This window comes from Callorhinus ursinus, unplaced genomic scaffold (assembly GCF_003265705.2).
Source record: "Callorhinus ursinus isolate GAN/ISIS: 27379988/994484 unplaced genomic scaffold, GSC_fseal_2.0 scaffold4, whole genome shotgun sequence".
NCBI classification, from domain to species: Eukaryota; Metazoa; Chordata; class Mammalia; order Carnivora; family Otariidae; genus Callorhinus; species Callorhinus ursinus.
Window position 1 is genome coordinate 100,149,700 of NW_027397066.1, and position 72,089 is coordinate 100,221,788.

At 38.1% G+C, this 72,089-nt stretch overlaps 1 protein-coding gene and 1 non-coding gene across 2 annotated transcripts; one reads left to right on the plus strand and one right to left on the minus strand.

The window, feature by feature from the left end:
* The first annotated feature begins 18,696 nt into the window (after positions 1–18,696).
* LOC112826288 (U6 spliceosomal RNA) lies at positions 18,697–18,803 on the plus strand. The gene has a single exon (XR_003208898.1). It is a non-coding gene; the product is annotated as a U6 spliceosomal RNA (small nuclear RNA).
* A 1,854-nt stretch (positions 18,804–20,657) lies between these two features.
* LOC112826022 (TNFAIP3-interacting protein 3) lies at positions 20,658–54,400 on the minus strand. Its single transcript, XM_025874107.2, has 11 exons — positions 54,126–54,400; positions 50,821–50,901; positions 49,062–49,127; positions 47,483–47,614; positions 45,425–45,553; positions 39,989–40,108; positions 36,637–36,762; positions 32,596–32,646; positions 31,605–31,703; positions 28,654–28,714; positions 20,658–21,274 (listed from the first exon to the last, which is right to left on the minus strand). The coding sequence occupies exons 1-11, from the start codon at positions 54,159–54,161 to the stop codon at positions 21,243–21,245; spliced, it is 933 nt and encodes a 310-aa protein (XP_025729892.2). The 5' UTR covers positions 54,162–54,400; the 3' UTR covers positions 20,658–21,242.
* Between the last annotated feature and the right edge of the window lie 17,689 nt (positions 54,401–72,089).

The following is a 72,089-nucleotide window of genomic DNA, read 5'->3' on the forward strand; positions in this document are numbered from 1 at the left end:
TCACCATTTCTGGAGTAAAGGCAAAAGGCTGAAAAAAGATGATGTAACGTCTTCTCTGCACTGCTTTATTAAGACTTTCAGCCGCACAAGACCCTTTATGTTATCCAATTCATGAGCAGGTAAAATCTGCTGTCAGCTAAGTATCTCGCATGTGAGAGCTCAGCATGCATCAGGCCCCTGGAGGGATTGTTCAAACAGATTGGTAGACTCCCACTCCTGGAATTTCTGATTCAACTTCTGGGTTGTGACCCGAGAATTTGTGTTTCTAGCAAACAAGTGCCCAGCAGATGCTGATGCAGCTGGTCTGGGGACCACACTTTGAGAACCACTGTTTGTAAACATTAATAACGTCATTTCTTACAACAAGGAAATCAGTGTTTAAATGGCAAAAGTCACAGCCTTTGGACGGTTCATGAAGCACTGTGGTCAAGCCACTGGGTTAAGACAACACTTGAGTAAACGTGAGCCCTTCTCAAGCTGCTGTGAAAAGATCTCGCCAATTTTGGCCAGCCTGTTTCCCGAAGATTTCATACACAGGACGAGACGTGCAATATGGAAGCATTTGATAAATTTTACCTCAGTGGGAGAGAGTTGATTATCATTTTAGGCAAGGCTGATTGGGTCATGCCAAGTAAATGCAGGATGTGAAAAATGCAAACATTTGTTTTGAATTTTCTATTAGATGATAAAAAGATTCCTTACAGGTAAATCTGAGGGCATGTATTTGCTCCAATCACCAATCAGAGCACACCCTGCACTATATATCCGTTTGAACGTGCCACTCCGTTTGAAGAACACTGTCAGTTGGAGACAAGCACAAAGAGCCTAGCACAGAATAGACTTCCTGGTGGTGTCCACAAGCAGGTCCGGGAACCCGCACGGATCTTAAATCAAAAGAGCCACTACTGAGATTCAGCGAGCTACGGCTCACCCGTGCATTACTTAAGCATTCCTAGATTAAGTGGCTTCATTGGCCCCAAATAAATCACTGAAATAATCGGAGACTGAAGTGGCTGTTAGACACTGTTGTTCTTTCTTTGACTGCTGAACACATCTCCTCAGTGAACAGAATTAACCCAATGAAATGATAAGTAGATCAGAACTCCTATGGAATAAGCTCGAATTGGTGAAGGGGTTTCCAACATTCATCTGTGAGCGACCAAGCCTTCACTAGTATATATTATGTCTAGAAACTGACCTGTTAATATGTAGCCTTCATTCTACAAGCTAATTTGGGAAAGCAGTAGATGAAGGGGGATATTTCAAATGGACAAGTTTAACGTAACATTTATTCTAAAAAATAGCACCGTTGGTTCCAAAAATGAAAATGTGAAGGCGCTGAATAAGTATCATAGGAAACATTACAGAGTCTTATTAGGAATGCTGTTGGAAGTAGCTGCGGTGGGAGGGTGGGGCTCAGTCCCTTTAAGAGGAAAGTTGGGCCTATTGAGTTCCAGCGGCTCCTCATTAAAAGGGACTTAAATGAAGACTCCTGACTGCGCTGGGGAGGCCAGCCAGGCTGGGTGAAGGAGGAGGCTTCGGCTAACAAGCCTGGTATGGGGCCTTACACAGAAAATCAGCACAATTGACTTCCTTTGTTGTTTCTACATGGACTGATGTATGGGAGAGAAGGCCCTGATGGGTTAGTTAGGGGTATCCCTTTTGAGGGAGCCCTAGAAAAGGAGCCAGATGGTAAAATAAAGACTAGCTGAGATCAATGTGACCCAGCCTCCATGGCACCCTTTAGTTATGGCTCTGTCATACTGGAAAAAATGTGTTTGTTCCCCCTGTAGTTACATGCTATGCTGGGTGGTGTGTTGTCTTGAATGTGCCCATATAAATGCAAAACGCTAAGACCAATGTAGAGTGTTACTTCACTGTACACACAAAGGCACCTCGATTTAGCCCTCTTCCCATGATGCAAGTATTTGCATGGTCGCCACTCTGCAGATGGGCTAAAGCCAGGGAACCACAAATCCCAGATGGACTGATCGGGAGAGACCCACTCCTAGCTCACTTCAGTCAAGCAGCTGGTGTTCTTCTAAGCACTCACCATGTGCTTGGCACCCTTATGTTCTCAGCTTTTGTGAGTATTTGGGCTTCTCCACCATGGAGGATGACCCGGTCCCCACAGTTTATTCCCTTTTGCTTTGCCTTCAGAAAATGTGCTCATCCTAAGTGAGTCCAAGAAAAAGATCAAGTTCAAAACCAGATAGTCGTTATTGTAGGACTGTTTTCATTAGGAAAGTCTGAGGCTATCATGCATAAATTTGTTTTTCTCTTTTCAACCAAATAGTGTTTTGAAAAGAGCTGTGAAACCAATGGGAGAGAACCTGAAATAAAAACAGCAAGATGAGGGTCCTACAGACCAGAAATGACACAATGATGGTAATTGTCATTTTTCTGGCTTCATTTTTGTTGCTTTGCTGGGATTCCCTACAGAAGTTTGTTTATTTCATTGAAGCAAGATGGCTGACTCTTTCAGAATATCTATTACCGACACTCACGCTAGCTCTCCAATTTGCCAAATAATTCTTGCCTTATCTTTGACATCTTTAAAGTAGCTCTTCTCCTTATCTTCAGTCAGTGCCCAACGGAATTTGTTTTTCATAGTTTGGAGGCTGAAATCCAGGATCAGTGTGCCAGCAGAGTTGTGATCTGGTGAGACCCTCCTTCTGGGTTGTAGAACTTCTGCCTGCTTCTCTCTGAGTCCTCTCATGGTGGAGAGGCAAGCTAGCTCTCCGGAGCCTCTTTTGTGAGGGCACTAATCCCATTCATGAGGACTCTGTGCTCATGACCTAATCACCTCCCAAAGGCCCTAATACCATCACCCTGGGCATTAGGTTTTCAACACAGGAATTTGGAGAGGGACACTTCAGACCATAGCACCAGGGCATCTTTAAGCCAGAAAGGGACATGGTTATGGGTTGAATTGTGTCCTCTCAAAATTTATATATTAAAATCCCAACCCTAGTACCTCACAATATAATTTTATTCAGAAATAGGGTGATTACAGATATAATTAGTTAAAGTTAGGATGAGCTCATACTGGAGTTGGATGAACCACTGATCCAATATGACTAATGTCTTTATAAAAAAAAGAGAAATTTGAACACAGACATGCACACACGGAGAACACCTTGTGAAGATGAAGACAAAAATGGACTGATGTTTCTACGAGCCAAAGAACGCCAAAGAAAAAAAAAAAGGTCAATTAACCACCATAAACTAGGGAAAAGGCATGGACCGGATCCTTCTCCATATCCCTCAGAACAAACAACCCTGCTGGCACCTTGATCACAGATTCCCAGCCTCCAGATCTGTGAAATGAGAAGTTTCCATTGTTGAAGCCACCCAGTGTGTGGTACTTTGTCACAGCAGCCCTGGCAAACTCACACAGATGCCATTGTCTAGCAGTGCTTCCTCCACGCTGATCCTATATATATGTCACACGATCAGCCACTTGTCAGGACACTCTCTGCAGAAGGTGGCAGTGGCGTAGAGCATGTTGGGAATGATAGCCTGGGTAGCAGGGGGCAGGGTCCTTCCTATTTACCTTGGTCAGGTCCACGCCTGCTGAGAAGTTTCTGAGGTAGTTTTATGTGAGGATGTCACCTCTGTAGGTCTTTTGTTTTCTGGTTTCTCCAGGCCTGGGAAAAATTCTGTAAGGAACTCTAGGCTGAAATTATTTACCATGTCAAGGGTGGGATTGGGGAAGGAGATGTTCTTTTCCTTCATTCCTTCAACCCCTGAACTTTGACCTACAATGATGGTAAATGGCCTAACTTGGGGTGTCCTGAGAGCAGGAGCGGAAGAAGTACATGCAGAAGGCTGTGGAGGCCCATTGCTTTAAGTGCCTTTACGTCAGACATTTGGAACGAGTCTTTTTTCCTACCTCAAGTTTTGTCACCAGATTAGTTAAATCTAAGTACATTTTCAGTTTCCAAGTAGAGAATAGAAAAGCTAAATGGAATTTGATTTTATATGGAAAAATATTTACCTCTTAAATGTTAGAGTCATATTAAAATTAATTACAACGTATTAAAATTAATATTATAACTTAATAATACAATTATTAATAATAATGTTCAACACCACCATATTTATGTCATGGTAATAACGTAGTTTCTGAGGCTTTGCTGAAACATGCCTACCGCTAATAATTACTACCGTTTGAATGCCTCCTATGTATCAGGTGATTTATCTGCATTATTAATCTTCCAAAAACTCTGTCAGATGTGTAAGCCTTGCAATTAAGATATACGAACTCTGATTTAAAAAAAGAAAAGGTCAAGAAAATTGTTTAAGATTGTTCAAGTAGTAAGTGGAAGGACTGGGATCAAATGTAGTAAGTCTGTCTGACTCCAAATCCCATGAGTTTTCCACCACAACATTTTGCTGTTATTACTTTTTTTCTTTAAAAAGAGAGAATGATTTCCACAGTGTAAGAGGGTTCCCCTTTCTCCACATCCTCACCAACATCTGTTAGTTTCCTGTGTTGTTAACTTTAGCCATTCTGACAGGTGCGAGGTGGTATCTCATCGTGGTTTTGATTTATATTTCCTGATGATGAGTGATGGTGAGCATCTTTTCACATGTCTGTTAGCCACTCTGGAAACAGTATGGAGGTTCCTCAAAAAGTTAAAAATAGAACTACCCTATGACCCAGTAATTACACTACTAGGTATTTAACCAAAGGATACAAAAACTGATTCGGAGGGGCACAAGCATCCCAATGTTTATAGCAGCATTATCAACAATAGCCAAACTATGGGGGAAAAAAATATATATCTATATATATCTATCTCACCTCTTTTATATATATTATATAAATATTATACACACACACACACACACACACACACACACAATGGAATACTACTCAGCCATCAAAAGAATGAAATCCTGCCATTTGCAATGACATGGATGGAACTAAGATGTATTATGCTAAGCAAAATAAGTCAGAGAAAGACAAATATCATATGATTTCATTCATATGTGGAATTTAAAAAACAAAACAGGTAAACACAGGGGAAAGGAAAAAAAAAGAGAGGGAAGCAAGCCATAATAGACTCTTTAACTATAGTGAACAAACGGAGGGTTGATGGAGGGAGGTGGGCAGGAGGATGGGCTAGATGGGTGATGGGTATTAAGAAGGGCATTTGTTAGATGAGCACTGGATGTTATATGTAAGTGATGAATCACTAAATTCTATGCCTGAAACCGATTTTACCATACATGTCAACTAAAATTTAAATAAAAATTTGAAATGAAAAAGAAACAATGATTTAAATATATTCAGAAACAATCATATCTTTTTATTAAAAAAAATTCAAGTTTGAATATGGCATAATCTATCATAATAGCAAGTTTGGTATCCCAAACTCCAGGAAAATAATGGATGCTTTCCTAAGATGCATCCATCACCCTCCATTGATTTCACTAAATTTCACAAAGCTTTTTTTTACAGCACTTATCTGCAATTTTACTTCTCTTAGATTCCTACTGGAAAATATCCTTATTTTAAATAAAGCTACTTTATGCCTCTTCTACGTTTATGATGCTTCTTTTTAAATGTACTAATATTAACTTATGGACATCGAACTAAAGACTTTGTACATTCTGGTAATTTCTATGAAGTGGTGGCACCTATTGACGACGTGTGATATTGCAGTCTAACATCTTTAGAAACAAATTCTTAAGATTTTAAAATAGGAAGAAACTATTTTGTCAAGTTTTAAAACTACAGAATGCATATTCCTTGAGAAATATGGTTTATCTGGAATATAAATAAAGTGGAGTCACAGAATATGCGTGGTGCATCTTTCTGACATCTCAATTTTAGTCAATATTTACATACGAAAACAAATATATATCATGACTTAGACAGCAACATTGGCCTAAATTTTTTATCTATGATGGAAATCTTCCACAAAGTGTTTGTGTTGCAAACATTTTCATTTTTGCTTTGCCATTAGAGGAAAATTTTTAGAAAAATTGGGTCAAGCTCATCTTCCTTGTGTGAAAGATGAGAAAATGATGTTCCAGCTCTAAGTCTAGGCTCGGTGCAAAGAAGACAGAGTTCCAAATTCTTATTCTACATTCTTTCCATATAAATTCACCACAGGATCCTCATTTATATAGTATATACCCAATTAAAAGTAGAAGAAATGTTAAAGTTAGAATCACAGAAATGTTAAGGAGAATCACAAATGTGTGGTCAAAAAATTGGGGGAATATGACAAGTTCCATAACCTTGGAGTTACTGGAAATTGGTAGTGATGCTAGAATGAAAATATCCCATCTGAGAAATCTTTGCAAGTTCTCAAATAACTGTGAAGAATATTAGCAAGCACATTTTTGAACCTGATAGTTTCTTTTTGCTGGAAATTTTAAAATTCAATTCTCCCTGGAGGAGTTTTTGGTTGGGAATATGCCTTTAATTTTATCACGTCAAACAACAAATAAATCACCAGCATTAGCTTTATAACATAGCTATTCCATATAATAAACAATCCTCAGATTTACACCAAAATTTTGAGTTCAAAGAGTAACTTTGAAATTAGACTGTGGGAGAGTCTATTTATTTGTAGCTAGTTAGATCTCCAGATTTTTTTTCTCATATATGTCTTTTGTGTTCTACTTTGCTTGTTCAAAAAGCAAAGGGATTTAGATAGACAAGAGACAGACCACTTAAAAATTCGAAGTGATTGCTCAAAATGAAATCATAGACTGAGGTTGGCAAAGATAAGAACTGAAAACATAGAAGGATGTGTTACTATTGCAAATAACCAAACCTGTCTCAAAAATGCACACATTAGCTGCTACCATATTGCAGAAGAGGCACATCTTCAGCTTTTATTCAAAGTGGCCTGGTCAACATGGAAACTATATTGTTGCACATAACTAGTGTCTCCGATGGAGGGAGGCTCCAAGTTCTGTTAATTCAGCAACTTAAGAATGCCAGTAAATACTCGAGTCATTCCTTTTGTTCTACCAGCCTTGGCATCTTGGATAGGCCTTTCATGTTTGCAGAATGACTCTATCTGAAAACTATACATCCTCACAGATCAATGTGCAGAGGAAAAACAAACAAAAGAGTCTTCTCTCTATGTCTCTCTTTTTATTTATTTTTTTTTCTAATGTCTCTTTTTAAGAGCATAGAATCTTTCCCCGGAAGCTACTCCAGCAGATTTCTACTCATGTCTTATTACTTAGAATTGGATCAGGTACCTCTTTCTGACTCAATTTCAAAATGGCAAGGAAACAGAACTATTGTGCTATGGTTGATCGAAAGTAATCAAGATTCATCCTCTGCGGCTGAGACTGGGGCAGGGCTAATCTTCCCTGAGACCTAATACCGGCACCAAATATGGGTTTTAACAATAAGCAAAAAGACCCAGTAAAAAAGCAAGTGTCTGCTACACAGCCCATCATAAAGCAACAGAAGTCAACTTCCCCAAAGACCAGTGGGGAGAAACTTTTAGCGTGGAAGGTACCATCCTAAAATAGAATGTGTAAGTGAAAGATACACTTAGAGGAACTAAAGAAAAGAAAAACAAAACAAAACAAAACAAAACCATCCAGCCAATGTTTTCATTTATCCCTTCTGCTATTTGGGAATTTAATCTCTGACTTCAGATTATCAAAGGCGAAGGCAGCCTACGATCTTATGGCCACTTCGCATAGCTCGTGTATATGAAGTGTAAGAAGAATTATGACTTGGCTTGCAGAATGCTGGGAGAGCGAAAGAGTCCACCCCAGCTCCCTCTCTCCCCCGCACCACTCTGTGGCTTCTCTGTGCTTACACATACACAACTTCATGAAAGCTACATCTAGCACTGTTGTGTCCTGATCCTGGGCTTGCAGTATCCTGTGGCAGAACAGGCCCAGGGGATGACAAGAAAGCCATTTGTTCTCAGGAAGAATCATGAACATTCCACGCATTCAATTTAAAAGTACTGTCAAAGGACGTAGACTGTGTAGATAACATAGTGGAAATTTATGTAGATCACTTCGTCCATATTGCATATTCTTCTTATGCTCTGCATTATCCTTGGAAACTAGATTATAGGATTTTTTTTTCTCAGACAAGATTAAAAGGGTCAAAGGGATATTATTTTAATAAACCACTAAGCCAGGATCACATGATAGGATCACTAGAAGAGTTCTTAATCTTCTCTTTGAAAACTTGAAAAACATTAAAGAAAGGCAAACCTCAAGAAAAGTTTCTACTAGAAGCTGGTTATAAACCTTTCTTAGCATAAAATAAATACTATACTTAGAGAGCCTATCTAGTAGTGAGTAATGTCCTAAAACCATGTTCAGCTAAGCCATATTTATCTATACTAAAGAGAGCTCAGACTCCTTTCAGATACTAGGATTCCAAGAAGTCTGAGATTCTATGAATTACTGAAGTGTGTGTTGTTCTCTTTGTTACTGAGTATTTCGGAATTATATATATCTTCATCAATTCAACAAATATGCACTGAATGCCTAATATGTTCCAGGCACTGTTCTGGGTGCTTGAGATACATTGTGAACAAAATAGAGAAAAGATCCAAGCCCTTGTGAGTTAATGTTCTAGCAGGGGTGATACACATAATAAATTAATAAATATACCATGATAGAAGGTAGTAAGTGTAATGGGGGAGAAAAAGAGCAAGAGAGAAAATCTAGAGCACGAGAGATGTTGCCTTTTTAAATGGGATGGACAGGGTAGACCTCATGGAGAAAATTGTACGTGTGTGTGTGTAATATATATTTACATGACTACAGAAATACAGCCTAAATTAAAATTAAATATTAACTATATATGTGTACATGTATTTTTATACTGAATATCCATTAATATATCCCTCACTATTTTTAAATATGTGATAATCCAAACACTAAGTTGGTTAAATAATTTATCTTTGTGTTTTCCATGAAGAGCTTCTAATATAAAATAACTCCCAAATAATGTTTTTGTAATTTTTTTGATTTTTCTTCGTTCTAAAATTTTGCTTATTTTAGAAAATTCAGAACATTAAAAAGAAAATAAAATCAGCTATAATTCCACTCTTCCTAGATAACTACTAATATTTTAGAAAAAATTCCTCTTTTTCATACCTGCACTCTTTCCTCTTCTCTCCTCCCTTCCCCCTCCCTTCCTTCCTTCCATCTATCCATCCTGATAGAATGAAAAATAAATATAGAGATGGATATGTCTTTTTTTTTTTTCTTTTTTAGTTGAGACTGTGCATAGGTCTTCAATCCCTTACCTGAAACTTTTGGAACCAAAATATGCTTGGGAATTGAGAATTGATAAGCTATAAAAAGATAATATGGTATAAACTGCATATTACATAATAACCCTAGTGTGGTCTGGGGCAGGAATCTTTAATCAAATACATTAATATTGAAATGTCTGAGGTTTACAATAAATAAGATAAATAAAGACTATAAATAACCTCATATGAATTCGGGTCATATTTTGCTATTAAATGAGTTATAAAATAGTTTTTATTACTTGGAGCTGCTAAATTTCAGAATTGCAGATAATGAATTCATTTTTTTAAATGGTGATTTTTCTTTACTTAAAGCTAAATTAAGGGCGCCTGGGTGGCTCAGTTGGTTAAGTGACTGCCTTCAGCTCAGGTCATGATCCTGGAGTCCCGGGATCGAGTCCCGCATCGGGCTCCCTGCTCAGCGGGGAGCCTGCTTCTCCCTCTGACCTTTCTCTCTCTCTCATTCTCTCTCTCAAATAAATAATTAAAAAAATCTTAAAAAAAAAAATAAAAAAAAGCTAAATTAACATTTTACTATGTTAAATTTTTGTAAATAATTTTAATAATGATAAAATGGCTCTTAGACGTGTTTCTCAATTTATTTAACAACTCTCATGTAGACCTTTGATTACATTACTGACTCTTTAATTTAGATTCTTAGAAGAGGACTTTACTGGATCAAAGACTGGAGCATTATTAAAACACATGATACATGGCATCAATTGCTTTCCAGAAAAGGTAAACTAATTTATATTCTCTCTACTAATATATGAAGATTCCAGGCTCATTTTAGGTAGCATGGAATATAAGTGCTTAACAAATATTTATTAAATAAATGTGCTTTTAAAGATTTATTGAAACTATACATTAGACATGTTAGATAATTGTCCATCATATTTGATGTACATATGTATTTCTGGTTAATGTTTACATATTTATGTTGTTTTTAAAATATTCACCTATATGTTACATGTAAATACCAGTTACGGTATTTATGGTGTTTACCTACATGTTTCCTCCTTTATATTTACATATTTATGATTGCATTTTATAGATCAAATATATTGGTTTCAGTTGTTGTTTCTTCCATTTTGCTAAATATTGCTTTTAGGGTTTTATATTTTTCTTTTTACTGTTTAATCCATCTAGAATATGTTCTTTAGCTACCAAGTATCTTTAAAACATTTTTTTCTTGGACTTTCACATGGGTGATATGTATTCTGAGCTTCTGTATATGGGAGCTCGTGGTACAAGATTTTGACAAGTACATTGGGTCACAATATTTTCTTTTCAATATTTTATAAGGATCCTCTCTGACTTTTGAGAGCTGGTCTGGCTCAGAGAGGTGCTCTCAGCCACGTAAAAAGCTTAGGAACACCGTCCTGACCCTCTGATGGAAGGACTGGTGCCGGGGCAGCATGGCTGGTGCCGGGTCAATATGAGAAGGTCCTCAGTCAAGTATCGTCTTCAAAAAACGAAAGACAGTAATTGTGAGTAAATGAAAAAGTGAAGAAAAGAAGGCAGCTTTTTTCTTAAGAAAGTTTGTAAAGAGTTGAAAGAAGAAAATCCACGGATTTTGGTGAATGCCAGTATAGCAGAGCAAAGACAGCTGTTTTCTCTTATGGGTTCTCAGAGCTGACCTGATGCTAGCAAGGAACAGAGAAACTTCTTAGGCTGTGAACTGTGTGCTAAGATTCAAAAACTCCAGAAAAGAACATGATGACTCATACCATGAGCCATACAGATAGCATTTCACAGAACAGTTTTCTGGTGGCTAGCCTGGTTGATGGTCACCATGTAGCTTGTCGTGGGTGCTAATTTACCAGAGGACCTCAAGGCTTCAGAGACATTGGCACTTAAGTTGGCTTCTGGCTGTAATGTTCCTGGAGTTCTCAATTAAGTGAAGCTGATTGGTTTTGGTCATGGATGTGTCAGATGATGGGTGTTCATTGATGTCACCCTTCCTCAAACTCACCTATTAACCCCGCATCTTCTCTTTGTCGGCCAGCTCCTTTCCCCTTACTCCCAGAGCCTAGTGAAATCAGAAGACTGTGCAGGGGCAGCTTAGATGAGAATGGGAGAAGAATTTTTTTTAAGCTTACTACACTCTGAGTTCTGCTTCTGATTCTAGCAATCCTCTGTCCAAGAACATGTAAATGCCACACCAGCATGCCTGTTTCTAACTTTTACAAGCTACATATAACATCCTTAGCAATCGATTTGGATATCCCATATAAAGAACCTGAAATGGGGAGCCTGGGTGGCTCATTCAGTTGGGTGGCCGACTCTTGACTTCCACCCAGGTTGTGAACTCAGTCAGGGTCCTGGGATAGAGCCCTGCACAGGCTCTGTACTCATTTACAAGTCTGCTTGAGATGCTCTCTCTTTCCCTTTCCCTCTGCCCCTCCTCTTGCTCGCTCCTGTGCACTCTCTCTCAAATAAATAAATCTTAAAAGAAAAAAAAGAACCTGAAATGTACCAGGTGGCACATTTATTGGTGCAAAAAAACTTTCAGAAAGTTACCAGAAAAAAAAAAGTTTTATCAAAAGTTTAGTTCATCTTTCATTGTTACATTTCTGTTAGAATATTTTCATTGTCTGTTTTGTGCTCTACTTAAGATATATATGTGATATTTAATATGTATAATTTATATATAAGTTGTTTTCACAGATTAATTATAAAGAAAAACATTTGGATTTTATGCTTTTTTTTTTACCACTAATTTCCTGCTACTTCAATAGCTTCAGGTATATCTATGGAGTATTTATACTTCTAATTTTTGAAATAACCTAATTAGGAACTTGGATGAAACCAATCAACAATTTAATTGTCTTTTGGAAACTGGAGGCGCCTTGCAGACATTAATATGAAGAATGTGCCTAAAGTTTCTTGACTCTGGAATATTGACCAAAATCTCCAAAATTCCTCTATATAAAGTGGCATATGTAAGTTTGGCTTCATTGGGGTGCCTACAAACTAGAAAATTATATAAAAAGCTGCAATTCTGCTAGATTGGTAACTCTATATTGACATCTGTGATTCAGTTTCTCCTTCCATGATATGATTTGTTTTTCTAAGGGAGATAAACATGAAATCTGAGTTTTACTTGAAGTTCTTCTGAATTGCAAGATAGAATAAAAATTATAAAAAGGATTTTGTGCAATGGCCAAAATGTAAAATGCTCTTAGGTTTCAAAAATAAACACTTCTTACACATTTGTTTTTTGCTTTTTATTTTTTACATATATATATTTATTATATATATATATATATATATATATATAGAATATATATATATATTATAAAAGTAATAAAACCTTCAGATTTTCAAAAATTGGAAGATAAACTCTCAGAGAGACAGGCTCCTTGCAGTATCATTGCTACATTCTAACTAGCCATAGATATGGTAAAACTTAAATGTATTTTTAGAAGTGCAAATATATATTACTAAGAAATAAGGTATTTATCTTTTTATTTTTAAAAGATTTATTTAATTGGGGCTGGGTGGCTCAGTCGGTTAAGTGGCTGCCTTCGGCTCAGGTCATGATCCCAGGGTCCTGGGATCGAGCCTCGCATCAGGCTCCCTGCTCAGCGGGAAACCTGCTTCTCCCTCTCCCTCTGCCTGCCTCTCTGCCTACTTGTTCTCTCTCTGTATCTCTCTGCCAAATAAATAAATAAAATCTTTAAAAAAAATAAAATATTTATTTAATTAAGAGAGAGAGTGCAGGCAGGGAGAGGCAGAGGGAGAGAGAAACTCAAGCAGACCCTAGCAGAGCAAAGAGCCTGAAGTGAGGCTTGATCTCATGACCCCACGATCATGACTTGAGCTGAAATCAAGTTGGATGCTCAACTGACTGAGCCACCCCGGTGCCCCAGAAATAAGGCATTTATAATTGCCTTATAATAAGTTTTTAGGACATTATAGAGCAATTTATATAAAATTTAATATAATTTCAGTATATTATTTATATATATATTCAGTATGTTATTTACATTGATACCTGAAAGATGAGTGAAAAGATAAATGAAAAATAGGAGTATAACGTAAAGAAAAAAAGACAAGTGCTACTCCATTATCTTCCTGTATGTCGCATTGTCCAGGATTGGTTGGTATCCCTCTATTGTTCCTTTATAGACCAATTGATTTTTTTTAGCTTGGAAACTTGTATGAGGATTATTTTTAAATTCATGATTATTACCTTTTCTTTGTAATACGAAGTTTTCCAGAATGTGTCCAGATATTCTATTTTGTTTCATTCTTTCTGGATCAGGATAAGCCCTTTTGATTTGCATGCTTTGATCCATTTTCAGTCACATTCATCTTGAATACCATTGTTACTCCTTGTTGGATTTTCCTGGGGCTTACATCTAAATTGATCTTCCCTTGTATCTGTCACCTTCTATTTGGCATAGCACACCCATTCACAGGGCTGGGTTTCCTCCCATCATCTGCACCTGTCCATCCCATCAGGGTGTATACCTCCTTTTTTGTTTACTTCCTTTTTTGTCCTTCTACACTGTCCCATCCCACGGAAGCTAATCTTAATGATACGTGATATCGTAACATTTTCTGTGTTTGGTCTAACCTTTTAATAAGCCTAATATATCTAAATTTAGTTGAGAATTTAGAATTTTATGCCTCTGTCTTGCAGAGATTAATCTTGAATGGCATCGGGTTTTTGTGTTAACTCTATGTATGAACTTATCAACATAACTTGTCAACGTAACTTAACATCTTAACATGTTGGGAACAATTCACAAGGTAAGTAATGTCACATGAAGAGATATGAATAGTGGGGCGCCTGGGTGGCTCAGTTGGTTAAGCGACTGCCTTTGGCTCAGGTCATGATCCTGGAGTCCCGGGATCGAGTCCCGCATACGGCTCCCTGCTCAGCAGGGAGTCTGCTTCTCCCTCTGACCCTCTTCACTCTCATGCTCTCTGTCTCTCATTCTCTCTCTCTCTCAAATAAATAAATAAAATCTTTAAAAAAAAAAGAGATATGAGTAGTGTCCTACAGTAAAAGCTGAGTTGGACAAAACACATTTTACATTCATGGGCACGGGCAATCCTTTCCTGCACAGCTCCTATTTCCCTCCTACCAAGGACACTTTGGGAAATGCTGAGAGAAATCTCTTTCACCATCACAATAAGTGGAAGGAAGCTAACAAATACGGAACACCACCCAGTGCCAAACGTTACATGTTTGATATGAATTGGTTTTTACAAAAATCTTCTGAGAGTGTTTTCTTGTTGTCCTTTCTCAGTTATGGAAACTGAGGTTCACTAATTTCGGCACACTTGTTCATGTTCACAGCTGGTACAACCAGGAACAGAATCTATACCTGACTCCAAATCCCATGCTCTTTCTACAAAATTTTGTTATAGCCGCTCATTACATTTTGTTATAGCCACTCATTACATACATTTGATAAAAGTGGCTCTCTTGAAGGATTTAGGATAGAAGTTCTTAAACTACTGTGACTACTTCTATTGGTAAACAACAAAAAACCCACAAAAACTTATTTTTACATGATTGATTTTTCATTTTACTGGAAAGTAACTTAGCACATGTCGTCTCCCCGGTTGGTAGAGGAGGTGAAGGAGATAGATGTTAAATTATTTGGTGATGAAGCAAGAAAGAATGTCCAAAGGAAAGTTAAGTTTGCTCAATAGTGTTAATGACAATTTTCTTTAGGAAAATATGATAAAACAGGGAAAAGTTAATTTAAGTCAGAACACAGACTCTCCATTTCCTGTATTTAAAAAAATCCATTTTGATTTTGTAAATTTTCTTTTTTTAAAAGGTTTTATTTATTTATTTATTTATTTGACACAGAGAGAGAGAGAGAGAGAGAGAGGGAACACAAGCAGGCAGAGGGAGAGGGAGAAGCGGGATCCCCACTGAGCAGGGAGCCCGATGTGGGGCTCGATCCCAGGACCCTGAGATCATAACTTGAGCCGAAGGCAGATGCTTAACCAACTGAGCCACCCAGGTGCCCCAATTTTGTAAATTTTCTTAATAATTAATCTATATTCTGGGACTAACTTTTAATGTTTTATGGGAAAGATGGATTTTTGTCATAGTGCTAGAGCCTTATGGAGCTAGGAATAATATAAAAATAAATTAAAGGCTGAGGGCACATTCTGCGTGGAGCACCGGGTGTTATGCACAAACAATGAATCATGGAACACTACATCAAAAACTAATGATGTAACGTATGGTGACTAACATAACAATAAAAAATTATTAAAAAAAATAAATAAATTAAAGGCTACTTGCCCTTTTGGATAAAATGATTCTAGATTCTGCTAATTATTGAAAGAATACATTTTTGTAAAAAAAAACTTACAAAATTTTGCTAGAGCACTTGAGTATTATAATATTTTGCTCTATATAAATTGCCAAATTCTGACTGTCTTTTGTGCTTTACGTAAAAATATGATACTTCTAAAGACATTGAAAGTCCAAAAAATATGTTGGAAATTAAAAGGAGCTTTACTCTCCCTGGCTTCAGTGCATCCTCCCTACAGCTGCTAGAATAATTTTCTTTAGACAATAGAAAGAATAGAAAGTGCCTCTGTTTCTTTTGCATGGCTCATCACTGCACACACCATACATTTTTATAAAAATGAAACACATTTCTAGTAAATGACATTGACAAATAATAACATCCAAAATAGATATTTGATCAAGGTGAGACTTAGGATATGTGTAGAATTAATACATTATCTAAAAAAAAAAAAATACATTATCTAACACTGTACTGACTCAGACAATTTTGAAGCCATTCAGGAATTTTAACTTAACTTCTCATTGAAGAACTACTCTGCATCTGAATTAACATTCTGCTACAGAATAATCGTAAGTTTATAATGTTAAGAATTTAACTTTGCTGGGAAAAAAACCCATCATCCCACTGAGATGTTAAAGCAAAATTCATTTGGTATAGTTCTTACATAAAGGCATTTTATTTCCTGTAATTTATTTATTAACAACCTATGAAAATGTAAATTATTAGTTATACGCAAGTTAGCACTTCAGAAAATGAAATAAGGAAGTTAGACGTGGGCTTTGGTGGTTTTAGTTCATTGGAAATTTTACCAAGTTTGCCTCATTAAAATATTTTCCTAGGGGGCTTTTTGGATATAGGAGAAAATTCAAATGAAGAATTGTATTTTATTTTTTATTTTGGTGTTTTCCATATTAAAATATACTGCACAATGATCCAAGGTAATATTTTGTAAGACTGGCAAGCATAACATTTGAATTAACTTATCTGATTGTATTATTATAAGGCTTATTTTCCACTTTAAAATATATTAAAAATGTGTGTGTGTAACATATACATATTCCTCACAATATCCTTGACAGTCTCTGAGCTTTAACTCTCACACTTGTAATTAATGAAAGTTCTTTTGTTTCAAACAAGAAAAACTCTGACTTGAAGAACTGATTGGAGAGACACTGGGTTGCTCATATCAAATACATGGAAGTTGCAGAACACGATCAAATGTAAAGTGCCGTGTAAGGACCATGGCCTCCCCAGGGATATGTGGGCTTGAAGTTCAAATTCCAGCAATGGAGTGTCCGGTTAGCCTGGTTTGGATCGCAAGGTTGCCTCTTGCCTAGGAGAGGCCCGGGCACTTTAGATCAAACTGGGTCCAATGAGGAAAAATAACTTTCCTAAAGGATACCCTGGTGCTATTCCAAAACAAAACAACAAAACAAAACAAAAACAAAGGAATGGATGTTTGGAAACCAAGAAACAAGTCTCTCAAACTCATTTTCTTCTACTTCAGCATAGCCAGATATGCCTGCACGGGTGTCTTGGAGTGACAGGGGGTGGGTGTCTCATTTTTTAAAAAAAGATTTGTTTGTTTTAGGTGGGGTGGGGGGAAGGCAGAGGCAGAGGGAGAGAGTCCCAAGCAGACTCCATGCTCAGTGCCACCGAGAGCCCCACTTGATCTTACGACCCTGAGGCCATGACCCCAGCTGAAACCAAGAGTCAGAAGCTTAACCAACTGTGCTGCCCAGGCGCCCCTAGGGGGTCTCATTCTTATTCTTGCCAGCTGTGCGTGTGTCTGTGGTTGACTGAGGTGGGTCATCAAACTTCGGCTGCAGATAGGAGAGAGAGGGGAGCCATGAGGTTCCCCCACAGACGTGCAAATTAAATTGCTAGTCCATCTAAGCACACTCCTGCCAGGCAAGAGCAGACTCAGGAAAATCAGTTAATAAGATGGATTCTTTTAGCAAATTAATGCTCAGTAATAAGCATATCCAGGAAGCCCTAAGGGTTGGGTTTAGTTTACCAAATAGTATTTCCTGAGACCCATAAATTGTGCTCCTCCTTCTGATATTGGAATGGAATAAAATCAGAGGAGAGCAGAGAAAAATTATCTTATAATTTAAATTTATATTTAAACTATGAAATAATTTGTGCAATACACAAATTAGTCAAATTCACACATTCCCATAAACATTAAAAGTCTCATATTACTTAGCAATTACTGGCAAATTATTTGGTTCTAGATCTCAACATTATTGCATCCTGTAGGAGGCCTAGGATGGAGTTGGTCAGCATTCTTGGCAATATATTATACATACAGGGATTTGAGGCAACGTGAAAAAAAATTAGCTTTATCATGCAAAATTTCCCATTTGAATAAATCTCCCCGGTCACAAATGGAGAAAATGAGGACAAATAGGTAAGAAGGGAGAGGCAGGGTGTGTGGAGTGTGTGATACATGTGCACGTGTGGGGTGTCTGTGTGGTGTGTCTGTGTGTGGTGAGCATGGTGTGTGGTGTGTCTGGGTTTTGTCTCTGTGCGTGTGTGTGGCATATACGTGCATGTGGTGTGTGTATATGGTGTGTGTGGTGTGAGTGCAGAGTGAGTGTGTGGGTGTGTGATTTGTGTGTGCTGGTAGAAATTTCCTTTTTTACAGAATCACAGACACCGGGAGTACAATTGTTCCCCCAGAATACCTTTCTTCCTTGGAACAAAAGACTGATGGGAGTGAAGAGGGAGGTATGTAAGAAGGAAATGAAGCAAGAGAAATTATTTCTAAAATTATTAAAAATTGCAGCAAATATTTTCTTTTCTTTTGAGCTGTATAACTGGAGCTTAGGCAATTTTGAGGCAGGGAAGGGAGGATCGTAGTGTAGCTGCAACAGCAATGCACCTGATTCTATATCTCCTTCGGATCTAATATTGTTGGGGTCCCTGGGAAGATGGAAATAAAAATGGCAAAAATGAAAAGGGGGCAAAAGGACCCCCAAATTGGGGAGAATAAAAGCTGCTAAATGGCTCTGTCCTTCCCTCCAAATATGGATTCAACCAAAAATAGTGCATAAAGACAGAGGCAGTGTGTGATGTTTGGCGCTGCCTAAACATTTTTGAAAATAATGGGTATTCATCTAACAATTGTTGTGCTGACTTAAGCAGCGCATATACTAAAATTGGGATGATACAGAGAAAATTAGCCTGGCCCCTGAGCAAGGATGACACACAAATTGGTGAAGTGCTCCATATTTAAAAAAAAAAAATTAATAAAAAATTCTTAAATTGAATTACTGAGTTGGGAGGTCATAATGTCTTTTAGATTTGATTTCACTCGTGACTGAGCTACATTAAAAGTATTGATACATGAAAGCGACCATTTAGACCCATACTTCTACCATGTAATGCACTTGAACATTAAGTGATAGAGCTCAGTAAATAAAGAAAATTACCCGGAAGTCTGTTCATGCTTCATATTAGCAATTTAGTCCGAAATATCCTTTTTGTCAGAAAAATGGGGTCAACTAGCCCCCAGACCTTACCAGACCCGAAGGAAGGTTTTCTTTTTGACTTCATGTCACAACCAAGACAAGGTGAATATACCTTTTTCTTCATGTGATACCTTCAAGGTCAAATTCTGCATGATCATCAAAAACTTAAAATGTGCCCTCATGTTCCATTTCCGGGATAAAAGAGACTGTGTGGTACGACTTCCTCTCCTTTCAAAGGACACAGCTGTTCCTCACATAATTTCCACAAATTGTGTATGATAATGAAGCAAGTGCCACAGCTGAGGATGACCCTTATCATGGGCTGAGACAGAAGCCCCCAAACAAATGATTTGGGGACAGGGACACAGGAGGGGCTGGCTGACTCTTGGGCCAGGGCTGTAGAAATCTGTCTTCTTGTAGAAATTCTGTCTTTTGTTGCACTCTGAGCAAGGGCTCCCCTTTCTACATTTGCAGTCACCCACTGGGAATTCAAATTAAATTAGGTCCCACTTAAATTGGAGTTCTTCCCATTACATTAGCATTTGCATAATCTTGCCAATGTTTGCCAACTTGCTAATTAATAATGGGATGACTTCAATAATAGTAGTAGGATGGTTAAATCATGTTTTATTGCTGTTTGATTTACCTAGAATGAATCTGTCAAAGGGTACGTCTTGTATGTATGTTCAGTTTTTATGCCAATAGGTACATCTCAGTTGGCAAACTTAACCCACCACTAAAAGTTGTTATTGCAATGACTTCTCCACGAATCTGAGGAAATGGAAATTAAAGAAAAAAAAAAGCATCAATGAAACTGACTTGTAAACCCTGTTGTTTTTCTGATTTACTTATGCTGAAGTATTGCTCAAGAATGATTTGTCTCTTTAATAAGTAGCAGCAAAAACAAAGCTTTAGAGAATTAACGTAAGAGAAGGATAATTCTTTCCCAGGAATTATCTTCCCAGTAGCCAGACTGAGGCTGAAAGTATTTAACTTTCTAAGGCTGGTTCACCTTCCTGTTACACAAAGCTGCAAGTATATTCAGAAGTTGAAAAAAAGGAAAGAGTCTGAGCTGGAATTAAGTAGTATAACTTCTGGAAGCTGGAGCCAGATAGTTTTAGCAGTATGTTGGATTGTTTTTTTGACAGCAGTATGACAGCTTTGTTTTATTTTCTTTCTTTAGGTGCTTCTAGGATTACAGATATCCACGGATCTCACACTCATGCTATACATCTCCTCACAAAGAGGACCTCCAGTTGGTCCTAGCAGAAACCTTATTAAATGGATGAACGTAATACTTTTAAATCTGCTTAGTCTTTAGACATCTGTCATGCCACTGTATAATTTAATTGCAATAGAATTTGGATACATTCATTTTTTGCTTTCATAGGTTTGAGAAGTCAGACGTGTTGTTCATCAATAATTACTCAATCCATGGGAAGAAAAAACAGATTTCACCCCAAATCCATGTGTCTCTGAACTACTACTGTAAGTACATATGAGCACAGCAAAACCATCATCATCACAGTAGGGTTTTATCTTTCATAATCTATCCCACCAAAAAAATGAAGGAGGCTCACAATTTCTCCCCACCTTAAAGGAAGGATCTGTTGAAAGCATAGTTTCGAGGTTACCGTTTTATTCAGATTGAACCATTCATTTAGTTTAAGGACATCTATACAGGTCTTCAGTCCTATTCCCAGGTTCACCAAGGTCAACAATGACGAACACAGTATCTAGTCAAACTGGCTAAAGAACCAAGCCCTACAGAAACAATAGGAGCAATGTTACAAATTTACAACTGCAGAAACTTTTCCCCCAGGGAATATATATTTCAATCAACAGAGAGCATCGCTGTACCAAAAGTGGAGTTGCTGAAATCATGAAATCAGTCTCTGTAAATCCAGCAGCAATATGCTGAAGAGAGTTTCAAAGAATGGCACATAATCCATCTGCCACATCTCATTTCGAGGAAACTGGATGTTGCGTTGGGTTGTGTAATGCTGGCTTCTCAAACTTGATCGGGATCTCAGCTGTCCCAAGTCTTTTCCCTCTCTCCGTGCCAAAGGGAAACACTACCGCACACAAATCATGGAGTAGATGATGTGCAGTTGTGCCGACACAAGCCACCAGTAAAAAGAAAAATGAGGGCCCTCAGCCAAGCTCTCCCTTTGGCCGGTATGCTCCTCCACTTGTGTGTGTTTCTACTGATGGGCTTTCTTTTCTGAGGAGAAACCTATGAAAAACAGAAGGAAAATGTTTCAGATTAAAAATTAAAAATTCATTTCTTCTGGCTCAGGGCTAACATAAACTTTGAGGCTGGCAAAAAAAAAAAAAGAGAGAGAGAGAGAGAAATATTTTATTCATGAGCTCCCACAAGTTTACACTGAAAAATCAAGAGGCGGGCAATGGAGGGTTATTATCTTAAGCATTGACATATGCTTACCACTTTGTGAAATCAGCTGTGGCCTAGTTCTACTCGTGCCTGAAGAGGAATATTCTGTACTACGTCTCATTTTTGCTGACCTTTTGGTGGCTCAGGCATTTGCTTAGGAAAGTAAGTCGTATATGTTACTATTAGGTTTGGTACTTAGCCCACGGGAAGGTAACTGCCACATAAACTACTTTGAGTATGGCGAAGGGTACATTATCATCAAAGTGATAGAAAAGATCGCAGTGCTTAAGATGTGTCAATGTACCATGAAGGCCAATAATGAAAGCCGCCGTGTATTTCAGAAGGACTAGAATAGAACACCACAGATGAGCACTATAAGGAAGACACAGTCGAGGAGAGCTACTCACGGTGACAGAAAAAATACATATAAATTTCAAGAAATAAGGTATTTTCCTATTCATGATAACAATTGAAAATACGTTAAATGTTTTATTCTTGCCACCTTGTATTTGATATTTCGAATAAACAAATATTTAAACTAACAGTTTTCTTTCCAGGCTTAAAAAAATATACTCTTCTAAGGATGGTGGCCATTACACTAAAAAGATACCTAATATGGTAAGAGCATAAATTTGGACCCAGAACCATAATCCACTGGACTTTAGATTTAATCCATTTATGATGCCTGCCCCTAGATATCTTAAAACATTAAGAAAACTTAATTCCTTTGTAGTTTTTATAGCACTCTTGTGAAATAGGTATAGAGGTGAGGGTCATTATCCCCATGTTTTAGACAGAGAGAGGTTGTGACCCATGAGAGGATCCATGGCAGAATGGAAATGTGAACAAAAGCAAAAAACAGGTCTTCAGTTGCTTGAAGGGAAGGCGGAGGGTCCCCAAGCAGTGAGTGTGGGAAGAGACTTCTGTCATCAGACTTGGCTCCATGGTTTGAATGGCAGGGTAAGAGAAACGCCACCAGGGAATCGTGGGTTCTCACAGCGCTAGACACAATCGGCTTTGCCTTATTGGTTGGTAAAGAATTCCATTCACTAATTGTGTGCCTTATTATTTATTAATGGTATGCGTTGCACTCTATCCTTTTATGTTCACAAGAGTGCACATTAAGTACCATGACGCGGAAGTGATCTGAATAGGACCCAGAGATCTTGGTGGCAGAGTCCATGTCTGCCTCTACATCAGGGATCGGCCGAATCTAGAGTCCTCTGTGAGACGAGGATGCACCAGTGCAGCAGACAGGTTCCAAGGGGACTCTGCTCTCTATATGCGCACTCACCTCAGAATGTGCATGCTTATGCAGCAACAGTAAGGAAACATACATAAGTAAACGTTCTTACCAGTTGGGATGCAATATCCAATAGAAACCTTGTTTCCCAACAGATTTTTATTTTCCATTTAAGAGAAATAGTGCAGTTGTATTCACCTAGTGGAACTGTGGCTAGTCTAGCCTTATTGTGTGCATTTTTCTCATCCAGTCTCTATCCATCCACCTCCCTACCTATATCTATCTATATAGAACATTAATCAGAATGTTTAGTCTTTGCTTATAAATCGGTGTCTGCACAGGAATATATTTACCACCTGTATTTTCATATGTTCCTGTATATATAAATATACATTGACAGTTTATTTAATATTCCCTTAGCAAAATCACTTAGTTTACCAATAAGCCGGCCTTTACAGCATTGTAAGGTGAGGATGCATTCCTCCTGCAATTCTTCTCTACAAATCCAGAAATAGACATAAAACTATCTGTCTCTAAATTTTTATTAATATTTTTATTAACTGCCGGTAAGGTAAGTAATGTATTTTATAAAAGAAAAATATTAATATTTTATCCATCTGTATTGAAAATCACACAAGTACAGTCTCTAAGTTTCTTCTGTTTCTTACACCTCTTAGGTAACTTCTACTATTTATACTGACTCCTATATCCCTTCATACTACTGAAAAAAAATCCAACTAAGCCAGCCATTTTACCGAACTAAAATGATCTGTAATGTTCAGTTATAAAGACAGTTATGAAAAGACACAAACTGAGAAATAAAGGTTCTGGCTTTCAGGACAGGGCCATTAGAATTTATTTAAATAAAATACCTCCAAATGATGACACTATTATATTTTAATATGTAGCCTGGGGTTGTCCATATTGCTCGGTGGTTACAGTGTGGGCTTTGGAGGTCGACTGCCCAGCTTGTCTATGTCCTAGCCAATAACCAGCTATGTGGACTTGGACAAGTGACATTATCTCTCTGTTCCTTGGCTTCCACAATTTTAAAACAAGAACAACAGTAGTACTCACTTCATAGAGTTGCTATAAGGTTTTGATGAGATAATATACAAATAGATACAGTGCCTAAAGTAGTTTCTGGCACATGGTTAGTATTATGGGTTGAATTGTGTCCCCCCCAAGAGATATGTGTATGTCTTAACCCCTGGTACCTGTGGATGTGACCTTATTTGGAAATTGGACTTTGCACACATAATCAGGTTAATATGAGATTATACTAGATTAGCCTCATCCAATATGACTGGAGTCCTTATAAGAAGATGAAAATTTGGACACAGACACAGAAAAGAGGGAAGATGGCCAAGTGAAGAGTGAGGCAGAGATTGGAGTTATGCTGCCACAAGCCAAGGAATATCTGGAGCTACTACAAGAAGCAGGAAGAGGCAAGGAAGGAGACTTCTCTAGAGACTCTGGAGGGCGCATGATCTGCCCACACCTGGATTTCAGAATTCTAGCCTTCAGAGTGTGAGAGGATAAATTTCTGCTGTTTTAAGCCATCTAGTTTTTGGTGCTTTGTTATGGTAGCCCTAGGAAATGAATTCAGTCAGTATTCGGTTAATTAGTTATTACTAGACATTAGTAAAGGCCAATTATAATAGTTAGGCTTTGATCTTCCATATTGTAAAGAAATAATTATGTTTGCTCGCGACACAATCTCACATGCCTACATTTCATGTCCTTTCAAATGTGTAAGAATTGAGCTCTAGCTCATTAGACGAAGTTCAACTCTGCACCATATGAAAAATTTGGAAGGTACAGAAGAGACTGGCATGCAATGTAGTTAGAAAACATAGCCTTTTGACATTTCACAAAGGAAGAAACAAAACAACATGTTTTCAAGGTTATACTAACTCAACTATGCCATAATTGTTCTAGAAACATGGAATTCATTTTGCATCCTATTCTGATAACAGATGAAACAAGATTAAAATGTTCTTCATAAAATCACGTTTCTAAACAGAAACTGTAACCCCTTAACATCTGTGGACTTCGATATATAAAAATGTGATTATTTAGTGCTGTGCAGAGAGAAAGCCAAGTAAGTCTTAAATGTCTCGAAAACCTTTATTTAAATCTTTAATTTTTGAAAGAAGAGTTATCTCCAACATGTCCGCAAAGCATTCTAAACTAACCAGAGACAATAACAGAGCAAAACTGGAAATTAGTTGACCCAAAGACTGTTCAATAATACTCAGTACCTATTGACTTTAGTCTTTGGTCAGGAAGCCCTTCTTTAGGTCCGCACTTTTAGAGGACCCTGCTCTGGCCCTCTTCCAACCACCTTCCGCCCCAGTGTGAGTCTGCCTGATTCTAGAACAAGCTCTTGGTACCCACGTGCAGACCCCAAAATCCCTGCCCAAGTGACCGTGTTTCTGCTTCTCGGCCTCATGTGGTCCTCTTTCCCAGGCCTAAAGCCAAGGGGGTGCTGTTTGTAGCATAATGAGGGGTATATGGATGAAGTTGGGATGTGCCAACTGGGCTGTACTCAAATTCACACTCAAGATTCCTCCCAGGTGAAAGGTGGGAAGAGAAGGGGATGGGCCATGGCTCAGGTCTTCCTGTGCCATTGTGTCCTGGAACAGAACTGTTTGGAATGTGAGCATTTTAAATGTCACTCTGCCCTTCAAGCTATGTTTATCAATAGGGGAATAGACTATAATAGCTTCTATGCTTGATTCATGATGTTTAAATATTGAACCTGAAGTACACAGCTCTCCATGTATTCTTGCCTCAGGGAATGTTAAAGGAGGATCTAGTGATCACAGCAATTTAACCACTCATTACCCACTGTACATTTTAAAAATCATAAGGCTACTGCCCTGCAAACACTTCACGTATAGATGTCAGAGCCACTATTTCAGGTTAGATACCATGAGAGGAATTATAAGGATGGATACTAGGATCAAACTATAATGTGCTATATATATTGAGATCAGAAAAGTAAAATTTGTCGGGAGTCATAGGAAAGTAATAAAAACTGAGAATTAGGACAATGTATAAAGCACACATACAGATTAATATTCATTTAATTATCTATATTTCTGAAAGGGTCATTTTCACTGAAATACAAGTCAAATACTTCAGTACTTATTTTATGAGTAAAATTTATGAGTTTTAAAAATACTTTCTGTTCATAATTTACCAAACACTGAGCCTAACTTTTCCACTCATTTTTTCTTCCATTGTTTGAGTTTGGGTATCTATAGCCCAAAACACAGGGTATGCTGACTAGCAGTATATTCCTGAAGAGTGAAAGATAAACATATTAGCCAAATAATGAGTCAATGAGTAATATCATAACAAAAATGTCTGTATAATAAAAAGATTTCTAAATTCCTATTTAACAATACCACAAAGTTACTTTTAAGGATTCTGAGCAACTGCATTGGACCTACAAATCAAAAGGAGCTTTCCAATTAAATGACATAAAAAATAAGAAAAATCACCACTGAAATTAAATAATGGCACATGAGAGATTTTGTTTGACGAGGGTGATCTCAGAGCTTTTGCCAATTTTTATGAACTGGCTTGAACCTTGAGATAGCATCAGCTTTGGAAGCTAGAAGAGGAGAAATAGAAATCAAAAACAGGCAGATTTCTGAATAAGGCATTTCTTTCTTCAGTGGTCCCCTAGCCATGACCAGTCCTCCTCGCAGACAAGCTGCAGTGAGCTGCAGAGAAGGAAAGGGTTCAAATGGCAACATATCCCATTGGTTTCTACGAGGGCTGACCGAGCATGAATTCGTTCATAATGTATTTATTACATACTTACTCTTACATAGTACTTTGTCTTTTACCTGTGATACTCAAAATACCAAATGAGTAGCACAAATAACATGCTATGGCTTCACAGGAAGAAAAGATTATTGAGGGATAGGTTTAAGTCATATAATTATCCAAGTTAGATCCCCCATTCTCATTTTATATCTGTCATCGTAGAAAATTCTAATAGAGTGAGAGAGGTAGGTTTTCGAGGGCACTATAGGATGTGATTCAAAGCACAGGTTTTGAAGTCCTATACATCTGGAATCTAATCCCAGGATTAAATTTTACCAACTGTGTTATTCAGGCATGCTACTTAAATTCTCCAAGCCTCAGTTTCCCCATCCATAAAATGGTATAATATAATAAAACCTATTTTATAGCATTGTTGTGAAGATTAAAACGTCTTAAAAATACTAAGGTTGCTACATAATAGAGGTTTATTTTTCATTGTAATTTTACATCTGTAGACTCTTAGCATGTTTACACACTGCAAACTTCATTATGTTTCTTCCCAAGCAGACAAAAATCACTAGGTCTTATATACTGACTATAATATTCTATTTTTGCATATGTAATTTAGTTTCTGAAGATCATCACAATTCACTTTTCTACCTTATATGATTATTAGCTTCTATTACACTGGTCCGAGAAGAATCTATTAGTGATACATAAATGGCTCTATGATATTACTGAATTCTCTCCTGCATAATTGTATTTTCTAGTGGTTAAACTCCAATTCAGGGAGAAAATATCTTTAATATTCATTCCAGACCAATATAATACGAAGTGGAAAATTATAATTGGGTGGCAGCTCAGCTATTATACAACAAGAGATTTCAAAAACACAGACATTATGCAACAATCATTATGGTTAATAGTATGCCTTTCTAATAAAAGCTCTCTACTATGGCTGGAACCCAAGAACTTCATTAAAACCAATGGTTATATTCATAGTGGAAAGAAAAGAAAAAAAGAGTCCTACAGTTTTCTGATAAATACCTAGACATTTTTTTATAGAGTTCTCCCTCTTTATCTTTCTTCCCTATAATGCTACTGTAAGCTATGGCCCTCACCACTCTTAGTGCTGCTGTGTACGGCTGTCCAGGTTGTGTATTGTGCAATGCTAGGAGGTTCCACTTACAAAGATAACCATGAAGAACTTGGACTTGTGAAGTACACGACCTGCAAAACTATATGTGTTATCCCTGGCTTTCGATTTCTACTCCATAATGGCCTCCTTTTGGTAAAAAATAGAATTCTATGATCTCAGATCAGAACTAAATGAGATCAAGTTTCAAGTATGGCCTGAAATTGGAATATGGCTCATCGTCAGCTTTTCTAGATAAATTAAAATCTCTGGAAATTAACAACATAGAGTCACAGGTGTGTGTCATATGAGATTTTTTAAACATGTAGCAGGCATGGCTGACTTTTGATTATATGTGATGAGAATAAAGGTGGGATTATGGTTATAGCCCAGTTTATACAGCCCATTCCTGAGTGGTCTCATGAGACCACAGAAACAAGCAGTAGAAAGTGTGGCAGATGCTGGAAAGAGAGGAGAATGGTCAACCAAAGAAAAATACGAAAAAAGAGTACTCAATTGTGAGTACTTGATAGGTGACTTTTTTAGTGTTTTTTTCCAGCATACTTAGGAGGTGGGTGTTGTGGGCTACCTTGGCCTAAACTTGGAGTCTGACATTTAGTCATTAGGGAACACAGTTCTGAGTCTTTGGTTTCCTCTGTCTGTCTGCCAGTGACATTTAAAACATCTGTCTAGCAAACTCAACCTGGAATAGTGGATGTGCATCTGCCCTTTGTAGTGGAATCCCAGAGCTTTGCTGTTGTTGTTACAGAATAGCTCCACTTGAAGTTTTCATTTCTAGCCCCAGATGGAATACTGACTCTGAGCCTGGAATGGGAGCAGAAGCCAGAACTGAGATTCCTGCATTTCTCCATTCGAACATTTTCTGTTTCTTAAGGAGTTCAAGTTAACCCCAGGTGCATCAAATTAGAGTTGTGTATGCAACACAACTTTTTAGAAGGCCCTCCCTGAGTACGAATGAATGTATGTTGAGTAAACATCCCAAAAAGACCCCATTAAAATGTAAACATGAAAGAATGCTCAATACAGCTGTGGTCTTACCATTTGCCTTGTGCTGCACATCTGGCGGAAACTGGTCAGGAGCATACCACTGATAGTCTGGCTGTGTGGAACAATACAACATGATCATAGCAATATGGACTTCAAGCAAAACATAGTGGCGTATTAAAAATGTAATTACACTATGTGGCTTTTGTTACACAGGCAGCACAAAAATCCTTTCTATCCAAACCTGTTGCCAATCTTGCTCATTTCTCTTACCTCCTTCATCACTATTCCCATCTCCCAACCCACCCCCCTCTAAATCCACTCTATGTTGGCCAGAGTTTCTCCTACTTCGGGGTTGTGGCATTTTTTTTTTTTTTTAAAGCAGATGTGTTTTGGATATCTGCAGAAGTATAAACACTTCTGTAAAACTTACTACAGCCCATAAATAAAACAGAGCAGTTTACCATCAATAAATAACTATATTTAAAGCCCTCACACAGAAGGCAACAGAGAGACCAAGAACACAATGACAAGTTTTAATGTTTCGGGGTACAAGGAAGAAATCTAAGCCTTTTGGTGCGGACATGGCTTATAGAAGCTCAGGATGGTGAAGCAGGGTGGATCTTTCCCTTAGTACTGTTCCTCCGTGGAAACTACTCTCTAGATTGTTCAGAGAGTTTAGACTAGAGAAGCAGTCAGAGGTGAGGGCAGACTAGGATTTTTCTTGTGGGATTGTGTTGTAGGCTTCACCAGTTAAGAACCCCTAGATATTGAACATCGGGGAACATGTCAAACAAACTGCTTTGGATAATCATAAGCTACAGACCTGAAGTTCAAGATACAGTTCCAAGATGAGTACCTCTGTAGTTAACCACTTGGAGCAGAGCAACCCAGCTTCACCTGCCCATGAGGATGGTCTGTCTTCCTGCTCCTAGTGCTCACCCCTGCCTCCTACTTCCCCCCCCGCCCCGCCCCCACCCAGACACAGAGAATACAGACCTTTTGTTCTATTAATCAATTACCTCCTGAAAATAACTCCGGGAAAATGTCTCTACCAATGAGCCAGCAGGGAATATTTACAGGGCTGCCAGACCACTGAAAGTAGCCTTAAAGTTCAATTATCAGACAAGACACTAAGAAACGCTGCATTTAGTACAGTCTGACCCCACTTTACCCCCACTCAGACACCTAGGCTCTTGGCTCCTTTTGGTCCATGAAAAAGCTAAAAGAGGAAATGAGATCACCTCTGTTTTTTATCTCCTCGTTTATTTTTAGATGTCTCAAATAACACGTAGGATAAGTGACGTGAGCCTCAGTTTTAGATTCCAGGAGAGTTGCCAAAGGAAGGCGAATATACTGTAATTTTACAAACACAACTGCTTGGGCTTTAATTCAGGCTTAGAAATAAGCATAAAACACAAAATATTCTTTTTACATGAACTCCGGGAGTGAAATTCTACTGTTATACCAAGATTCTGTTTAACTGAATACTGCTTGAAAATGTAAGACATTATACACGGCTTGGAATCTTTTTTCGAATCCTTTATTTGGTGACAATTTTACACAGTCTGGACCACCTTACCTCTTATAATTGATCGGGAGAGTTTGATGAGTTTTTATAGGAGGTGAATTTCTGCTTTCTTTCCATAAATGAGTATTTGAAGAAAATAGTCATTTTTACTTCTAGATAACTTGCATGACTCATTGGCTTTATCGTTAACCTGTCACAAGACTATTTCTCCAATTCCCCAACCCGTAGGAGCTAACTCCAAAGTAAACTTCTATCTCTTTATGTTTCCCACAACATTAATTTACTCCTACATTCTGAAAGAAAAAAAATTTAAGGAATGATAGCTGTGTTTGGGGAGTCCCAGAAATGTTTCTTGTAAAGACTGAAAAGCAAGCAAACAGGTAAAGAAAAAAGGGAAATGGGGTGGGTGAGCAGACAGAAGTGACAACGGGCAACAACACAAAAAGAACCCAATTCACAGCAGTGCGCTGTGTCACACTGGGGTCAGAGAAGGGATGCTCATTAAATTCTGACAGGTCTCTGCCACCCAAAGAGTTGTTAGCTCCTCCCTTGGGGAAAGGGCTTTGAGTCACACTCAGATACAAAAGTATGGCAACCAAGAGAGTCATGCTCTCCGTAAATGCTCTGTTAGGAAAATGCTGGTTAAAATCTCAAGGTTCTTTGCATAATTAAAAACACAATACAAACTCAGGGGGAGGGGAGTTGTCTGAGCATTTCCGAAATGCAGAAAAATGCATAATGTTTTTCCTGTGTAAAGATGCTGTCTGTGTAGCCAAAACACAAAGTAGAGACCAGCATCCAGACCATGGGGGAGGGTGGGAGGAAGAGCACTATGGAGACGCGAAGGAAGGATGCTTTGGTTCTGGCTTATTCAGGCGGACTGTCCAAATCAATTCCACTCACGAATAATTGCTCCACTGTTCATTGCATTTTGCCTGGCTAGACGCACCACAGAGAGCAACTTAAGTGGGTCACTTTTTCTTGGATACTTTAAGAATATCCTTTTCATTGGAAAACGTCAAAGACTATATTGCACAGATGTAGCCACATCCACAGTAGTTCAGTATAAGTTTACAACTGAAAAAGGCATCTCTCAGACTTGCTATATTCACTTTGCTTCTCTTAACGCACAAAAGTGCCCTTTTGGAAGAGTCAGGTATGTCATTTAAAATGGCCCTTATAAAATGTGGTATGTTTGTTCAAGAATTACAGCTCAATTTGATACCGTTCAGTGAATTTATTCATAACCACGTGTGTCCTGTGGATGCCGTGTGCCAAAAAGATAATCATAGTGTACAGTGACCACTGTAACTCTCTAAATTAAAGGCTGAGATAAAAAGAGGCTCTTTCTGTGGACAATAGTATGCGCCCAAATTACAGAGACAGACAGCATTTCTACCAAAAAGAAAAAAAAATACTAGAACTTATTAGGTAATATAAGCACTTCTGTGTTGAGATGCAAGCTCTTACTTACTGGGAGCTTCTGTTGATCCTGTGCAGCCCCTGGGCCTGCTGGTGCACGTAGATTCCGCAGGTGGGAATTCGAGCCACAGTTACACATCGGGAACAACATCTGAGGAGGAAAATGTTGTCAGTTCATAGGAAGTGGGTGAAACTGGGGAGTCACACTGACACTTGCTTTATTCAACCACAGGTTTGGCTGAAATCTTAAGGTTCAGTCAAACTCTCGCATAATCCCGACTCGACATAGTGGGTGCACAGATGTAGGCTCTGGACTGATAGAGATGAGGCTCACAGGGGAGATTTCACTTAAGGTGAACCTCTAATTAGCCTTTCATGTTGGAGACATCAGAAACACTTAAAAGGTATAGAGGTAACTTTATGTTTCTGAGTTATCTTCACAGAGGGTCTTCGTTCAAGAAGAACCAGCCATTAAGCCATAAAACAAGTTTTAACAAGACTCTTACAGCATAACTAAGTCCAGAGAGTAAATTAAGAATCAAGAGAAATAATATTAATTCCTGAAGCCCACTAGAGGACCAATGGGACAGAACACTTCAGTGCCCAAGAAGATACTGTATTTTCTCAAAAGAGGCACAAACCTTTGATGTAATTTTTCCACTGTAAATTGTGTAAGCAACTGCAAGAAATACCAAGGAAATATACTTCCCAGGCATTCATGGGTCAATGAAGAAATCTCTATTTGCATGAGCACACACTAAGGCATGTGCTACTGGTAACATGTTCTGGAAAGCATGTGGTTTTTCATGAGCGTTAGGGCTGACAGGCCTTGGTGGTACCTAAGCATTAATCTATCCACTGGCATTTTAGTCCATTATGCAAAGCCTGGGTTGTTCTGGAACATCTGTAGCAGAGCTTGAATACACCTTTAATTGGAACCATGAGGAACTGCTGTGCTCAGGAATAAATGTGGGGGCGGAACTTAAAGTTGCCACCTCAACTACGACCAGAAGATTGGTGAATTTAGGTAAGGAGCAACGTACCTGTTTTAATTGCTTTTCGAGTTTTTCTTTCTCCAGCTGACAAGCTTTTATCTATGGACAAAAAAACAAAGGCATTTGTTTATCGAAAGAGTTCACATATTTCGTTCTGAAGTTACTCTTGACCCAGCTGTCAGTGACCTGCTCAGAAGCCCCAGGGGTGAAGCTCTGATATAGCAGTCATGCCACTGAAAACTGTCACGTTTTGGATTTTCCAGACCAGCATTGGTTCTACCTCGAAACGCCCAAGTGAAGTGCAGAATGTAGAACTGTTCTAAACTGTTATTCAGATTTGTGGAAATGACTGTAATTCTCAGTTTTAGGTTGATATCCTGAGACACAGATATAAATGTAGACACATGGGGAATAGATAGAGACACAAAAACAGCTTCCACTGCTTATTGAATAGGATTGTAATTGGTCAGCTGAACATTGAAGAGCCGTCACTGTGAATGCTAGAAGTTGTACATGCACTTAATCCATGCCGGACACTGATCTACAGCTTTACATGTAATAACTCATCGACTCCTCCCAATGCCTCTATGTGATACTTCAATGTTATTATCTCTATTTTACTGATGAGGACACTGAGACGTGAGCTACTAAGGAACTTGTTCAAAGTCACACTGCTGTACTTTATGGCTTCTCCCTATGTAAGACCCAGTCTCCTCTGGCAGAGTCACCCACCGTGAAGTCCTTCAACATCTGACACAACTAGAGAAGGCTGTTTTTGCTTTGACTCATTAGTCATGCTATTGTCATCCCTACACGCCCCGTTCCTCATCCCTGTAGGGCATATATCCCCACCGAATGACACCGTTCCAAGTCCTGCCTCTCTCCTTCCTTGTCCTCCCATTTAACATTATACACTTTCCCTGCGACTTTTTGTAGTCCAATGTGTACTGTGTACAATCAGTTTTCATTATCCACAGGAGTTATGTTCTGTAAAGTCACCGTGAACACTGAAGTAGTGAGAACAGAACCACTGCTCCTTGGGAAATGCAGGGTTAGGTTCCCATGAGCCTCTGGTCAGACCATTTTTGTTGACTGATCAATAGAGAATCCTGTTTTATGTGTCTTTCTATTAAAGGCATCTTGTTGAATATAGATTGTTGGCCCATTAACATGGGACTCTTGGCCTATGGCACTATGTTAATCCCTGAATGAAGCTTATCTAACACACCTTTTCTCTGTAAGGCGAGCATGACCTTCCTACCACGAGTAGCACCTCAGCACTCTGTTTGGGGGCCATTTTAAGCAATGCAATAACCAACAAAAAGGACAAAAATGAGAAAATGTGGCATGAAATAAACCACGAAAAGGACATTTGTTACAGTCTGAGAGCCGAAACAAGGAGGCAAGGCCTTGTTGGACCTCAACTGGGAACAAGTGTGTAAGGTGACTCAAGTTTTTTTATGCTCTGTACATATTCACAGATGGATTTAGTTGGCACCAGTTTTGATTTTTGGAGTGACAAACACATTTCAGTAAGCAGGCAAATTCACAAATATGGAATCCAAAAATGATAAGGATAGACTATATATGTCCCCCTTACTATACTGCAAGTATTTAATAGCAAGGATCATTCTTTTAGTTCCTTATAGTATATAACAAATGCCTTGCAGAAAGAAAGCATCAAAATTAAATTACAAGAAACCATATGTGGCATATTAATTATACAACTAACTGACCCTATTTAAAAACTCCTCCTTCCAACAAACGAAAATCATTTGTGAAATACCTATGAGGCATGACCTGAGCTTGATGTTTTTGTGTAGATTTTTTTCATTTCACCCTGAGAACAACTTTGTGAAGTCATGAAGTGGAAACCATCATCTATATTTCACAGGTGAGTATACTGAGAGATTTAGTAACTTATTTTTAGAGACAGAGGTTTTAGAATTATAAGAAATATTTTAGAGACCATCTGGTTCAACTTTGTCATTTTACAGATAAAGGAAAGGAAGCACAGAAAAGTTGGAGAACTTGCTCGGTGTCATTCCTGATAGTCAAAGCAGGCACAGACATGAAGCTTTTACCCTACTCCTATTCCCAAGAATCTCGAAGTATCTTGCTCTTTACCACACTCCTATTTTACTGGTCATTGGCTTAAAACATCCTTAGTGATAGAATGAATAAACCCTGGTATGTAAGAAACTAGTGCCAGAATGATTTGACCTAAGAATTCCTTTTCTGGGACCACAGATAATATGCTATTCAAATAACATCATGTCCACTCTATTACATCATGGCATTCAACCTGGCGTTAATACATTAAACATGGGTTGTTAAGCCATCTACTATGTCTCTTTGTGAATTCTATCTTTTGACCACAACGAATGAGACCTTTGAAAAATAAATGTTTGGGGGCACCCGGTTCATTCGTTAAGTGTCTGACTCTTGATTTCGGCTCAGGTCATGATCTCAGGGTCGTGGGACTGAGCCCTGTGTCAGGCTCAGCATCCAGCAGGTAGTCTGCTTGAGATTCTCTCCCTCTTCCTCTACTTCTGCCCCTCCCCCCACTCGTGTGCGCTCTAGGGCTCTCTCTCTCAAATAAGTAAATCTTTAAAAAAATGAAAAATAAATGCTTGAACTATCATTATTTAAAAAAAATTTTTGGTAGTTTTAAGGCATCACCAAGATTATCCCTTAGTTCATTAATACAATTATACCATACTCTACGTAGACAATGCACTGTTTTGTTGATATCAATCAAAAATTAGTTTATAGATGATAGGGAAATGAGAATTACTTGTGGATTACAGTCTCTAATATATTCAGATTGTTATGTGTTCCTGGAAGCACTAGAACGTCTACAATGGCAAGAACATTGCCAATCTTAGACACGAATTTATCATCAATCTGAACTTAATATAGAAGAATGAGCAAATTAAAATATGGCTGAAAGTAAAATAATTAGTGCAGTGACAACTCAGAAGAAATTAAGGGAGCTCTGCATGTAAGACATACAAATTGAGAGTGATTTCCTCACTGAGAGTCATGAGAACATTTTCTCACCCCTTGTTTGTACAAAGTAAGGTGCATGAATTATTTTCAGAAAAGCATTTGTATTACACTTTTGCCACTGTTTTATCCCTTTTAATTTCTTAGAAAATGGTTCGGCCAAATAATTTTTGCATGTAAAATTAGGAATTTCAAGTGAATCCTTGACAAAATGTCAGAAAAGAAATTAAGTTTAATTCACCGTATACTTTGTATTAGGAAGAAGAGGATGACAAATAGTTAAACATTTCTTTTGAGACTAAGAATCCTGCAGCTCCAGAGCTGTCACAGCATGTCCCGCAACAATTTCCTATTTACTGAAAAGCACTGGATGATTTTGCAAATCAAAAATTCTGTGGTTCATTTTCTTTTCTTAAGCCAAAGTTGTGTTACCTATATTTTCCTCATTAACATCAATATTTACCCATCATGCCACTTTCTGAGTCTACTTCTAATATATCCTATTACATTTAATTGTAATATGCTTACATTTAATATATTCTATTCCAATAAACTAACATTATGTGGCTTCCTTGACAGTGCTCCAGTTACATTTAATAGGGGAACCCAATGAACAAAATTCTCGGTTTCACTGTATTTTATATACATAAATGACATTTAGAAATATGTATGTTTTTGGAAGACAGGAACATTCCACCCTAGCCCTTCAAAGAAAATGACAAGAGTTTAGAAACAATCTCACTATGCTGGAGTGTTTTGGATTTGAATTTTGAGTACTAGGTAGTTCAACTCCCTTTCTACCAAGATAAATATTATGAGGAAAAAGATCAAAAGAATTGGATTCTATAAAAGACTTTGGAATCCAATTTCTTAGGTAACTCCTTAATAGACTTAAGTTAAAAGAAATCTCCAGTCATTTTCATCTCTTTACAAGATTGTTTAAGAATGATTTCATCCCAGGGGCTTACCTCTCAAAGAAAATCAATGTCAATTAAGAGAAGCCAAAGTCTTGAATTTTTTTTAATGAAAAATAAAAAAACACATATGTGCTGGCAAAGATTATTTTGTTTTGACTTATACCTGAGAATTCAGCCTGTTCAACTGGGACTGAGAAGTTTGATTAATTTGCTGTAGCTCCTCTTTCTCTTGATTAAGTCTTTCTCGGTCTGATCGCTCCTTTTTGAAGTCTTCTTCGTATATTTGCACCTAGGAAATATTAACTTGCTGTTATTGTTAGCATCCTTTTTTCTAAGCCATTAAAACGATTTCAGAAAAGGTGCTATCTGGGCTTGTCCAATCTGAGTAATTCCTATCTTCTTTTCATGACTATTTCTTCATTGTGAGACTCTATCCTATTTGGATCTGGCCATAATTGTATCTCTTGCTTTGTTTACAATGGCAGTTCTCAACTTTTTCCTCCTTGAGTATGTGTCAGGAATTCAGAAGTAAAGTAACAACATGGATATTTGGGAAAAAAAGCTCCCCTCACCCATTATTCTCCTGCATATTTCCTTATCGTGATGAGCATCCCCCTCCCCCCCCTTGCCCAGTGTTAAGTATCACTATTTTGGAGCAAGCCATCCATCTCCAACACAAGGCTTTGATGTAGGAATAGTGCTTGAAGTTCTAAAAGACAGTTTACTGACAATAGCTGTTAAGTGAAGCCACTAAATATTGGCATGCCAGTTTCCAAATATAAATAGTAAACTGAACACAAAATAGAAATGAAGGACTCATGTATGTGGAAGAGCGAAGTAAGATTGTTAAAAGGTATTCACAACTGGCCCCAGGAATTTTGAGGGTACATCATTTTTTAAAAAGTAGTAATATTTTAGTGGAACACCTCTTAAGAAATACTCCACATAAGCACTGGGTGTTATGCACAAACAATGAATCATGGAACACTACATCCAAAACTAATGATGTAATGTATGGTGATTAACATAACAATAAAAAAATAAAAAAAAAGAAATACTCCACATATTCCAGAAAAGCTATCAAACCAAAAGAAATACAGATTTAATCATTATTGTTTTTAACCAGCATAGGGTTGACTGATGGAGGCTAGTAATGTGGAACTATGAAAATAAATGAAGCTTAGGGAATGAGGCAAAGGAATTCCCTTAAGACAATGAGTTAAATTACAACTTCTATGGGAACCTAGTAGCCAGATTTTTGTCTATTAATACTAATGCACTCTGCACCTTCACCACAAATAATGCAACACATTTTTAACTAGAGGCTTATTAAAGTCAATAATAATAAAACAAAATGTAATAGGCAAGAGAGGATGAAATTAAACATGTTATACAGCTCTAGATACAGATATACACATTTAATTTTTAGGGTTTTATTCACCAGAAGTATTGCAAGGGAACTACACCCAGCTGAGCTGACATTTTGTTTTGGGTTTGGTTTGGGTTAAGATCTGAGGCTCAATTCCAGACATAGTCACACTAATGCTCTGTAAACAATTACCAGAGGCATTTGAAATGGGAGAAGCTCATCGGATCCGAACTGAACACTCTTTATCAAACACAACACTGATCGTAATGTCATCACTGCAGTGAGGTGGCCAAGAATCTAGCTCAGTTTCTTTGTGAATTGAAATCCTTTAGTGTATCACATGACACTCAGTGATACAGTGATGGCGGGTGTCCAATTGAAAATGTGCACAGTGAAGGGCGCCGGGGTGGCTCAGTCGTTAAGCGTCTGCCTTCGGCTCAGGGCATGATCCCAGGGTCCTGGGATCGAGCCCTGCATTGGGATCCCTGCTCGGTGGGAAGCCTGCTTCTCCCTCTGCCACTCCCCCTGCTTGTGTTCCCTCTCTTGCTGTGTCTCTCTCTGTCAAATGGATGAATAAAATCTTTAAAAATAAATAAATAAATAAATAAATAAATAAATAAATAAATAAATAAATAAAATAAAAATGTGCACAGTGAAAATGTGTACTCATAAAGTTAGCAAAAGAGTCGCGCAAAAACTAAGGAGATGGATTCTGGACCTCTTGGGGATGATGAAAGAAAGGATACCTGTCATTGTCTGCATCCAATACGAGCTAAACCATTGCGGCAAACTCTGTGCATGTGTAAGAGTGACTCTCTTGCATGTGGGATACATTATATGGGAGCATCAAAGATGACTCAAGTGCCTGAACATAAGAAGTAGGTTTTTTCAGAGGAATCCTGGCTAGTGGCAATGGTACTTCAGGGGTTGAGAATTTGGCAGAACTTTAACACTCCGAATACTACCCTTATTCTCTTCATAGGTTTATTTTTAAACTATGTATTTGATCCTGAATGTAATGAGGCAGATTATTCAAAAGGGGGTTGACAGAAGAGAAAATGCAACTTTACCATCAAATGCTCTGAATTTTCTAGATTTTCAGATAGGCTACTTCCTAGGAAGTAATAACAATAAACAACAACTACAAGAATATCTTTGCTTAATTCTTTGGCGTATGGCATCAAGAATCCTTGGAGTTGGCCTTGCTCAGAGCAAAACAGCCAACAAATCAGTTCCGGGGACATACTTCTCAGCCCTTTGTTCTATCACATCCTGTCCCCCACCACTAATATATTACCGACAATGTGTGCTTCAGAGATAGGTTTCCTGTATGTATCCTATATTTATTGACATCACCATGAACTGTTCCAGCCCTTTACCTTCATTAGTTTATTTAACCTCTTACAGGAAAAGAGATGTGATATGCATGGGTGGCCCCTCAGCTAAGCCAGCTCCAGCTGGCTGAACTAAATTTAGACCCAAATCGGTTAGGCAGTGCTATGTGCCTACAGCCCTCTATTGCTGTGGCAGTAAGCAGAAGCTTACTCCTTTACTCTCTGTCCACTTGGTGACGTGGGCTGAGGTTGGGTGAGTGAGGAGGAGGAAGGCCTTGTGCATCAATAAATTGCTAGGTGGTGCCATCCACATGCAGCTGTAGATGAGCAGAGCGGGCTCTTCAGTGATTATGATCAGTGCAGAGTAGTCCCTTATTGCCCTCATTGTTCAAAGGCCTGGAGGCCAGTAGCTACAGAATAACAGCCTGGCTGCTACCATTTTCTGAAAAGGTCCCGGGTTTGGGGTGGTAGTGTTTTCAAAATAAATTGTGTCCACACGAAACTCTCTAGACCAGTGCTAATTAAAATCTCACCAAAAGGTTAATTAGGAAGCTCTTCTTCTAACTGTATGACCTTAGACAAACTGTATGACCTTGGACCCATTTGAAACTCAAGTCCCCCTTTTAGAAAGTGTGAGTTGGGCCAGATCATCTACATTCTCTTAACAAGCTTTAAAATGAGATAATTCTAACGAAAATAAATGCAAGAACTTTGGACACACTTTGAATCGAAAGATTTCCAAAAATGTCCAAAGGAGCATGAACAATGGGCCCTGTGTTCTCCGCATGATCGTGCCACTTTCACCTTCTCACCTGCTGTTTGAGAACTTCCATTTCTGTTTGCATCTCTTCATGCCTGCACTCCATTTCAGACTCTCCCAAACGGTCCTCAGGAAATGAAGAACACTCGATTTTCAAGGCATCTTGAAGAGCCTATGTTATATGATAAGCACACAGTTGAGCTAAGTTACCACATCTTATGAATTCCTCTGTAATTGTTACAATGATCTCAAATGCCCCCCACAAAACAGAACTCCATTTTTGATGTTACTTTTCTGACTGAATAACTTTTCTTCTTTCTCCTTTTCTAGCATACAATTTTTTTTTTTCCAGAATCTCTGTCTTTTCTCCATGACGATGCTTATGTTATTCAACTGTCATTATTATTTAGGAGGGCTTTTGATATTGATGTCGGGGATCCCCCTCTCCACCAAGTCAACCATGGAAAGAAAACATATCTGTAGCCTTCCTCCAGATTCTCTGCTTCAGTCAAACACATACTTTATCAATAATGCTCAAACTTTAGAGAGCATCAGAATCACCTGGGGAGGTAGCAAACATGCCCATCCCTGGGCACTGTCCCCAGAGATCCTGAATCAGTAGATCTGGGAAGAGTGTCTGAGAATCTGCATTCCTCAGAAGCTGATGCTGCTGGTCCCAGATGACATTGTAAGTGATGGTGTGCTATCCAGCTCTGCCCCCAACAGGAGAGAGGGAAACCCACGGAAATGTGAACCCAGGCAGACCACTATTTCTTAGATCTATTGTACTGCTGCCCTTCTGCCCTGTCCTCCTCAGTATACTATGCCCTGGCCTAGCCACAGTCATATTTATTCCCTAATAAAGCATCCATTAACTCACTACAGGGTGCAGAGAGTGCTCTGCTTCCTTTCTTTTTCTTTCTTTTTTCTTTTTCTTTCTTTCTTTCTTTTTCATTTTCTTTTCTTTCTTTCTCTTCCTTTTTCTTTCTTTCTTTCTTTCTTTCTTTCTTTCTTTCTTTCTTTCTTTCTTTCTTTCTTTCTTCTTTCTCTTTCTTTCTCTTTCTTTCTTTCTTTCTTTGTTTCTTTTTTAGAGAGAGCACAAAAGCGTGCAAGATGGGGAGGGACAGGGAGGGCAGAGAGAGAAGAGAGAGAGACTCTCAAACAGGCTCCATGCTCAGTGTGGAGCCCGACGCACGGCTCGATCTCATAACCCTGAGATCATGACCTGAGCCGAAACCAAGAGTCGGACACTTTCTTGACACCCAGTACAACTTAGTGGTTTCACTGTGGGGTGGAGGAGGTGAAGGCAACAAGAGACACTTAGATTTGCCAACAAGATTACCATCATTATTCACTAGCCCATGATCTCTTACATTTACTATACTTCATCAGATCATATAAAAGACATCACCTCTATTCTGAAGACCTTGGTTCATGATGAGTTCAATAAAACATAATAAAATTTGAGACACAATACGCCTCATCCTGGTGTGGTCTGGGAGCCCACATACAATATGACTACTTGCTCATTATCAAATGAGTCCTTTATACAAATAGAAAAGTTTCACTTTCAGAGCTCCAAGATTTCACTTCCTCTGAATTTCTTTGGTAGCTTCGATGATGTGCCTTTGATGATACTATTAGTAACTTACTTTCCTGCATTATTGGGCCATATGGTTATAAAGTAGGAAAAGAAAAGCAAAGTTACTGCTTTAATACGTGTAGATAGGCTAAGAATTTCCTAATAGAATGTCTTTTAACGCTATGGATACTGTCTAGCCTGATTGTGAGTATCATTTTTCAGGAAGTTGTAAGAAACAAGAACTTCTTTCTTCCTCCAAGAAGAATTTAAAGAAACAACAAATGTTGTTTAATAATTTATGTTTTGTTAGAATTTGTTGCTAAGCTACAGACTTTTAGGAAGGATCATATTAGTTATAATTTTTAAAAATGTGTTAGTAGTAATGGAGAGAATCTAGGATGGGGTGAGCCAAATGAGTTAAGACTTAAATCAAAAATGCTGATTTCCTATCCTACCCCTATGAACAGATTATTTTTGTGGGTCTTGTTATATTTGAATTTCCTGGTCTACCTTTCATGCTATTCAGGCTTCTAGAAATTTTGCAAATGAGTCATAAACGAAGGGTGAGTTTAATCGACATTTATTCCATCTTGGGGTTTTCCAACTTCCTTGAACAAACACCTGTATCCTATTCTAGAATAGTAATTTACAATCAGCACAGGCAAACTAAACAGATCTACCCATCTCACAATGGTGAGATATTGGACAAATCCATTTTGCCCATGGGTGGCACTGGTTGACTAGCCTCAGGTAATTTTTCTCACTTTGGTTAAACATCTGGCTTCTCTTTAAGAACTCAATGAAAACAATGCCCTCGGGTATTTCCTTCAAAGCAAATAAGTTGAATTGAGTACACATAGTTGTGTGAACTTCTGAAAACCATATGTTAATTACTAAACTGACATGCTACAAATTTCTGCTGAGTGAATGGGTCAGCAGGCGCTCTGCTTGTGCAAGTAGGGTAGGCCCCAAATTCCATGCTGTGATGGATGATATGCACAATCCGCTACCCAAATCAACATTTTGAATAACTTCTATTTATTACAGTGGTACAAAAAGAAAAGAAAAGGAAAGAAAAGTCAAGTCTACCGTGCAAAATTGAATAGTAATATCTTACATTTCTTTAGACACTAATACATGCACTAAATGAGAAAAAAAAACTTTTCATAGCTCATCACTTTATATCTATGCTTTTTAAATGACACTTTAAGGTACAGATGTGGCAGAAAAAAATCTTTTCTGGCTTGAAGTGCCCTTTTATTTTCATGTTTTTTCACTAGTCATAAGTAATGCATTATGCCTGCTAAAGCAGGAAACTCAGAGCCAGAATTGGCTATTGAACATATTATGTACTAGATAAATTATTTAATTAATTCATCTATTCAATAAATATTTAAGAACATACTGTGAGCAAGGCTCTGTTGCTGGCATTCAGAACACAGCAGTGAAAAAAACAGAAAAACTTAGGCCACACTATGACTATTGTATTTTTGAGCCCGCATGGGCTCAAATAAATATGTATTGAATACAAATATGTATTCATACAAATAAATATGTATTCAAATTGTGTTTTATAACTGCTTTCTTATAAAGACCAATATATTAATATTAATATGAAAACTTTTTTTCAACCTAAAGGTCCATTTTTTTGTCCCGATTTTAAGGGAAATTAAACATATTAATAGGCCATTAGAAGTATCACGAGCCCTCAATACTGTGCCTACTAGTCTAATAGAGAAGTCAGTTCTTCAAAATTCCTATCCTCATGGAGCTTACAGTCAAGATCAGGAGACAGGAAACACATTTAATAATAGGAGACCCTGGGCGCCTGGGTGGCTCAGTCGTTAAGCGTCTGCCTTCGGCTCAGGTCATGATCCTAGGGTCCTGGGATCGAGTCCCACATCAGGCTCCCTGCTCAGCAGGAGACCTGCTTCTCCCTCTCCCACTCCCCCTGCTTGTGTTCCTGCTCTCGCTGTGTCTCTCTCTGTCAAATAAATAAATAAAATCTTTAAAAAAATAAAATAAAATAAAATAAAAAATAATAGGAGACCCTGAACATACATGAGATAGCAATAAATTCCAAAGAAACATTAAAACAGGAAATATCAGTTAGGATGGCCAGAAAAGTCCTCTGAGAAGGTGACATTTGTATAAAGACCTGAATTTTACTCAAATTAATTGTTCTCATTTCCTCAATTTTATTATAATCACAAGGGTTAAAAAATTTTTTACTGATTTTTAAAACATTTCTGTTGACTATAGATACAGATACACAAAAATGAAGGGTACACATAGACATGAACAAAAAACAGAGTTCTTGGCTGTTCTAATTTCTACAGGGTTTATATTCTTGTGCCAACATTTACAGAAATGAGTTAGAGAACAGAAGAAAACTTATCAAATAATATAGCACAAATGGGAAAGATTTCAAATATAATCTCAATGCTAGTTCCTCTAATTCATCTGTGGAGGATTTCCAACAGAGAATAGAAGGGAAAATTTATTTGCCCTAAATTTGTATCTCTGAACATTGTTTTCCTCTCTTAGAGGACAGAGAAGTACATTGTTTATGAAATTAGTCTCTACTTTCCCATTTTCTCCTGATCAGTAACTTGTCTCACAAACAGATCGAATATAGTAGCACATTTGTAAAGCATCCTGTCAATTATACAGGCACAAACTTAACACTTTGGGGATCTTTAAATGATCCTCTGAACACTAGTTAACTACAAGATGCACAGTCCAAAATACAGGCACTGAGCACTTTTTCAAGGCCAATTACCTACTCTTGTTTTAGAAGGCAATTTCTGTAACTTTGGTCAAGTAATATCCAACTTGAGGGGCGCCTGGGTGGCTCAGTCGGTTAAGCTTCTGCCTTTGGCTCAGGTTATGATCCCAGGGTCTGGGATCGAGCCCCTCATCCAGCTCTCTGCTCATCAGGGAGCCTACTTATCCCTCTCCCTCTGCCTGCCGCTCCCCCTGCTTGTGCTCGTGCTCTCTCTATCAAATAAATAAATAAAATCTTTTAAAAGAATGAAATAGCTAACTTGAGAGATGAGTATCTTGACTCAAACATGTACTACAAGTATTCCTATGGTCCACATCTGATGTGGCTCCCTGAAAAATCAACAGCAAAGGATTTGTTTCCTTGAACAAGTCAGCAATCCCTTCCCCAGGAAAATTAAGCTATTAGTCTACAAAACTCTCTCTCCCTCTCTCTCTCTCTCTCTCTCTCTCTCTCACCCCCCCCCCACACACACAAATGCACAAACTCTCCCTAGTCATCCTTTGGCAGCAATTCATAGGGAGCCCCTCAGAACAGCTAAGTTGAAGCAAAGGCATTTAACCACTCGTGTTTTTCTAACAGACTTGCCTCTCCAAACGCCCCCGCCCCCCGGACCCCACACCCCAATTAAAAGTGAGTTTTAGGCCTATTCTCTGGAAGGCCACCATCTCAGCCTTTGGTTTGGCATTTAGCATGATTCCATACAGCCTGCATCACAGCCAGTTCCATAGTGATGGTTTTAAAGAGCAGCCTGTTTCCTCAGGAAACTTTTGCGGTTGACCAAGAGGTATGCTATTGTTCACAAACACCCACTTGCTTTATGTGGTTCTTCGAACTAAAAAAAAAAAAAAAAAGTTCTTTCTGCCTTCTAAAATTTCTCCTTATTTCTCCTTTTAATGATGATTCTTTGCAGGGACACTAAATCATGAAAGCCTCCTTAGTCAAGTATGGCTAAAAGATGCAGATAGGAGTGATTGATAAAATTACAGAGAAGCTCCTATGCAACCTCCCAAGACTAGGAGCAACACTGCAGCAGAGATTTGGTTGTGACTCTCAGGTAGGAACATGCTCTTTATACAGGGACCTCTCCTTCCATCTCCCCAGCTTGACCTGGCTGATACCTTATTGAGGCGTTTTATTTCACATTCATAACGTTCCTTCTTCTTGTTCACAAGAGCATTTTTTTCCTTCAAATACTTATTTTCTTTCTTCAATTCATGTAATTCTTCATTTAGGCTCTCCTTTTCCTTCTGGAGTAAACAGCAAGAAAACAAAATCGAAATCAATAAAATTCAGATGACATAATATTGTAGGAATACTTCTGAAATGCAACAAAAACAGGACCTGCTAGATTTCCTTTAATGCTCCATTTAAGCAATATTCTCTAGGTGGAGGACAGGGTTCAAATAGAGAAAATCTTTCTTTAATCCTTAGTGCTACTAAGTTTTATGATGCCGGAAAAGGCTCAAAATGCCCAATCCTCACTTTCAAGGGTCAAATGGGTCCACAGAAGAAGCTAGTTCCATGTACTATTACAAAGTGATAGATAAGTGACTTAGTAAAAGTAATTAAACTTCTAAAAAAAAAAAAAGTATCACTGCAACAAAAAATACAAAATATCTCAAAACCCAATCCTGCCTACATCATTCTGGACTAAAGAGAGGGAGAAGAGAATAAGACTTCAGGCAAAAAAGAGCCTTCACTACAGATAATTCTTCAGAGCACCATATTGCTGTGATTACTTTTAAAAGGCAGAGATCAAAAAAAGAAAAAAAAAGGTAGAGATCAATTAGTCCAATTGCCATCACTCCTCCATGTTCCAGTTAACCTTCAAGATGTCCTGTGTTTTAAATAACTGAAGCAAGGTTAGCTGCTTTGACACTAATGGGCTCTGGATTTAGACATCTGTCTTCTAATTCCTAATTTGTGTTTTAGATAGTAAATTTTTCTGTGGCGTGAACTGGACTCTTCATGGCATTCAGATTTTAACCTAATAAAATAAATATTACAGAATTTAGGTAAATCAAGATGAGAAATTAGCTAAAAATATGTTAAATTATGTTCTTTTAGGGATTAATATTTCCCAATACAATAATTAGATTTAAGATATCTACTTTAGGTGATTTGTTTTTGTTTTTTAAGTGAGAACATTTCTATTTACTTTTACTTAGAATGAGCTCATATTTTGTTGGAACAATTGCCATGATTTCTGGTCAGGGTCTAAATGGAAAAGGAAGGGACTGCTCCAGGACCAGAGGGAGTTGTTAAACCTTGTTTGTTATCCTCTGACTCACTGAGACACAGATACCCTTCACAAAATAAGAAAACCTACAGTGAGACCGTTTGCACTGATTTTAGACATTGCCTTAGGATTGGTGCATGAGTTAAAATACAGTCAATGCCTCACAATATCAGTCACAAGACCACCTGAGAATATTTACAGTTGTTTTTTAACACGTAAAAAAAATGAGAGTCCATTAGAGTGTAAGGTTTTTCTCCCATTTTCTATAATATCCATAAACCCCGTAAATAAGAGTAAACCCAAGAGTATTTCAGAAGCCTGTCGCCTTCAAGACCACCATCTTGCTCTCAGCGGGGATTAATGGAGACTTAGTATCTGGAAATGGGGGTTCAAGTCCCATTTTCCCAGGTACTAGGTTGGCAAGGTTGGCATGTCATGCAACATCTTCACATCTCAGCTTTCTTATCCTTAAAATGGCAAAAATAATATTTTCCTCAGATGGGAGGAGCTTGTTAAATGAGATGAGGGTGAGGCCATTTTTAAAACGGTTTATTTTTATGATGATAAAAGCAATGCCTCTTCATAAAACTCTGTAAGCTGAAAAGCAGCTGTACAAATACAAGGTATTGTCCTATTATTATTAACACTAGTAATAAAATAATATAGCTAATAAAATAATATATAGGAGTAATCTTCTAGGCTAGAAACGCGCTAGAAACATAGCTCCAAATCTCCGGATCAGCTCTCTCCGCCGGTTGAGCCTGGCACACGAACGCATGCCCATTTGGTCGACAAAGCAGGAAGCGAGCAGGCCACGTGCCCCGTTCGGATCGCGGAGAACTGGCCCTGCTCTGGGGCTCCGGGGGCGCGCTCGCAGGTGTGGGGTACGGCCCTGCCGCGCGGCGCCGGGGAGGTCGGCTCCGCGAGCCCCGCCCACCTCCTGGCGCTGCAGCTGCTCGCGGGTCAGGTCGCGCAGCCTGTCGCTCTCCCTCCGACTCTGCTGCCGCTCCTTCTCCTGCGTGCTGAGGAATCTTTCTGCGGCGTCCAGTTTCGTTTTCAGCTCGGCGACCTGAGGAAGTCGTTCACAGAGAGTTGCGGAAACCTCTTCTGAAATTCACAGCCCCCTCCCCCCTCCCGGATTTATTCCCACCCCGTGCACTCGGGGACAGACACGCCCCACTCCTGGGCGGGCCCCTAACGGGAGGTTCTACTTCCCACCCTTCTTCGCCAAGATCCGGACAAGTGCATTTAAGAAAAGGGCTTCCTCTACGGGAAAATGCAAACCCCCGAAACAGCCTTCAGCCCCTTCCCTCCTTTCTCGAAACCACACCACTTCCGAGGGGATAAAGATTTAGACCTCAGACGGGGGGGGGGGGGGCACTTTTGGGCCTGTCATTCTTCCTAACTTTGAAAATGTGTTTTCCTGACCTGAAAAGGGCAGCAGCGAGGGGTAGGGGGTAAGTGAATGTGTCTGCACCAGAGAAAAACAGACGTGGCTTTTAACTTATCAGTAATGTGCAATGTTTGACCCGCTACGAAATGCCAAATTAGTCCTCAGAGTGACGCCGGTCCAGCTGAGAAGCCTTAGAAAAGGGTGCCTCATCAAAGATGCCCGTTGTTAAACCCGGGTCTTCACACACCTGCGAGCCCTTCTTCCTGAGCATCTTAAACATCTTCTCTGGGACCATGTTCTTTAAAATTTGGAGACGCAAAGCCTGCCCCAGACTGAATATAACAGGGTGACCTGACCATGGCCTGATCTAGTAGGAACATTCTCCTGCATTAACGAAATTTAAAAACTTATGTCTATCAAAATGGGGAAGAAAAGAGCAATACTGCTGCGTTACTCACTTGTGGTCAGGTTTCTTAATTCTGAATTATTTAGGGGAATTTACTTTCTCCTTTTCTCTCTTTTTGAACGTGGAATAGTTTAAAATGATAAATTGACTTTTACCTATTAAAAGGTATTCTCTCCAAAAAGTTTCTCACCAAAGCAAAAGATTCTTTGACAGAAAACATACTTTCGGGGGGGGGGGGGGGGGAGCCCCCTTTCCTCCCCCCTTTCTTTTTTCATCTTTTTTTTCTTTTTTTGTGGAAATAGCTTATGCTATCTAATTGATTAGAGAACTAGCCTAGCTTAAAACAGTATGACCTTTAAACCATCTCTCACCTCACATATAACCTTGTGTGTTCATGGCTGCTAGTAACAGAGCCAAAGCCAGGATATTCTGTGAGCTATGATAAATGTGTGCATAAGAACTGGAGAGACAGCTCGAGAGGCTATTTTTAGTACTTTTTTTTTTTTTTTGCCATGCTCAAGATAATTCACTGATATCCTTCATTAATCTTCAGTACCAAGAGGCCAATAATACACTCAGCACCTTCCCCACGCCCCCATCATTTTTCAACAGTTGACTAGCCACAAATCTCCTTTAGCAGAAATCAGTGAGAATCTTCACAGATTTTGTCCCCCAGCTTATTGATCTAAAGCAAATACTAAATAGAGAGGTGTTTACCTTTCTTTCATATAACTCTTTCATACTTCTAAATTGCTGATCCCATTGCTGGTTAACTTCCAAGAGCTGAAATTATTAAAATTTGGTAAATCAATATGGATTTTTGCCCATTTGGAAATTTGGCCAAAATGAAATCACTTTTTGGGGTTACCAAGATCTTGCAAGCCATGGGTGAAGACAATATTCCTTTTGCCAAGTACTGGTAGGGCTGGGATGATTTAACTGAGTATACTTTTCCCATTTTCATAACTGTCTCATACATGAAAAGCTATTAAGTCTTTGGTATATCTTGACTAGTCAGCTGAACCATTTATTAGCAACTTTCAATTTTGCTTAGTTATTTGAATTCTCATCTTTGTTTAACCCAATCAAAATCCAGTAAAAATTTGTGAGTATTGATGGTTTTCTGTAAGATTTATTAATATATGAAGGGTCTTTTTCCAAACCTTTCCATATTTTTCTATGTGCTTACATTGTTTAATATAATGAAATATTTCTTCTAGCTTTTTAAAAGCAGAATTTATATTAACAAATTCCAAATCACAATAACCGATCACCATGAGCTTGCACTATTGTGCTTTTTAAAATCAACGCATGATTTGTAATGTATACTCAGTGAATGGATAATATCACCTTTTTCAAAGCATAGATTTTCAAGGAATAATAGTGTTACCATAAGACAATATTTAGAAATAATTTAGCCTGCAATTTGAAAGCTTTAAAATTATGTGCTAGATAAAAGGAAGAAAAAACACTATGACCCGTGTTTTAGGTTTCTTGTAAGGGAAGTCTGTAACTTCCTACATTAAGAGAAATTCCAACACTTTCAATATGGGACAGAGATCAAGAAGATAGTCACAATGACTAAAGGGAAGCAAGATATTCTCCTAATTATAAAACAATATATCTAATCCATACAGGCAGTCACTAGGTAAATCTTATGCTGGAAATAGATATGGGTATTTAGTATAGACTATATAATATTACTATATAAGGATAGCTGATCTGTTGGCATTTAAGGATTAACATTTCTATGCTATGGTAACATTACTCTGCTATTGTTCAGTAATTTTCCAGAAAGGCACAATATTTTATGCAGTATCAATGAGGAGTAGAAGGCACCATAGAGAAGACATGAAGGATATAACATGTATAATGGTTTAGAAAAGTAATTTAAAAATTGGTAACATACACAGTGCTAAAATTATTACACTTTTCACCTCTTCTTCTGTCAAGAATAGAGGTTCTAACGTTCATTAAACTGAGAAAAACAGAACTCAAAATAATGTCCATCACATCCCTAATGACATTTTAGAAAGAAACATTTTTTTTTTTTATGATAATGCTCCTTAACCCCTATGTGGTTGGATGCCCAGCTCATGAAGTCATAACACCTAAGTCAATTACACTTAAAAGCCTGTGACAGTTTGGGTCTCAAGGTGTGTCAGGTTTCAAGGCATGATGGCACAGGTGATAAGCTCACATAGTCCATGTGGAGGAACATCTAAGTTTTGAGAAAATTAAGATTATAATTATCTGATTTATGACTGTCATTTTTCACTCATTTACACAAAGCTAAGAGACTGAGTAAGAGAAATATATGTAAGAAAAAAGCACTCGCTCTCAAAATAATACTGTCCAATATCCTAGAGATAAATACTGTGACCCAATAACAAAAATAAAAGACTCTAGATATACATTCTATCTTATTAGTATTAAATCATGGTACATGTTGCTTCAACTAATATTTCTAAATTACCTCTTTTCTCTGTTTTTCCAAGCACCTTATCTTTTGTTCAAGAGAATTTGTGAAGTTCTTTCTGCTTGATGATTGATCACACTAAAAAAAAAAGAAAAAAAGAGAAAAAAAGAGAGAAAAAAAAGAGTGAAATAAAATAGTCTATAACATAAGCAGGCGAAATATTGTCCTTCACAAACTCCATGCATTTGACCAGCTCTCCTGTTGTGATTCATAAACATATCTATTCTAGCAGTATCAACCCTTACACCATAGTCCCTCATCGAGACCTGTTGATGGATAAGATTTATATTATGTTTCAGATTCCTTTATATGAAATAATTAACAAAACAATTCTCTAATAAATTACAAATGTATCTATACAATAGACTAGCGAGAAATTGGGATTTCATGAGTTTGGATTAAAACGCTTTTCCAAAAAACAAAACAAAACAAAAAAACAACAAAAACAGAAATTAAGAGTATAATTCTTATAGAAATCAGGTAGGTTTTATGGATACATTTTGGGTGTTTCTATTAAGTCATAAACATTTCTAAAAAGTCATTTCTGTAGATGTGTCCATATCTGAAGAGTGGTCCTGGCAAAAGTCAGAGGAATGATAGAACCATCAAGAGAAAAAGACCAATACATATAACTAAAAGGCAGCAAATTGATTCTAAAACTATAATAAATTATCTACCTCAATGTCCATCATACAATTCTGTTATAGAGATGGTGGCATAGATTATCTGGTATTGTGTAATTTTAACCAGCCCTTTGAATAAAGCCAGTTGGTTATAAGTCTAGATAAATAATAAATCATTGGCACAGCATAAAAGTTAACCACCTTTCTTTTCAGCTTTTTTTTTTCCCCAAAACTTTGGGGGTATTTATTTAAAGAAAGCACAACAGCTCTGGAAACTGTGGGCCATCTGTCTAAATGGACCACCAACAAAGTTCACTTAAGTGCTGTTTTCTCTATACTAACTCAATAGTCTTGTTACCATCTCATCTCTGAGTCATATAAACAGTACAGCTAATCTGGTGATGAGGATAGTCCTAAGTCTGCTATTCAGTTTTAGGCTCAAAAGTTACAGAAATTGATTACAGATATTCACGAACAATTAAATATTTTCAAAGTGTGTTGGCTTTTGCCAAAAACATTTATAGGAAGTGTTCTTTTACCAATCATCATGGGATTTCAAGGACTTTTTTCATTAGAAATGATTCATAAAACTATTCTATCTTTTCTCTACTTATCTATGTCTCACTCAACATTTTAGGTCTAGAGGATAATTTATATCCCTATGGATGCTGTCCTTAGTTTTCTTAGCTTCTTCTTATTCAGACCCATGTACAATTAAGACCAGATTTTAAAAGAGATATTCTTCTGTAGGTCAAAAAATTCAGAATTATTCTCCTTGTTTCTGACCTCAAGAAGCTGATTTTGGCTGAGTTGCAAAAGTAACATCAAAACCCCGGTGACAATATGTTGGGTCTTATAATTGGGCTTTCCCTTTTTTAGGAAGTCTAGACTCATTCTGCATCAGAACAGACTGAGTATTAGATGCTGTGAGCCAACTGTACTTAGGGTGTCCTGAGCTCAGCAAAGCAGAGGTGCAGTGAGACCAGATTCCAAACCAGTGGTTCTTAGTACAAGAACACATAAAAGTCACTGTGGGAGCTTGCTAAACATAGGGCACCATGAACACTGAAACAGAATTTCTGAAAAGGGGGTCATAGCACCTCCATTTCCTTCTTAATTATTTTTTAGAGCAGTTTTAGGTTCACAGCAAAATCTAGTGGAAGGTACAGAGACTTCCCATGTGCCTGCTTCCCCCCATACCTATGTATGCATTATCAACATCTGCCACAAGAGCGGTGCATTTCTTACAATTGATGAACCTCTACTGACACATCACTCAAATCCATAGTTTACATCAGGGTTCATTCTCGGTGTCGTACATTCTATGAATTTGAACAAATGCATAATGACTATGGTATCATACAGAATAGTTTCACTGCCCTAAAAATCCTCCATGCTCAGCCTGTTTATCCTGTCTCTATTTTTAATAAATTTCAGAGGCTACAGTGGTTCATACTGAAGTTCAAGTTTCCCCTATTCCAGACCATGCTTGGAGGCACAGATTTGGGGTCCTCAAAAAGTCTCCTCTCTATTTGTGATACAGACAAAAAAACTCTGTGAGCAGGAAACATTTGTATGACCTAGTCTTCTGGGAAACCAGATTAAGAGTAATTAAATAGTGTGCAATTTTTGCCATATATAATTTTCTCTGGAAAGAAATTGTACAACATTTGGACTTGGATTTTTATTTTATAGACTTACTGAATTGCAGATACTAAATCTACAAGAGAGAAAGAGGGAAAGCACAGTAATAGGAATTGCTTATAAGCCATAAATGTATCACCAGGGGTTTCTCTGGAGATTAATCAACATGTTACCATGTTTCATATGTCTCAGGTATGTATTAAAAATGAAGCAAAAGTCAATCAAACACAAAGTTTTGGGAGAATTTTCCATTTGTATTTGCTCTGTTTTCCAATTGCTAAGGAAGGTATCTGATGTCTCAATAAATAAAGATTTTTAGTCATTGGTTCTACTAACGACCCACTTACAGAACAGTTATTCCTTGTATAGTGTAATCTGTGCTTAAAATATCTGGGTATTTCCCTCTCATTTACCATAACACCAAAACCAACTTCTAATATATTCAAATTCTGACACTGCTAAATTAAATATCTAAATAAACAAAAGAGTTCCATTTAGTTTGCTACTATACCTCGGTTATTTCTAAAAAGAACTTTAAGAAAGCACTTTCATTCATTCATTCATTCATTCATTCATTCATTCAGTGAGTATCTGTTGCAGTAACCAGTAACCCGACAAAAACTGTAGTATTAATTGTACATACATAAATATTTTACTATGGCTACTCTTTTGCTATAATATGTTCTATCTCCAACTACACCAATATTCTTTTTTAAATTTTACATTGAACCAAATTTCTCTAAATCAAGAGCAAAATATGGAGCCCACAGAACTGGGGGGCTGTAAAGACTTTGGACAAGATTTAATCTCACTTCGTAAAAGAAGAAAGGTAGCTCAGAGGGATCAGAGGAAATGCAATGGTCCACCCAGATACTTTTTCTTTGTTAAATAACATCGATCAAAAATACATAGCAGATATTATCTAAATAAAGTGAAGTAGCCATTTCTACTCTTATTCATCATTGCACAATTAACCATACGACATGCAATTGATGCTAGATATGGTCAATTCATCCCCTAGAAATGTGTTCTTACCTCTGCATGCTCCGTAGAACCTTCTGCAGCACTCATTCTAGTTGTGCCCTGCACAAAATGTGCTGTGGAAGCTGTTTTTCCTGGAGTCTTGGAAGACAGAAAGATAAAGAGAAAGAAAATGTCTCCTGCGGTATCTTTCAAAGTGAGATCAAATATATAAAATTTTAAAAAGACCACACAGTTAACTCATGATAGAAAATAACAGCAATAGTTTTTCATTACAAATGAACAGAAGTGACTCCGTATATGATTTACACAGAATAAGGTCATAAGCACAGCATCTGTGATTTTAACTTTTCTTCTCTTCCAGATAGGGATTTCCCAGGATGTCTCAAGGACGCAGGCTGTGACTAAGACAGGCCTATTAGCCTCGCCTATGGTAAGTCAATTGTCATTCTTCCTTTACTGGCAGTTTCTCCCACTGGAGGAGGAAGTTACCACAGAAAGCCTGGGCAAACCAAGTCTTTCCTCAGTAGCCAAACTGCCATAACTTCATTGTATTTCCCAGAGAATTAAGTAACTGTTGACTTTCTGACAACTCGGTTACTTTCTAAAGGCAAGATTTTCTGGCAATGCCTTCTAACTGTGAGCTGAGCCGTGTGGGACTTACAGAATCATATGCAATTCTGTAAGTTCTACTAATTCCTGTGGAACTAAAAGAGACAATTCATTACAACAAAAACGGGCATTGTTTGCAAAGCTTATCTTTTATATTGGTAGAAAGTTTAAACTCAGTTCTCAAGTTTAAGACTGTCTTTTCTATAGGTCAAGTCCAGATTTTCTCCATGATTCATTTGCAGTTCAATGTTTTTCTGTTTTGTTTTTTGTTGTTGTCGTTGTCATTTTTTTTCACTAATATTTTTGTGTTAACTAGTTGACTCATCATTTTACAGGGCATTGAGGTAATGGAATCCTGGGTCGTGCAGATAAAAGCGTGAAAAGATGGCTGCTTGGAGCTATACAAATGGGCCATGGTAGAGCAGAAGACTTCATTCTGGACTTGGAGGAGAGGAAGCAAAAAAGAGCCAAGAATACAGAAAACAAGGAATGTGTTGCTGAAGGAAGAGAAGAATTTACAGTCAATTTACATTTACATTTTACATTTTATTTACATTTACATACTGAATTTACGTTTTTTCTTTACACCTTCCAGGAGATAGTCTCTTATATGTGGGATAAATCCTAAAACTCCTGAAATTCAAACTCTTTAAAAGAGAATAATGGGTGCCCAAGATTTGGCTGTCCTTTTTCTCTTTCATATCTTCTACCACTTCCTAACTCTTCCTGTGCTCCAGCCATCCTGAATCCCCTTCATTTCCCGAAAAAAGCCATGTGTCTAATACACGCTGCTTTCTCTGCCCAGAACATTCCCACCTCTGGGCCCCTTCCAACCAGCTGATCTGGAAAACCTGGCTAACACTTCTCTTGCCCATGACCTTATTTGACCTCCTTTTACCAACCAAGCAGAGCCCTTACTTAGTATTTATAATAGTTTATTTACATATTTGCATGGTCCCCTCTGTACCTACAGCACTGACACACAGCAGGTGTTCAACACGTTCGGCTGAATGAATAAACTGATATATACCTACATACCAAATTTATAGGTTTTTTTTGCTGTGTGTGTGTGTGTACATGGTTTTGTTTTCTGCTGGATTCTTGGTCTGTCTTGGGGGTACCCTCGAGTGAAATGGAGTGATGTTTCCTTAAGGCAATATCCAAAAATGCAGGTGGGAATCAAATGGTTCAGATTTCTAAAAGTAAGAGTTATGACTCACATATGATCTGATTTTAGGGGCTATAAGTGGAGATTTCCTGGAGACGGACACTTCATTGACACTAAAACCTGCTCATCAAAAAAGAAAAAACAAACTCTAACATGAAAATATTTTCTTCCAGTCCTCCTCCCCCACAACACAGTTATATGTATATTGTTCAAGGTTCCCTTCAGCCTTATCTGTGTATTTGGTAATCATAAACCCAGTAGATGTGGTTAACATTAACCTAGGGGAGTGGTTAGAAAGAATATTTCTTGCCAGAAATTGCTGTCCTCGGCCTTGGTGTCTTTTGGGTCTCCACCGTACAGTTATCCCGATGCACACTCATTGTTGCAGCACAATATGGTGTGATGGCTTCTATGGAATGGAAATCCTCTATTTTTGCATTTTTCATTACAATTCCTTTGCCTCTTCTGCTATGCAGTTTAACAGCAAATAGATTTTCCGTTAGTTCCAGAGAGCCGTGTGGTAATTTATGAATTAACAATAACTCTTCTGGAGAACCCCAAGTTTGGTTTGAGAAAAAAGGCACTTACATTAGGACAGCCTGAGAAATAAGCTGGATATTTTCTGTTACACATGCCCTCTTTAGCTCATCTCCAGCCTTCTCACATGAGCCATGTTTGAGTATGGCTTGTAGTCAAACTTTGCTTCGTGACAAGTCTTACTAGCTGCTATAACCCTCAGAGGAAAACACATGTCACTCCATGTTTCCAAGAGGATTCTGGAGAGTCCTCAATTTCTCAAGTGACTAAAATATTACACAGAGGAAAATAATGAACAAAGAGAGATATGGTGAAGAAAAAGGACCAAGGAACTACCAGTCACTCTCATTTAAGTTGATGATAATTCTCTCAAAACTAGTCTAAGACAGATCATCCCATTTCCATAAATGCTTGGAGGCGTTCTTTGTCAGGTAAAATAAACATGGTGGGGTTTTTTGTTTGTTTGTTTTGTTTGTTTGTTTTACTATCCTTTTAGAATAAGGGTTGACACCCTACTTTGCTTCCTGAAACTTCATGAATTTTTAGGTGAGTGTGTTTTCCAGGCAGGACTGAGAGCATTGACTGGGGATGCAGAGGTCTGACTGGAGTCAGCTCATCTGGATTCATAACTTGGCTCTACAATTCACTGCTTGTGACTTTGGGCATGATCCCTAAGGCCTCTGAGGCTCAAGTTCCACATTTGCTGTTTTTTGTTTTTTAATTTTGTTTAATTTTAATTTGGATCAAATTTTAATTTTTTAATGTTTTTAAAGATTTTATTTATTTATTTATTTATTTATTTATTTATTTATTTATTTATCAGAGAGAGAGAGACAGACAGACCGACAGACAGAGCCCAAGCAGAGGGATAAGCAGCCTCCTTGCTGAGCGAAGAGCCCAACGCAAGACTCAATCCCAGGACTCTGGGGTCACGACCTGAGCCAAAGGCAGACACTTAACCACCCAGGCATCCCTCAACTTCCACATTTGTAAAATAAGAATAGTCACGGTGTCCTCCTTGCTATCTATGATAATACATATAAAAGCTTAGATACTAATAATAATATGACCTTAAAGAGAGGGATATCGATCAAATTATTTGTGCAACAAATTATACGACAAAAGGAAAGGGCTATCAATCAATCAAGGTTTCATACTTGGCACTGAATGGATGCCAAAGGAAAATAAGCTAAGGTCCCTGCTTCTAATGAAATTACTGTATACACACATACACTTGCACACACACACACAGCTGCCTGTGAGGATCCAGAGGATAGAGAGCTCATTCTCAGCCTTGATTGCTATGGAAGGAGCTTCAGTTTCTGCTGGGCCTTGAAGGGTGGATTGGATTTTGAGAGGTGGTGAGATCTGAGGTATATTGCTGTAATGAGAGTAACATAAACAGAACGGAGGTGGACAAGCCTAAGTATGAAGGATTCTAACAAGCCCAATGTAACTAAAGCAGAGCTCATCTAAAGTTGATTTGGATCAAATTGTGAAAGGCTGTACATTTCACATGAAGAAATTTTGACTTTATTGCATTGGCTATGGAGCCACTGAAGACCCTTGAGAAAAGGAATTTTACATGATCAAAGTGTCTTTTTCACTAAAAAAAAGCCTGGATATATGCATTATGTACCAAATGAGTGAGGTTGACAACTGCAATACCAATTAATAGATATCATCAAAAATAATATTTGAAATATTTAATGGCTTGTGGTAATCCAAATATTTAACAGTCAGTTTGTCTACGGCACTCAGAATGAACCAGTCATGCTGCGATATTAGTCACACACTTGTCATTTCTATTTGGATACACCTCCTTCTCCACTTGTATAAAACCTATTTTGTGATCTTTTCCATAAAACTTGTCTTCCCCATCACAGTCAATGGCAACTTTCATGCTCTATATTACAAATCTTGGAGTTGATATATTTGGTTCCTCTTTCTCTCACAACCTGTATCCAATTTATCTGAACATTTTGTAGGCATTTTGAAAGTATACCGGAAAGGAGAGCAGCACATTGGCCCAAGAGCCTAGAGGCTTCCTAATTCAATGAGAGAGCGGCAAGGTGAAATAAACATGGCTTTTGATAACTTTTTCAAAATGGGAACTTTAGTGTTTGTGTCCTGATTTTATTCACGTGCAGATTTTTAGAGAACATCCAGTCGTGGCTGAAATCTGCCTCTGTGTCAGATCCTGTTTCCACGTTTACTAGTTATGTGACCTTGGGCAAGGTGCTTAGCAGCTTTGGACTGATCAAGCCACGCTTAACCCTGAGGTGCAATAACTTAACAGCCTCTGTGTTTCCGCTCTTGCTCCTCCCCGCCCCCATGTATTATCATAATAGGAGCTATTGTGAATCTTCAAAAATATATCATTTCATGACACCCCTCTGCACAAAATCTTTCAGTGACTCCTCATTTCACTCAGAGTGAAAGTAGAACTCCACAGAGGAACCCACAAGGCTCTTGGCTGTGCTTCTCTGAGTTCTTTCTCACTCTTCTTCCCTCTGCTCACTCTGCTCTGTGTCTTGTCCACATTGCTGCCCCATGAACCTGGCATGCACGTTCCTTGTTCTCACTGCTGAGAACTATCTTTCCCCGAGATATCCACATGACACACCCCATCACCTTCAACAGGTGATTGCTTAAATGTCCCCTGTTTCTTGAGTTCCTACCTGACCTCCTGATTTAAAGTTGCTCTCCATACCAACACTTTCTATCTACCTCCCCTGCTGTATCTTTCCATACTGCTATATATAACACATCATAGATTTTTCTTCTTTGTTGTTTCCCACCGTTAGAATGTAAACTCCATTGATAATAATTTGTGTCTGTTGTGTTCATTCCATATTTCTCAAATCTAAGATCATGCCAATTGTTTTAGTGCCTACTCAAGTACACATAATGCTTAGACACACATAAAGCTTCCTCTCTACCCAAAACTAAACCAAGAATGTTCCTGAATCAGCTATCTTCTTCTTAAGAGATTATAAAAGATCTAAGGATCAAAACCTTCAACTTCTTAGCCTCCAAACTAGGAAATCACCTCTCCTTTCAGACTCCAAATTTGGGCTTGGACTAGGAGAGTCAGGTGAGAGAGGTGTCCCATATTCTATAACATCAGGGGGATATATGCTTTTGACCCTCCAGCTTCTAACTCTGAAGCAATCCTTTCAGGAAATTTAGAATGTTGCTTGAAGTCTGTTCCCACACACTTTTACTTTTAATTAATCAGATACATCCTAGGATCCTAGGGCAAATTGGTGTATGCTGACTAGTCTGTAGTCTTTATGAAATTGCAGACCTTATGCGACTTCCAGATCTGAAGATTTCTCAGCACTACACAAAGCAGGTAACAATGAGCCAGCTGGACCATCAGCCCTCCCTTGAAGGCCCCCCTGGTTCTTCAGAGCAGTTAGTTATTTCCTCCTTTGTGGTTCCAGGGTGCTTTGTGAGGCATCAGTTCCAGCATTTACAGTAAGTCATTAATTTTATGTACCTTTCTCTTCTGAGAGGCTGGAAGCTTCTTGAAGGTAGGGTCAATATTTATCACTTGAACGTTGAGAATTAACATAGTACCTTCAGAGTTCAGAGTAGTGATACCATATATTTTTATTGAACGTATCTGTTTATGCATGACTCTTCAGTAGGAAATCGTAGCACACCTCTGCTTCTAAGAATACAGCCCAGAGGAGAATGAACACAGTGATACACAAAGCTATATATTCTGCCTCCAAATCAAAAGAGATCGAGTAGGAGTATCAACCCATTTTTAAAAAAACTGTTCTATTTCTGTGTATTTTTATTCATTTTATAAGTAAATATTTTATCCTTCCCTATTTTGGTTATATGATTCTCTCCATATTTTTGCCTCCATGCAAATCCTGATTTAAATTTTTTTTCTTAATTTTGGCTACTATTTAATAAATAAACAATATAAATAATTGTATATGGGGGAATTTTTAAAAGGCATAAATGTGGTCTTCAATAACATTTCTTACAATTGCACAGTGCTTTATTACATCTTATGAGATAAGTTAATATCTTGAAGTATTAACTCATGATCCTTCCAAATAGGAACTGCTCTTTGTTTTATGTAACTCATCCTTTCTTTGCTTGGTTAATGATATCTTTTGCCTCCAAGGCTGATTAAGTTTGCCATTGAATGCAAAGGGAAAAACAGTCCCTGTTCAAAGTTTTATTTTCTTTCTTTCCTTTTTTTTTTTTTAAGATTTTATTTATTTACTTGTCAGAGAGAGAGAGAGAGAGAGAGAGTGGCAGGCAGAGGGAGAAGCAGGCTCCCCAATGAGCAGGGAGCCTGTTGAGGGGCTCTATCCTAGGACCCTGGGATCATGACCTGAGCTGAAGGCAGACACTTAACTGATTGAGCCACCCAGGCATCTCTAACCTTTGATTTTCAAAATAGACTCTCCAAACTCTAGGGACCATCTTGAAAACCAAAGCTTTGAATTGCAAAAGCTAATTTTTTTTTCTGAAAATTATCTTTAAAAGAATTTTTAAAGACTAATTCCTCTTGAGCAGTTTATTTTGAAATGACTCAAAAAATAACACAGATTGATGCATACAAGGAGGAGTGAGTAGGTAGATAGGAAGTATAATAAAATGTTGGTGGCAACATTTAGGTGGTGGACATACAGGTGTATATCATAAAATCCTTTCAACTTGGTTGTATATTTGAAATTTTCAGAACAAAATGAGAAAAAGTCAGAATCCAGGCAATAAACCTTAAGCCATTAACAACTGATAGAAAAGATGGTAGATGAAAAGTCAATACAGCATTTTCCTTATTTCTTCCACCCCCACTCCCTCACTGAAGAATAGATTTCAAGGTTTCATGGCCTGAGGGAAAATGAGAAAAGATCAGGAAAAAAGAATATCTGGATGGTTGTGAGGTCTCATGAAGAAATGGAGCCCTACTACCCTACTTTTGGGGACTCATCTATCATCTATACACCATGGTACCCAGCTGAGACTTTGTGGCATGTCTAGGTCCTGAGACAGCTCAATCCCAGAGTGCTGTGGAAGCAGAACCAGAAATTTCCTACATTCCTGAGAAGAATGCAAAAGTGCTTAACTGAGAAGGATGCAGTATTTACCATATGGCCCTGAGGATAGGAAGTGAAATGAGTGACATGGAAGCTTAGTGACTTCTAGTGAGGTTATGGGCCAACGAGAAGACCATAAAGAGGAGTTTACATTAGTGCCAATGGCATTGTAAGATGGTGGATTATTGTGGCCTAAATGCCTTCACCCTAAAGTTTCCAGAAAAATACAGGACATCCAGATAAATTTGGATTCAAGATATACTTTTTTTTTTTTGTATAAGTATGTCCCATGCAATATTTTCTTGTTTGTCTGAAATTCAAAGTTAACTGAGTATCCTAGATTTTTATTTGCTACATCTGACAATCCTATTCCACCTGGATTACTTCATAAAATCTGCTTCACAGAATTTATGGACCATTGGACCATTACGGGGAGAAGGAGGGAGAGGAGAGAAGTCCTGCAATATAAATTGCTGGAGAAGACAGTGAAGTGGCTGACATTCCCTGTAGCAAAGCAGACTACATTATCTTCTAAGAGACAGGATGGGGGTCCTAGATGGAAACTAAATTCAGTTTAGAAAACAAAAAATATATACTTTTGCACACATGAGTTCTGTGGTTTGGAACATTTTATTTGCTTTAATTTGAACTTCATAACAGCCCTATGAGGTTTCAGGAGAGTTATCTTTGATGGTAACATGGATTAAGTTGAAATTCAGAGATGTTAAGTGACATGCCCATGGTCATTGCATGACAAGTGGGTAGCTGAACCCATACTGGAGTTCACTTAGCCCCCCATGTTTATTCCCCACAAAGAACCTTTTATCTATGTGGGGAAGATACAAATAACACAGCTGAAAATTATTAGACAAAACATCATGCAGAAGCCTGAGCCTTTAAGGAACAGAATTCAGGAAAATTTCAAGCTTTCTTGAGGGCTCGATATGAATTGGCTTGACCTCGGAGGTCATATCCAAACAAAATCTTACCAATTTCCACCGCCACTTGCCTAGAGATTAATTTCTACTACAAATAACTAGTCGTCAGTGAAGAGAAATTTAGCTTCCAAAAACTATAATCCTACTTGAATTAAAATTTTTTTTTCTCTTCTCAGTAAGGACATTAATTCCTTATCACTCTATATCAATGCAGATCACTTTATATTTCTCGTACTTTGCTCATGTGTTGACCTCACCTTCATTCATGTACACATTCTTACAACAAATATTTATTGATTATGGGCTATGGATTGGGTATTGTGCTAACTATAGGGATATAAAGATGAACAAAACAGACACGTCTTTCACATATTTTCTGGTTTTTGAATATAAATCTGAAGATCCGAGGGACCACTCCATTGAGGATGGAAATGTTTCTGTGTCATTTTGTAATCAACAAGTAATTAGCTTGGACATTTCAGGGTAAAAGAGACTACTTTCTTCCTGAGACAATACATACCAACATCACATGCATAGGTTTGGATACTATTTTTAAATAAAAAATTATAACTATGTATAATTAAGAAAAAGTACGTGCATATAAAGATGATGCTGGAGGGGTACCTGGGTGGCTCAGTCAGTTAGGTGTCCGACTCTTGGTTTTAGCTCAGGTCATGATCTCAGGGTGGTAAGATCGAGCCCCACGTCAGGTTCCATGCTTAGTGAGGAGCCTGCTTGAGATTCTCTTTCTTCCTCTCCCTCTGACCCTCACCCCCTAAAATATATAAATACATCTTTAAAAAAATTACACAGCCCTCCCTGCTGAAATTAGATAATGGGATTCAAAGAAGAAGCTAGTTATTATATGAGAAAAATATGAAAAATAAATTGGGGGGCTCAAGCTCATCCTACTAGCATAAAAATAACGAAGAAGATGATGATGATGGTGATGATGGCAATAATGCTATGCTCATTTAGCCCTTTATACTTACAAAATGCTTTCACATTTTCACTCACTTTATAGTTTTATCACAGTCCATTTTACAAATTAGAAAACAATATTTTGATCATCAAAATTGTATTTTGATAAAGAATACTAACTTGGCTTTAAAAAAAGGAAACAAGGAAAGGGAAACTAATTTTTTTTTTCAACAATGTGGTTACAGAAAACGCGTGTCAACTTACTGTAGTTTGCAGGAAGTTTTTCCTTTATAATCTTTCCAAGTGTCATAAGTTTATATCACTCTCTGAATCATCAAAAAAATTTTCCCAGGGCTTTTTATGTTGGGAAGAATGTCCAGATCTAGAATTTGTCCTCAGTTACTAGGAAATCCTCCCTCAACTTGTGCCAAAGTTATTAAAAGCCAATTTCAGGTACTGCCTCTTATTTAAAATCAGAAAAAAAAAAAAAAGAATCCAAAGACAAGACAAGCTTCTTAAGCAAATTCAGTTCTAGTGGATCTTCTTAAAATTTGAACAGTTTTTCTTCTTACTCCCAAGTTGCATCTTTATTTCCAAGAATTACTGGAAATGTATTTGTCCAAAAAATACATTTCAATTCTCCTCTCACTTCTTTTGTATTTCAAGACCTACAATTACAGGGTCACAAATTAATGTTCATATATTAATTTTCTCATAGTATTAGGACCATGTCTTGGTTTACTGTACTTCTATTTAACATTCATTTTGGAATTTGAATATCATTCTCACATAGACAATTTTGTTTTAAAGATTTATTTCTTTATTTGAGAGAGAATGCATGCACACATGTTAGTTGGGGGAGGGACAGAGAGAATCTCAAGCAGACTCCCCGCTGAGCATGGAGCCCCACTCAGGGCTTGCTCTCACAACCCATGAGATCATGACTTGAGTTGAAACCGAGTCAGAGGCTTAACTGACTGAGCCACTCAGGCACCCCTCACTTAGGCAATTATTATTCTTTTGCCTACAAGACATTCAATGCTGTTTGTTGGCCAACTGTCTATTTCAACTCTCCCAGAATATTAAAGAATGTTCTCATACTGATGGAGTTCCTCATGTCTGTCAACAATGTTTTTCTGTTTCCTCACAGCAATGAGTCAGTCTGTTCATTTTCTCTTATAGTCTTTCTCCCTCTTTACTTATTCTTGGCAAAGGTAGTTGAGCAAAAAAGGGAACTTGACATACGTCTCAGGTCCTTTCATTAAATCATAACTCTTTCATTCAGCCACACTTTTTCCCATCTCTTAAGTTATAAAGAAATGCATTTTCTGCTCTTGGAAAGGGAGTCTACTGTACTGTTCTTACGGCTATCTCATTCAGTGGAAAATGAAAGACACCCTCCACAGTCTCTCTGTCATTGGCTCACCCTTGTCTTACACCAAAAATCAATTTTCTTATACTTTTTTCAGTCCTATTGATATCTCAGTGAGAATGCAAAAGTTTTTGTTTTGTTTTGAATGCAGGATTCCCTCCTAGAGAGTGCTATTGGGTAAATAGTAATTCAGCTGAGATTCCAACTGGAAACTAAACTATGTCAAATGATCAAATATTTGAAGATACCTTCAGAGGACAATTGAGAAAGATATGCTTGAAGTCTGTTGGGATGAAGAGAGACTCCCAGGGGTTGTTCCTGGGAAACTTTTCTCAGAGAGAGAGAGAGAGAGTAAAAATACAGGCTTTTTTTGTCTTTGTCAAATATCTTATTGGGGAAAATTCACACATTCTGACCCTGTCTTAGACCAGAGGATGACAAGAGGGTGACAGGAGCGCTGGGACCCTAAAGTGGCTCAAATAGAGGCTGCAAGAACCATATCCAAAAGCCTGTTTTTTAATGTCTCAGTTATGAAATGGGAGGGTTATATTCCCTTCTGGGTCTGAAATGCTTTTGAGAAGATAAAAATGGAGCAAAAGCCACCAGAAAGAATTTCCCCACTCCCAGAACCTACTCTGAATCTCCTACCTCACACCATGGAGGCAGAAAAAGGGAATCTGGAAACTGAGGATAAAGACAGCCATATTTAAATGTTGTTATAGATATCAAACATAATATAAAATACCTCCATACCTGTTATGGTAGCTAATCTACAAATATTAGATTCTATCCCTACTATTTTATTCTAACTGTGAGCAGGGACTAGATCCTGGAGGATTTTATATATTAAGCCAAGGCATCTGGACTTTATGATGTAGGTAAGGAAGTCTACTTTTAGGTTCTAAGCACTTGTACATTAGCAAGATCCATATTGGTAAATACGAATTAGTGTGGAGCAAAACTTAAGGAGAGCAACCAGGCATCTCCTGGGTAGTCTAGGCAAGAGATAATGAATATCCAAACTTTGGCACAGTAGGAAGAGTGAAGGAAAAGAAACAAAGTCCAAAGATTTTATGAAGGTGGAAGAGACAAGAACCTGAAGGTCCAGGGTGAAGGCTGGCATTATTCTATGAATGCCTCCTGGAGTTGGGCAGCTTGGTAGCCCTGGAGGAATCTAGGATTATACCCAAATTTGGATAACTGGATGAATAATGATCCATTCACTAATGCAGAAATATAGGGGGGAAGAAGCAAGCAGTTTTAACAGGAAAGATGTTGAATTCACTTTTGCAACTACTGAGTGAAATTGATGTGCATGTAGAAAAGAACTCCAAGTTTAGGAAGTTATATGTGTGTGGAGTAATTGGCATATATTTTGTAGTTTAATGAGTCAAGGGCTACGTATAGATCCTTGGGTAACACTGATATGACACAGGCCCGTTATGTAAGTGAAGCCAGTGAAGGTGAATGAGGAGGAAAGATTGGAGCATAAAAAGGTGTGTTTGTGGGGGAGGGGGGTGATGAGAGATTGATTTTATAACTGTTGATGGAAAAAGACACTTTTAAAAGGTTGAATTAGTGCATAGCATAAAATGCATGAGAGGACAAGTGAAAAATCAGATGCAAAATGACCATTGGATTTTTCAAGGCAGAGCTTATTAGTGATGTGATAAGGGGCCAAAAAGCTTTGGATGCCCTGATCAATAAGTTTGGCTATGATGCACAAGAATAAGTTAGAACATTATCCATAAAATAATATGGGATCTCACATATGTTTAAAAGTGGAGGAGTGCTAAACTATGGAAAGAGCCAAGATGTCCATCAACAGATGAATGGATAAAGAAGATGTGGTATATATATATATATATATATATATATATATATATATATATATATATAATGGAATATTATGCAGCCATCAAAAAATGAAATCTTGTCATTTGCAATGAAGTGGATGGATCTCGAGGGTATTATGCTAAGCGAAATAAGTCAATCAGAGAAAAAGAAGTATCATATGATCTCACTGATATGAGGCATTTGAGAAACAAGACAGAGGGCCATAGGGAAAGGGAGTTAAAAAATGAAACAAGATGAAACCAGAGAGGGAGACAAACCATAAGAGACTCTTAATCTCAGGAAACAAACTGAGGGTTGCTGGAGAGTTGGGGGGTGGGAGGGATGGGGTGGCTGGGTGATGGACTTTGGGGAGGGTATGTGCTATGGTGAGCGCTGTGAATTGTGTAAGACTAATGAATCACAGACCTGTACTACTGAAAAAATAATACATTACATGTTAAAAAAAAAAAGAAGAAGAAGATAGTAGGAAGGAAAAATGAAGGGGGGGGAAATTGGAGGGAGAGACGAACCATGAGAGACGATGGACTCTGAGAAACAAACTGAGGGTTCTAGAGGGGAGGGGGGTGGGGGATGGGTTAGCCTGGTGATGGGTATTAAAGAGGGCACGTAGTGAATGGAGCACTGGGTGTTATACACAAACAATGAATCATGGAACACTACATCAAAAACTAATGATGTAATGTATGGTGATTAACATAACAATAATAAAATAAAATTTAAAAAAAGTGGAGGAGTGCTGAGCATATTTTAAGCTGGTGGGAGGTGATGGGGATATTGAAGACATAGGAGCCCAATACCATGGAGGGATTGGTCTTATTATCAAGTAGTGGCTGTCTAGCTCAACTCCATCCTCAAGGCCATTCAGCAACTCATTGCAATTTCATTCCTCTCTTCCTTCTCCCACTGCCTATGCCATACCTTCCCCAACTTCCTTAAACACTGGATCTCACCTCTCACCTTCTCACTTTCTCTAGATTTTTTTATCTCACACTTCACAAGGGAAAAAAAAATCAACTAGAAATCCGCAGCCCTTAGCCGGGATGTGTGGTGTATAGGAAAATGAGCAAATTTCATAAGGGAAGTGATGGGAGAAGCAGTATCTTAAAGAAAAATAACAAGTTTTGGTTAAGTCCCCAAAATAGAGGAAACTCATTACCAAGAGGATAACAATGAGGATGAAGAAGAGGTCTTTAGCAAATGAGGAAGAATCCAGAAGACAAAATGAGCAGAGTTGGGAGGGAAGTCAGTCACGAGCAAACAGTTCTCGGGGGCTGATAATCAAAGCATGTGAGGATCAGGGTACTGGAGGGGATTCAAACTCTCATCATAAAGTAGACAAGAAGGTTACTTGAAAAAAGCATACATTTCCATGAAGGAGGAAAATCCTAACTGGGAGTTAGAGGTGTATGTATGAGGGTTGAGAGGAAGGGGTGAGATGAGAAATGGAGAAATAAGCCTTTGGGGGCTCTAACGATCTGCAGACATTCATTTCTAACTTTAAAAATAGATACTACTTGGGCACCTGGGTGGCTCAGTGGGTTAAGCATCTGACTCTTGATTTCGGCTCAGGCCATGATCTCAGGGTCGTGAGATTGAGCCCCAATCCAGGCTCTGTGCTCAGTGGGGAGTCTGCTTGAGATTTTCTCTCTCCCTCTGCCCCTCCCCCCCACTTGTGTGCTCTCTTTCTCTCACTAAAATAAATAAATAAATCTTTAAGAAAATAGATACTATTTTGTCAGGGAGAAGTGAGTTTCTAAACAAGAAAAAGTACATAGATACCGAACACACACAATTCTGTGTTTACTAAATGCATGAAAAAAGAGGTACAGGAGTATCTGCAACATATTTTTAAAGTGAAAACAGGTAGGTTCAACAAACTGGGTGTGTGCCCGTGTATGTGTGTGTGTGTGTGTGTGTGTGACAAAAGGCGAGACACAGAGAGACCCCAAATGGTGGTGGGCCAAGAGGAGATTTCAGAGACAGATCTATGTTCAATGAGGTCTGGAGTTTTAACTTTATTCAATTCCAGGGCCTCCTTTAAGAGAAAAAGATACAAATGTATGAATGCAACTTAGGTACATAAGTAAATATTTATCTGTGGGATCCAAGCTTCATTAACTCCACAGGAAATCTATCTCTACATGATTTTTATAGTTTTCTCTATGCTTAGTATAGCTTTTCCACAATAAGCATGAATTACTTTAGAAATAAGAACCGAAGAAGTTGTGTAAGTTTTTCTAAATGTCAGTCATACTGTCAAACTTATTTATGTTAGATATTTTTTGAAAAGATCATTAGAGATGGTTTCTAATCAGGAGACCATAGAGCTTGACTTTGTGTTGTCATTTATGATGCATTCAAGAAAGTCATTCAATTTGCTTCCATGAAGCACCGTAGACAAGTATTCTGAAATAAGAGGAAACTCAAAGTCAGACAACTGCTTTTATCCGGAAAGCCTGTTTTTCTTTAAAAAGAAAACTGAGCCTGGGTGGCTCAGTTAAGCTGTCTTCAGATTTGACTCAGTCTGCCTTTGGCTCAGGTCATGATCCCAGGGTCCTGGGATCAAACCCCACATTGGGCTCCCTGCTCCGCGGGGAGTCGGCTTCTCCCTCTGCCACTCCCCCTGCTTGTGCTCTCTGGCTCTCTCTCTCTCTCAAATAAATAAAATCTTTAAAATTTTTTTTAAATTAAAAAAAATGGACAATGAATTGTACTCATTTTAGTAATCCAATGTAAGAAGGTTTACACAAATTGGGTGACTTCCTCCCCAAAAAAGAGATGTCGCTGTACTTAACATTCTTTTTCATAGTGTGAGATCGTCCTCACTTCCCTGTAGCAACACTTGCCTGCCTGGCATCACACTTTAAATGGGAAAGTGTTTCTGCTAGAAGGGTTTCCTCAGTAACAGGAAGTGACTGTGTAAGAAAGGTTTTATAGTGGTTGACTTTATCCTCTCAGTCATCAAGGAAGTACATTACTGTAAATGATTTGGGGACTGTCCCCATAAATTCTTCTCAGTGAACACACTGTTGAAGGGTGTTTTGAGAAAATGTGGAAAAAAGGTGGTTTCTTACCTTTAGAGAACATGAACTTCTGTGACTTGGTGTGGCTCCTGTGGCGGCCCCTTTAAGATCCGGAGAAGCATTCCTCTCAATCAGATCTCGGATTTTATTGTCCAGCTCCATGCTTTCACATCTGCCCAGGGGGGAATGGGAAAGACACATTTTACAAAGCCAATTAACAATTATTTAAGGGTACAATGAATTTTCAATGACACCTTTCTAGAATCTCCCGATCTCTGATCTCATTTTGTATTAGTCCATGACATTAGAGCACTTTAAGGAATATTGGAGTTTAATTTTCACTTACTTGCACATTTATACAAAGTGATAAAGTAAGATACAAACAAGTTTAGGCATTTTCACAGTCTGATAACAATGACCAGAACTGAGCACTCACAGTGAACCGGGTGACCTACAATTTCTTCAATTTCTTATTCAGTGACACAACAGTCCATTGAAGTATCACCCATACCTGCATTTTACAGATAAGCAAACTTGGATTTAGGAAATTAACTAATTTAAGAATTTATGCAAAATCAAAAACTGGCAGGGTCAAGAGAAAACTCAAATCTATAGGATTCTATAGCCTTTGTGTGTGCGTGTGCGTGTGCATGTGTGTGTGTGTGTGTGTTTTGTTTTGTTTTCCCCCCAGTTCTATTGAGAAATAATTGGCATACTTTACTGTATAAGTTTAAGACAGGGCATGATGGTTTGATTTACATATATTGTGAAATGATTACCACAATAGGGTCAGCTAGCATCCATTTTCTCATATAAATACAATAAAAAGAAAAGAAAGAAACATTCCTCCCTGTGATGAGAACTCTTAGGATCTACTCTCGTGACAACTTTCCCATATATCCTAGAGCAGTGTTAGCTCTAGTCATCATGCTGTACAGCACATTTCTAGTTCTTATTTATCTAATAACTGCATATTTGTACCTTTTGACCACCTTCCTCCAGTGGTGCTCCCCCACCCCCTCTTGTAACCACAAATCTGATCTCTTTTTCTAAGAATTTGGTGGGGTTTTTCTCATGTTGTGTTTTTTTGTTTTGTTTTGTTTTGTTCTTAGATTCCACATGTAATTGAGATCACATAGTACATATAGTATTTGTCTTTTTCTGTCTGACTTATTTCACTTAGCATAATGCTTTTAAGGTCCATTCATGTTGTCACAAATAGTTGTATTTCCTTTTCTTTTATGGCTGAATAATATTTTGTTGTATAGGGGCTCCTGGGTGGCTCAGTCGGTTAAGCGTCTGCTTTTAGCTCAGGTCATGATCCTAGGGTTCTGGGATCCAGCCCCACGCTGGGCTCCCTGCTCAGCGGGGAGCCTCCCTCTCCCTCTCCCTCCCTGCTCGTGCTCTCTCTCTCTCCCTATCTCTTTTTCTCTCTCTCTCCAATAAATAAATGAAATCTTAAAAAAATATTCTAATATATATATGTGCCACAACTTCTTTATCTATTCATCACTGATGGACAGCTAGGTAGTTTCCCTGTCTTTGTTATTATCAATGATGATGTAAAGCCTGTTTCTTAACCATTTTTGCTATATGTTTGCAATTAACTTGAGAACAAATGCCTAAGAAATTATTTGCTACCAAATGGAAATATTATATTAGAGTCAAAGAGTATCTACCTTAAGGAGAATCTAGTCCAACTGCATCATTTATCTGAGAACCAGAATGAATTGCTCACCTTCCCGTGACCATTAGTTAATAACACCAAGATTTAAACCAGATTTTCTTCTTTTTATTTTATTTTATTTATTTATTTGACAGAGAGAGAGAGAGCACAAACAGGGGGAGTAGCAGGCAGAGAGAGAAGCAGGCTCCCCACTGAACAAGGAGCCCAATGTGGGGCTCAAGCCCAGGACCCTGGGATTATGACCTGAGCCGAAGGCAGACACTTAACTGACTGAGACACCCAGGCACCCCTAAACCAGATTTTCTGACTTAAGTCCATTTTTCTGTCCCATTACACCATGTTGACGTGATGGAGAAATTCTCTCACTAAAAACCACAGTTCACAAGAAAAATACACACATTTCGTGATTTTTCTTTACATATTTTTTTGCCTGCCTTATCATTTCTCACCCCTTAAAAATTACCCCTTGGTTTGGGGTAGGAAATCCTTTAGGAGTACTTTTCCAAGTTGCCTGCACATAAAATAAATGTATTGGTGGATGACCTAAGCGTAGACCTATGTGGCAGAGGTTGCTTGGCTTGTCTGCCCAACCCACTACCCTCTTTGAGAGTGAACCTCAGGAGCAGGCTCTGACAGCCATGCTTGTCGATACTTCTTGATCTCACTTCTTTGGTTATGACTGATTGGACCAAGAGAAAACAAATGATCCCAGCCAAGAGATTCTCTTCTGTGTACAGAGGGAGCTAAGCATGAAGCATATGGGTAGGAAAATGTAGGGCTGTGAGATGGAGAGAGTCTTGACAATTTTCTATTTCTGAATAATCCCTTTCT

Coding starts and splice junctions, on each gene's coding strand:
- LOC112826022 (XM_025874107.2), bottom strand. CDS start 54,161: ATGAGTGCTGCAGAAGGTTCTACGGAGCATGCAGAG. Junction 50,902..54,125: donor GTTCTACGGAGCATGCAGAG/GTAAGAACACAT, acceptor TTTTTTTTTTAG/TGTGATCAATCATCAAGCAG. Junction 21,275..28,653: donor TGTGCAGCACAAGGCAAATG/GTAAGACCACAG, acceptor TGTTTTTCATAG/GTTTCTCCTCAGAAAAGAAA.